The 69925-nt window shown below is 43.9% G+C and overlaps 5 protein-coding genes across 8 annotated transcripts in view; 3 read left to right on the top strand and 2 right to left on the bottom strand.

Moving 5' to 3' along the window:
* The window catches only part of LOC149322553 (myosin light polypeptide 6-like), a 23014-nt gene extending 14965 nt beyond the window's left edge, over positions 1-8049 (top strand). For both annotated transcript variants that reach the window (XM_089479645.1, XM_089479637.1), the window contains 4 exons: positions 2191-2364; positions 4499-4576; positions 7058-7100; positions 7726-8049. In XM_089479645.1, the coding sequence (XP_089335771.1) occupies positions 2191-2364; positions 4499-4576; positions 7058-7086 (281 nt within the window). In that variant the 3' untranslated portion in view covers positions 7087-7100; positions 7726-8049. The remainder of the gene's footprint in view (positions 1-2190; positions 2365-4498; positions 4577-7057; positions 7101-7725) is intronic.
* A 13748-nt stretch (positions 8050-21797) lies between these two features.
* On the top strand, positions 21798-39698 carry MYL6 (myosin light chain 6). Its single transcript, XM_089479625.1, has 6 exons — positions 21798-21873; positions 22810-22837; positions 32658-32801; positions 34438-34611; positions 34815-34892; positions 39386-39698. Exons 1-6 carry the CDS (start codon positions 21871-21873, stop codon positions 39412-39414), a joined length of 456 nt encoding a protein of 151 aa, XP_089335751.1. The 5' UTR covers positions 21798-21870; the 3' UTR covers positions 39415-39698.
* A 3798-nt stretch (positions 39699-43496) lies between these two features.
* Positions 43497-51462, bottom strand: LOC149322551 (zinc finger matrin-type protein 5-like). Its single transcript, XM_089479599.1, has 6 exons — positions 51260-51462; positions 50376-50524; positions 50218-50280; positions 49651-49731; positions 49373-49484; positions 43497-47941 (listed from the first exon to the last, which is right to left on the bottom strand). The coding sequence occupies exons 2-6, from the start codon at positions 50500-50502 to the stop codon at positions 47812-47814; spliced, it is 513 nt and encodes a 170-aa protein (XP_089335725.1). The 5' UTR covers positions 50503-50524; positions 51260-51462; the 3' UTR covers positions 43497-47811.
* Positions 51463-51546: 84 nt separating this feature from the next.
* LOC149322550 (cytochrome b-c1 complex subunit 9-like) lies at positions 51547-52991 on the top strand. Its single transcript, XM_089479611.1, has 2 exons — positions 51547-51729; positions 52756-52991. Exons 1-2 carry the CDS (start codon positions 51562-51564, stop codon positions 52801-52803), a joined length of 216 nt encoding a protein of 71 aa, XP_089335737.1. The 5' UTR covers positions 51547-51561; the 3' UTR covers positions 52804-52991.
* A 999-nt stretch (positions 52992-53990) lies between these two features.
* ASCC2 (activating signal cointegrator 1 complex subunit 2) lies at positions 53991-69301 on the bottom strand. Of its 3 annotated transcripts, none has more exons than XM_089479577.1 (19): positions 69133-69301; positions 68258-68340; positions 66806-66964; positions 66515-66685; positions 65579-65708; positions 65217-65284; positions 64560-64670; positions 62865-62977; positions 62511-62585; positions 61592-61699; positions 61223-61291; positions 60636-60710; positions 60274-60445; positions 59620-59831; positions 58773-58892; positions 56070-56294; positions 55534-55630; positions 55105-55208; positions 53991-54310 (listed from the first exon to the last, which is right to left on the bottom strand). In XM_089479577.1, exons 2-19 carry the CDS (start codon positions 68336-68338, stop codon positions 54139-54141), a joined length of 2262 nt encoding a protein of 753 aa, XP_089335703.1. In that variant the 5' UTR covers positions 68339-68340; positions 69133-69301; the 3' UTR covers positions 53991-54138. The 3 variants fall into 3 exon arrangements, with proteins under 3 accessions (XP_089335703.1, XP_089335712.1, XP_089335704.1); XM_089479586.1 differs by having other exon boundaries at positions 55105-55181; XM_089479578.1 differs by having other exon boundaries at positions 69233-69296.
* Between the last annotated feature and the right edge of the window lie 624 nt (positions 69302-69925).

The raw sequence follows: 69925 nt of genomic DNA, 5'->3' as shown, positions 1-69925 counted from the left end.
TTCCCTGGAAAATTATTAACCATCCATTATGAAGCCAAGCCCTCCCTCCAGTCCATCTGCCTTGGTCCAGGCCTTGGAGGTAGAGAGGAACTGCTGGACCTCTTACCCTTTCCCTCCACCACTCCCTTCTCCTTCTGTGTCATGTCTTTTTAGATTGTAAGCCCGAGGGCAGGGAACCGTCTAATTAAAAAGATTGTATGTACAGCGCTGTGTAAATTTACAGTGCTTCATAAATAAAGGTTAATAATAATAATAATAATAATAATAATAATAATAATAATAATAATAATAATACACATGGCTTTTAAACCAAGATTAGATCTGAAAAAAAAGCTTTTGGTGATACTTATCACATGAGAATACCTCCAACCCATAGCTGATGAATTTCCCAACCACGATTAGGGCATCCCTTTTCACTGATGGTGAAAACCCATCAGTGAGCTCTCAATTGTGCAAGTCCCCAGGTATGAAATGTGACTTCCGGGGCAGTTGCAATACTGGCAGGTGCATGGTGTCAATGTCCCCTCTTCTCCCCTGCCCTTGCTATTCCAAAGCAGCCTGATTACCCCTTTCTTTCCTTTTTATTTGTAATTTAGAGATATAATTTTAATTTTGCTAGTTCCTTATGTCACAACTATTGCCATTACAATCAGCTATATACAGGAATTACAATTTATGAGTAACATTAGTACAAAAGATTTACTAAGGCTTCTGTATAGTGTGGCATGGGAGGAGGTCGGGGAGGTGACACCATGAGTTACTGCACCAGATGATACCAACTCTAGTGGTGCCACTGTTTGTAGTTAACTGCAACAAGAACATTTATAAAATGAATATCCTTTTTACCCAGCATAATTTTTATATTTACATAATACAAGACCAGCTGGAGCAAAAGCACCTTTAAACCATGTATGTGAAGAAGTCTCGCCTGTCATCTCCAAATTTGTGTTGGTTGTTGTTGTTGTGATTGCCTATTTTCCTGGAAGCCAACATCTCTCAGTCTTCAGAATGCAACATTCTGAATCCAGTTCAAGTCATAGTATCATAGAATCGTAGGGTTGGAAGAGACCACAAGGGCCATCCTGTCTAATCCCCTGCCGTGCAGTAAATCCAAATCAAAGCATCCCTGACAGATGGCCATCCAGCCTCTGTTTAAAGACCTCCAAAGAAGGAGATTCCACTACACTCCAAAGGAGTGTGTTCCACTGTCGAACAGCCCTTACCGTCAGGAAGTTCCTCCTAATGTTGAGGTGGAATCTTTTCCTGTAGCTTGCATCCATTTCTCCAGGGCCTGTTCTCTGGAGCAGCAGAAAACAAGCTTGCTCCCTCCTCAACATGACATCCCTTCAAATATTTAAACAGGGCTATCATATCACCTCTTAACCTTCTCTTCTCCAGGCTAAACATCCCCAGCTCCCTAAGTCATTCCTCATAGGACATGGTTTCCAGACCCTTCACCATTTTAGTCGCCCTCCTTTGGACACGCTCCAGTTTCTCAATGTCCTTTTTGAATTGTGGAGCCCAGAACTGGACACAGGATTATTCCAGGTGGGGCCTGACCAAAGCAGAATACAGTGGCACTATTACTTCTCTTGATCTAGACACTATACTTTTATTGATGCAGCCTAAAATTGCATTGGCCTTAGTAGCTGCTGCATCACACTGTTGACTCATGTTCAATTTGTGGTCTACTTGGACTCCTAGAGCCGTTTCACATGTAGTCTTGTTCAGCCAGGTGTCCCCCATCCTATATCTGTGCATTTCATTTTTCCGCCCTAAGTGCAGTACCTTACTTTTCTCTGTGTTGAATTTCATTTTGTTAGCTTTGGCCCAGCTTTCTAGTGTGTTCAGATCATTTTGAATGTTGATCCTGTCCTCTGGGGTATTAGCTATTCCTCCTAATTTGGTGTCATCTGCAAATTTGATAAGTATGCTCCCAATTCTGTCATCCAAGTCATTGATAAAGATGTTGAATAACACTGGGCCCAGGACAGAGCCCTGTGGGACCCCACTGGTCACTTCTCTCCAGGATGAAAACAGTTCAGTTAAGTGCAGAGAATAGTCTGTCATTGGACACAGGTTTTGGAGGTCTCCGAGTATGGCATGAGAAATGGTATGTGAAATCTGTGAAGGAAAAAACTTGGAACTGGTTTCCCTGTTCTGACACTGTTTTTCCCTCTCCACAATTAGAACTGAATTCAAAACGGGTGGAGTTTGAAGAGTTCCTGCCCATGCTACAGACCATTGACAAGAATAAAGATCAAGGCACCTACGAAGATTACGTGGAGGGGCTGAGGGTCTTTGATAAAGAGGGGAATGGTACTGTCATGGGGGCAGAGCTGCGCCATGTCCTTGCCACTCTTGGTAAGTACCAGCCTTGCCAAGTGAAAAGAGAGGACTGCCTGGCATTAGGAGCAGCTTTTGGAATGCAGTTATTATGGCGAAACACAGCTACAGCCCAGAAGCTCAAAGGATCCCTTTCTCACAACACACACCCATTGCCCAGATTGTCCTCTTTAGCTGATCCAAATTTGGCAGCCACAAAAACAGCTAATAGAGTGTGTTATACTGTGACATAATTTAAATTTTGTGTTCATTTGTAAGTAAACTAGAAGGGATTAGGTGCTTTTTGTTTTTGTTTTTTTCCTTTAATGTTAACACTGAGCACATTCTAGTATCCATAAAGCAATATCCCTTCCTCATTAATGAACTGGAGTAAGGGAAAATAGCTTGGCTATAGAGAGGATGGATTTCTTACAGAGGTTTATTGTACTCTGGTTCTGCAGAGGTTTGCACTTCTGGATAGAGCTGTAAAATTTCCAGAAATTTTGAAGTCATGGGGGAAAAGCTTTCCCCCCATTTTTTCCTGAAAAAAATAGAAATTTTCAGAAAAATGAAAAATGAAACATCAGCACTTTTATTTTAGGAAGATGAAATATGACTATACACAATTTGATTTAGTGTGAGTGTTTCCAAACATATACCAGATTCCTTCAGTGCCCCCTAAAGAAAGAAATGCATCTTGCTCTTGCATTGGAGAGTTCAGTTTTGTAACCTAGGACTTCCTTGTCCTCCTCATTCAGTGCACAGAAATTAGAATAATCTGATAGTGTACATATTTGTTAGAAATGATTTGCAGACTATATGAACACCTAGTCTTAAAGATTTTATCCATCAGGCTAAAATGAAATGTTTCATAATAAAATTTCTTCCTTTCTTCAATTTTTTCATGGGGGGGAGGACAAAAAAGGCTTCAGAAAATAGATGGGGGGAAACGGGGGGGGGGGTGTTCCAAATTTTTCTGGGGTTTTTCCAGGCCTTCACATCTCTCCTTCTGGAGAGACTGACTGTACAACTTACACTTAGACAAAAATGTAAAGAGCCAACAAGATGAAAGGATTTCATTTCTATTCTAGGAGTAGGAACTGTGTGGTTCTCCAGTATTTCTCAACATTGGTTATATTGGCTGGGTGTGCTGGGAATTTCAGTTCAAAACCTCTGGACAGGCCCACATGATTTCCATCCCTGATCTTGACAGCAAATTAGAAATTAAGACCCAATCTCATCTTTTGATCTTCACAAAGGAGCAGGGATTTGAACCCTGCTCTCCTTAATCCACACGAAACCCTCTTAACGAAACAATAAATGCATGTCCAGCAACATAACAAATGCCAGAGCTATCTATCAGGAAGAATTTCAAATCCACGTTTAATTTAAGATGCTGTTTATAGCAAACTGTCACCTGCAGAATCAAAAGTATGACTTCATATACATTTCTTTTGGGAGTTAGGTCATGACAATATACATATGGAATTACTCAGTACAGTATATGCAGGTAGCCTTTACACTTCTCTTTAAAAGGAGTCTGTGTAAAAAGCCTTAAAATTAGTCTTCTCTTCTGGAAAGGGATGGATGAACTTCTAAGGCTGAGGTCCCTCAGTCCCCAAAAAAGGCATGCTGCACTGGACATTTCAAGCTGGAAAGGATGAAGGACAATAACAGTGTTTAACAAAATAAACGTTTTCCCCAGCAAGATTTTGGGAACAATTTTAAAAAAGGAAAAATAAGGGCTTTTCTTAGTAATTCAAAGCAATGTTTATAATTTGGTGCTTTTTTTTCTGCATCAATCATCTGTATTAGTTAAGTTTTTAGATCAATTTTTACAGTTTAACATATCATCTCTTTATGTACTCTATTATATAACAAAATGCATTTCATTTCTATCTCATTTATTTCTTCACTTTCTTGTTTTGTTTTCAATCTTGTCTTTTTGCCTTCTTCTAAATCTTCCAATTCTTCATTTTTTCTTCCTCCGGACAGACAATGCTATTTTAATCATAATGGTTATCTACGTGTGTTTATTTGTATTTCTTTTTATGTCATGTGCTGCCTTGAATCCATTTTGGGGGAAAGGCAGTATAGATATGAGGTAAATCAAAGGAATGTCAAGAACCTTGACCTGGTTTCACATGCTGTTCCTCCTTTTAAACCTTTTTAGGTGAAAAAATGACAGAGGAGGAAGTGGACACCCTGTTGGCTGGGCATGAAGATGCCAATGGTTGCATTAATTATGAAGGTGAGAGGCTTGAACTGCCTGTTCATCAGCAGGTGTGTGGTCTCCTTGGGTCAGCACCCTGGATACTATCTTTAAAATCTGGATTAAAACTGGAATGCATTCACTACCCAACTGACATGGAATCCAGCATCAACCACCTGGGCATAGTACCCAAGGCCAATCAAATTATTTTGGCATCTGAGTAAAAAAAAATATCCCAGAAACAACCCTCTCTTGCTTCCAGTAATAATAATAATAACAATAACAATAATAATAATAATAATGTGGGCCCTCCACATTTGTTAGGGTTAGGGGCACAGATAGGGTTGCCATAAGCCAGGACCTCCAAACCGGGACAAATGTAGGACAACATTTTCAAATGTAGGGTGCATTTTTTTAAAATGGAGGACACGTGAAAAAAATTGATGATTTTTAAAAAATGTTAATATAAATGCATGTTTCTTAGGCATAATCAAAATGGAGGACATTTTGACATTCTTCCTGGATAGAAGTTTGGTATGTAGCGTTGTGTGTTGGACTAGGACTCTGGAGACTAGGAATCGATTCCCTGCCTATTGGGTGACCTCAAGCAAATCACACTCTCTCAGCCTCCTCAGCAGAAAGCCATCACAAACCTCCTCTGAACAAACCTTGCCAAGCTAACCCCAGAATAGGTTTCCTTTAGGGTCACCAAATGATGGAAAACAAGTTGAAGGTACACAAGAATAAAAAACAACTGAGTACTGTACCTTTAAATGCAGTGGAGGGTCCAGCATGGTATAGTGGTCTAGGACAATGGGAGACCAGGGTTCAAATCCCAGCCTGGCCATGGAAACCCCCTGGGTGACTTTGGGCAGCAAGTCACACTCTCTCAGCCTTTCAGGGGAAGGTAAAGTCAACCCCCCCTGAAGAAACTTGCCAAGGTAACTTGATTCTATAGACTAACACGGCTATATCTTTGGATTATTTCTGCAGTGTGTTTTGGGCCATAGTGCGGTTTAGGTCCAAAACAGACTGCAGAAATAATCCATTCTGAGACTGAATGAACTGTCCTAGCTCATTGGAACTGTAGTTTTGTGACAGAATTCAAAGATACAGCTAGATTCGTCTGTAGAAATCAGTACATAGAGAAATCTTGTAGCATGTTTGAGACTAACTGAAAGAAAGAAGTTGGCAGCATGAGCTTTCCTACACTAAAGTCTACTTCCTCAGATGCATTTGACACACAAAAAGGGGAATATTTTAAGAATGCTACAACCATCTGAATCTAGGGTCGCTATAAGTTGAAAAGGAGCTGAAGGCACACAACAACAACAACAAAAGCAACAGAGGAGGAGGAAAGGGAGAGAAGAAAAGTGAAGGAGTAGGAGAAAGAAGAAAAGGAGGAGAAAGAAGAATAGGAAAAAGAAGATAGGAAGAAGAAGAGGAAGAAGAGAAGAAGAGGAAGAAGAGGAGGAGGAGGAGGAAGAGGGGAAGAGGCAAGGTTTCCTTCTCCCCCTCAGCTTCGTCCTGGGACTGGAGCCAAGGAAGGGAGGGAAACCTCGCCATGGCAAGGTTTCCTTCTCCCCTTCGGCTTCATCCTGGGATTGGAGCCAAGGAAGGGAGGGGAGCCCCCCGCCAAAGGAGAGAGGCCTACACAGGCCTCTCTCTTTCCCCCGCCACCGCTGCCGCACCAAACGCGCAGCAAATGGTGGCCCCAACCTCCCCGACTCCAGTCCCCACAGCCCTGCCCAGGCTACCTGGGCTCCTCCTCCTTGTGGGCAGTCGGAAGCACCGCAGGCAACTTCTCCTTGCCAAACCCAGAGGAGAAGGAGCTGTGGGCCTGAGGCAAGTGCGGCAGAGGCGGGGGAGTGCCCAGGCCCCTTGGGCCTGGGACAAACTGCTGAAACCGGGCAGGGACAATTCCAGAGCCCCAAACCCGGGATTATCCCAGTAAAACCGGGATATGGCAACCCTAGGCACAGAGGACCTACAAGTGCCTAGAGAAGTGTTCTCCTGAGGAATTGCTAGGTCTTCCAGCCTCCGGTGAACGGTGACCGCAGAGTCACACTGAATGACCTAGAGATTCCTAGAGAGAACATATTAATCAAATCTGTGAATAATGAGACCCACAGACAGAAGTCAAAGCCACAAATGTGGAGGGATGACTGGAAGAAGAAGAAGGAAGAGGAGGAGGAGGAGGAGATGACGACGACGACGACTAGCCATTTTTTGCCTCATCTCAACCAGCCATGGAAAGCTTGAGGCAGCTACCTCACTCAGTCAAGCCTGGTTCATATAGACTAGTTGTTAATGAATACAAATAAAATGGTCTGTGGTTATAGCTGTAACTAGACATCTGTATAGTTCATCGGCAAGGTTCTAACTGGGCAGCAGTATGGAGAGAAATAATGTTGGGAAAGGTAACTACTATTTAAAAACACCTTATTGAAAAGAGCCTGCTGAATCAAAATGGATGGTTGTTTTTAATGTCTTAACAATGATTTTCCTTCTCTCCCGCAGCCTTTGTTAAACACATCATGGCAAGCTGAGCTGATGTCAACAAGTAGGTGCTGCATTTTTAAGTATAGCTAGTTTTTCTGGACTGATGTGTGGCTGCTTTCTTTCCCCCAACAAATAACATTTCCTTCTCTGCAAGCGTTCCAGTACTGGGTCTTCAGCTGTCTGTTGAGATTTGCTGACCTCCATCATGAAAATATAAGGCCAGCTCTTATCTAGTACTGCGTCTTGCCTTAAGCAAAATACACACATGAGTAGGCAGAGAGGAGATGTAAAAAGAAATATGGCAATCTTATATATATTAGTTTTGGGATGGTGTGTGAGGGGGAAAGGGTAAATTGAAGCCAAACTGTGTAACTAGCAGTTAGGGAGCACAAAACCCTTAAAATGCAAAGTGCCTGTTCAGTTGGTAGAAATTCATCTTCTTCTGGTTATAGATTCCATCCTTAATTATTAAAGACAATAATCGGTGCACTACTACTACTACTATTTGCTAGTGCCAGTGTTTGCCAAGACTGGCATCGCACAACCAATGAAGCCAAATGAGATTACGCAGGGGTTTAAATCACTTCTTTGTACCTCTAGTGCTACTGCATGCTCCCTTTTATCAACACCTACCAACTTTGGTCTTTGTGAACATGAGAATTACATTTTCATCTTTTTCTCCACAGAGTCGCTTAAAATGGTGCTGAACCCTTCAAGCGGGTTTCCTCAGTCTGTTGCTCTTCAGTGCTGTCGGTATTCCTTTTGTTTCTGCCTTTGTATAAACACAACCTGCCACCAATCCCTTTCCCCACCCCCACATTGACTGCAAAGTCATTTTATTTATATTACGTGGGAACATCAGTGAGTGATCACCCATTGAAGCAGAAGGGGGCACCAGTGAAATGTTTTACACACACAGCCTCAACCAGAAACCTACATTCTTCAGTCACTGGACTCTACAAACACAAATAATTTCATTCCCTCCTAGACAATAAAATATTTGATTTTCAGATGTTTCTGGTTTCTTCGTTTGTCACCTGCCTTCCTTGTGCTGGGGTGAAGCAGTGTAAGGAGACCTTATCTGATGCTGGGAAACTGAAAGAAAGCCAGACAGTTCTTAAATCTTTGGAAAGGAGGGGATTTGTTAATTTTCATGCATATGTGGTTCAGTGCTTTAAATCAAATCAACAAGACCAAGACGTTCACTGTCCCCTGGAAATAAAATAATGTGGCTTTTCATTATATGCATGCTGACTCCATAGATGCCTTTTATCTATTCTAACCTGGATAGTTGCATCAGGGAGACAGCCATTTGAGAGAAAAGTAGCAATTTAACTTGTGGCTTTTTATATACTATAGCATTTTATTAAGAGCTACATGTCATGACTCTTTTTAAGTGGACCCCTGGCATGACATTTTGCAATATTTGCTGAATTGAACACTATTTGTGTCTTAATATTTGCACTAAAATATGCAATGCACCACCAGAAAGTTATTTTTGTTCTTTACAATATGTTCTGTCTACATTATCTTGATGAAACAAATATCATTTATTTGACATCTCATCTGCTGCATCTCAATCTATTCCTCCCTAGTTCAATTCTGAACCTGGAATTTTTTTTGACAACTCCATAAATACTACCAGCCAGTGTTGCCCATGGAGATGCTGCCTGGGGCACTCTGGGAGTTTATAGTCCAAAATCCTCTTTTCCAAGATGCCTGTTTGTGAGAAGAAAAATCCCTATAAGGAAAAGGGAGAGTGAGCAAAGAATGGTTAATCATAGAATCAGTGCGGGTTATAGACCACCGCTGTTTGCTCCGTAAGGGAGCTGTCGCAGCCACACCGCGCGGCTCCCTTGCGGAGCAAAAAAGAAGCTCTTTCTGCGGCGCCCTAATGACGTCGCGAGGCGCCACTGGCGCACTCGCGACATCATTAGCACCGTGACACGTTCAGACGCACAGCATCCGATACGTAAAGATGGCGCCGGCCGTGTGGAACGGCTAGGCTTGCCATATCCCGCCTGGGGGCGGGACTTTCCCAGTTTGGGGCGGGGCCACACAGTCCCACCCCAGTTTAGCCCCTCCCCCGGGACCTCCCCCCCCCCCCAGCAAGGCCCTGAAGGCAGCTCCAGCCCTCCCCATGGCTGTGTGCCACCCTCCCCGCCTGACTTAAGCCTAGAGAGCAGGTCTTCAAGACATCTGCCACTCAGAGCTATTGCCAGCCCACTTGGTATATATACCCTGCAAGAGGCATTACTTTCAGGTTACAGTGAGCAAAGAAAAAAAGGCCATCAATCGTTCCTGTTTCCCTGGGAGTCTAAATGCCTCATCTTTTAAATGTCTACCACTCATTATTGTTGTAATTCTTTATCACAGGGTCGTTTTTGAGGCCCTAAACACCTTTCCTTGTAATATGCAAATTTCTCCCGAAGCTGACCAATGGGAAAGAAGCAATCAGCCCTCCCCTTGGGTTGGTTTTCAAGGGCTTGGAAGGAAGAGATTTTGCCTTGCAAGTTGCTGGTAAATAATAGAAGGCTTTGGGGTAGCAAAGGCTGCAGAAATAGTTTGACACCCCCCCCCCCCTTAAACATCCATGGCTCAGTGCTATGGGATTCTGGGAATTGTAGTTTCTTGTGGCACCAGAGCTCTTTTGACAAAAGGAGACTGAATGGAGGCGTTGCCTGGCTGGGGGCAAAGCCTCTTGCCAGCAGTGAGAAGGCTGCGATGATGAGGAAAAGCAGGGGCTCCTCTGGTGGTCCTGGCCACTTCCCTTGGCTCCCTCCCTCCTCCTCCTCCTCCTCCTCCTCCTCCTCCTCCTCTCAGAGCTCATTCACACTCCCTGGCTTTTCTCTCTCCCCCCCCCCCCTGCACTTTGAGACCTCTTTAACTGCCAAAGCTCAATGCTCTGGAATTCTGGGGTCTGTGAGGCATTTGGCCTTCTCTGTCAGAGAGCTCTGGTGCCACAATAAACTACAATTCCCAGGATTCCATAGCACTGAGCCCTGGCAGTCCAAGCAGTGTGTTTTGGACACAGAGATCCTCCAAATGAATCCAGTCCCTAGCTTTTATATCTCTCACACACACTGCAGGAATAATAACCCACTTTGAGACTGCTTTAACTCAGTGCTAGGGAATCCTGGGAATGCGAGTCTTTGGGAGACATTGAGACTTCTCTGTCAGTCATGGCTCTGAGGCCACAATAGACTACAATTCCCAGGATTCCCCAGCACTGAGCAGTCTCAAACTGGACCATTTCCTTAGTGTGGATGCACCTGGGGAGGAATTCTGGGCACTGCAGTTCAACTACGTTTGGAGGGTTATGGGACTCCCTGTCAGAGATAGCTCTGGGGCCACAATGTACTACAATTCCCAGCATTCCCCAGCACTAACCCAGGACAGTTAAGTCACTCTCAAACTGGATTATTTCCTCAGTGTGGATGCAGCTTTGGTGAGGAACTCTGGGCATTTCAGTCCAGCAGTGTATTTTGGACCAGAGACAAGGTGACCAGGCATCCTCCTCCTTTTCCAGGACATGTCCTCTTCTGTCAAATTTCAAAAGGTCCTCCATTTGGATCATGGCTAAGAAGCATGGATTTATAAGTACATGGGTGTTTTTAGCTTTTATTTTTGGCCATGTCCTACATTTTTTTGCTTGGGTGCCCTACATTTTGGGGTGAGGGCATTGGTCACCTTGGTCAGAGAGCTTTCCAGGGGTTAACTGCCATTCTGCTGTGGTGCTGGAACAAACCACCATTCCCAGAATTCCATAGCATTCAGGCAAGACAGTTAAAGTGGTCTCAAACCAGATTATTTCTCCAGTGTAGATGCAGCCCAAGCCTTTTGCCTCTCTTATGCCTGAGATTTCAAAGCCCAGCCTTGGCACCACAACAAACTACAAATCCCAGTATTCCATAGGATGGAGTGATGAGAGTGAAAGCAGTGTGGCAGCAGCCTAAGTGTGCTTAATGCAGTTCTTAACATGGTGCACCTCTTGCCTACAGAGTCTCACAAGACTTTTTTGTTTAACAACTTGTACCCGTTAACTCCATTTCATGTCTCCTTTATTTAGTGGGGAGGAATACAGACAAAACAAGCCAAAATGAAGAAAAACCAAAGTCCCTTGATCAAAGGGTTTGGTTGTGGAATAAGCCTCTGAAATATGCAAGAGGCAATGTTAAAATAAAGCCATGTTCAATGCCCAAATGTGCTGTTCGGAATGGGGAGAGGGGGTTGGCCAGAAAGGGAAGTACATTTCTGCAATCTGTCTGCGAATAATGTCAAAATGTCCTCCATTTTGATCATGCCTAAGAAACATAGATTTATATTAACATTTCTAAAAAAGCCTCAATTTTTTTGCATGTCCTCCATTTTTATAAAATGTGTCCTACATTTGAAAATGTTGTCCTGCATTTGTCCTACATTTGTCCCGGTTTGGAGGTCCTCACTTATGGCAACCCTAGGAACGGCCGGCGCCATATTGTACGGACAGAGTCTGTATTAGAGCCAGGGGTGTCTAGAAGAGACGCCCCTTTTTTAAAATGGGATGTCCTGCGGACGTCCCAAGTGCCGGTCTGTAACCGGCCATAGAGTTGGAAGAGACCGCAAGGGCCATCCAGTCCGACTCCAACCCCAGTCACTACTCTTCCATGTTAATTTCCAATTGTCCTGTCACAATGTTGTTTTTCAATAGAAGAAGCAACCAGCAGAATTTAGAAAACACATTTGTGTGCAGTGCAGTGCTGGTTTTCCCTCAGACTTCCATGAGATCAAGATCAATTAGCACCATACAAGGCAGTCATATTTCATAGCTTCTATACTCAGGTTTGACCATAAAGTATAAAGGGAATGTGTACACCTCCAAACATGCACTGATGATGAATAATGGTGCCATAGCCTATCAAAATTCCCCTACAATTTGAGTCAATGTACCATATATTTTATGTGGACTAAATGTATTGAATTTTTCTCTTGCTCACTCATGTGCACCCACACTAGTCCATAAAAAGGCATAAAAATAGGACAGTCCACCAGATGCACTATGTGCCAAACTGCATTACATTGCCTTAGAAAATAATAGAGTACCCTGCTCTCACCATGGAGAGCCTCTTTAGGAACTGACACCCTCATCACCACATTTAGTCAGTTAGAGGAGGATATCACACGACTGAAATTGGAAGTATAATCCAGTGTCATCCTGAACGCAATCATGCTTATTCACGTTATTGCGCAAAAGGTTACCACATGTGATCGCTGGCAGTCTGAACGCAATCACGCATCAATGTGTGATGTGCATGTCTCCTTTGGTCCTGGTTTCCCCCCCCCCAAAAAAAAAAAATCTGGAAGGGGAGGTTTCCCATGAAGCCACACTGCAATTCTGCTTCAATTTTGTTTCCGCCTGTCCTTCAGCATTGCTGAGGGGGGCCTGCTAATTAAGAGGCATGGACCCAGAGCTATTGGATAACCATTATATTCATGTTTTAACGTGACAAGAGTGAATATATGCTCATTTTAACGTGAATAGAGCATGTTCTTTCAACCATTCTTCCCACTCCCCCTCCAACCTCTTTTGTAAAGTGTGGGGTTCCTTGGTTCCCCTCTCTCACTCGCCTAAATATGCTATGCTCCAGTCATCTGGAGTCTCACTGAGCATGCGCAAGGGTGCCAATTCGCAATTAAGAACCCACCGATGTGATGGCTTACTTTGCACAGAATCTGGGTCACTTTCGGGGAGGCCATTACAGCTAATTTAAGATGTGATAAGTAATCACATAATTGCGTGAATTTTCGAATTGACCTCACTATCTTCTCTTTAGAAATTGAGAGCCTCCCTTCCCGTTTGATAAACTCCACAGTGTCTGCACCATGTAGTAGGGCTTAGTGATATTACTTGGAAATAGCTGTAGTAATGAGAGCACCTATGTTGATTTGGCAGGGCACAATATGAACTTGTAATATTATGTTGTTGTTGTTGTTGTTGTTGTTGTTGTGTGCTTTCATGTCATTTCTGATTTATGGCAACCCTAAGGTGAACTTATCATGGAATTTTCTTAGCTAGTTTCTTCAGAAGGGGTTTACCATTGCCATCCTCTGAAGCTGAGAGAGTGTGACTTGCCCAAAGTCACCCAGTGGGTTTAATGGCCAAGCCAGGATTCAAATCCTGGTCTCCAGAGTGATAGCCCAACACTAAAACCACTATGTGTTGTAATATTGTGCCTTGCCAAATCAATATAGGTGCTCTCATTGTTACCCCAGGACCAGGCCCCTGATTGCCCCTCATATTTCTATATCAATTTAATATTAAAAGGGAAACTGGCCTACGATGGGAGTTACAGGGCACCCAACCTGATGGGATTTACTTGTTACCCTAGCCACACTATATCTCTCCTTTGAGGTAAGTACCAAATTTCCCTCAAACATATTAATTTGTGAGTGTCCTCCCCAGACCCCAGCATTTCTGGGTAACATCATGACAAGGCATACTACAGATATACATCCATACAGATCTCAACAGGATCTACATCTAGGCTCCCACCCAATTTCAGTTCACACACTCCTATTTCATTCCGGCTGAGCTGGCATGATATTGTAGTTTGGGGTCTAGATTAGGATTCCAGAGACCAAGGTTTGAATCTGCACTCAGCCATGGAAACCCACTGGGTGACCATGGGCAAGCAAACCTCCATGGAATAAATCTTGCCAAGAAAACAACTAGGTTAGGGTGACCATGAGCTGGAGTTGTTGGGTTAAAGGCATATAGCAGCATGCTACTTCGGAGTCACTCCTGCATCAAGCTTGTTCTAAAACAAGGCTGTTGATCCTGAAGGCCCCTTTCTTATGTCACCAGAGCTCTCTCACAGAAGGCTAAATATCTCACAAAACTACAGTTCCCAGAGGGTCAAACTGCATTGACTCTCCAGCGCAGCTGGTTAGGCCACAGTCTCCCCTCTCAAAACGTGTTTCTAGTCTGCTTACCAGGATGAATAGCAGCATTGCAGGAAGAGAGGAGAGGAAACTGATTGGGGAATGGCAGGTGAGGAGGAGCATTCAGAATGACGTTTCTTGCTTAGTAGGATCTTGTAGCTTCCAATCGAGCAAATTCTTCTGGGCCAGCTTAGCCTAGCGGTTCCTTCGCTCTGCAACAGCCAACTCTTTCAGAAGTTCAAGTCCCGCGGGCGCTGCCTGGCCTTTTGGTCCCCCTAACATTGGGTTGAAATAATTGGCCTGAGTAGTTTTATTTTTAGGTTGACACTGACCTGCTTCCATATCTAAACAATTATAGCTTTTGGAATTCTATAAATGCTCAAGGTATAATGAAATGGCAGGTCATTGGGCTTTAACCTTCCTCCTTTTTGATCAAGTTGATCTGGGCTGAGCAAAAAACAACAACAAATCATCCACATTTTGTGCATTAATTGCCAAACTGGTGACCAGTTCAAACCCTTATGTTATTTGTCATATCCACTGAACCAAAGTAGAGACAGCCTTTGCAAGTGACAGATTGCAGCTCAGAAGCATCTGAGTTGTTTACGGTGTTAGCTAAGGTCCAAAACACACTGTATAAATAATCCAATTTGAAACCATTTTAACTGCCCTGGCTCAGTGCTGGGGAATCCTGGGAATTGTAGTTTATTGTGCCACCAGAGCTCTCTGACAGAGAAGGCTCACAAAACTACAATTCCCTGAATTCCCTAGCACTGAGCCAGAGCAGTTTAAGTGATCTCAGATGGGATTATTTCTGCAGTGTGTTTTGTTGGACCATAGTGACTTTTGAGAATTTCACCAGAAAAAAACTAGCTCTCTACAAAACATCCCTCAACTTGCAAGCAGAATAGCAAATGCAATCCCCATCATTGCTCCAAACTCGCATTCAAGTGCATACAAGAGCCATGAGCTCTGGTAGCTTCCATCATGCAAAAAGTTAAATTAACATTCTGATGGTGCTGAAAGCAGGGCAACGTTTCAGTCTTTTTACAGAACACATAAAAAACCTGGGCAAGGATTCAGATCCGCCTTTCAAGAGGGGAAATCAAACTGATTGGGGAATGATGAAGGGGAAAGGAGGAGCCTTCATGTGTTTTGCTCAGTGACGTTGTCTGCTCAGCTGCCTCTTGTGCCTTCCAAAAGACCAAAGTCTCTCAGGTCAGCTTAGCCCAGCGGTTCCTTCCACTGATACCAAGAATCAACCGCCTATTCTCTGGAATAGTTCAAGCCCCGCGGGTGCTGTCTGACCTTTTGGGCTTCTCCCCTTTAAAGTGCTTGAAATATTTGGAGGAACAACATTTTTCTATTTCTACTTAAATCTGGAGAGCCAACATGGTGTATTGGCTTCAGCATTGGTCTACGACTCTGGAGGCCAGGGTTCAGGTCCCTGCACAGCTGTGGAAACTTGCCCTTGGGCAAGTTACACTCTCTCGGCCTCAGAGAAAGGCAAAGGACCCCCCACCAACAAAACTTGCAAAAAAAAATCTGGAATAAGTTTGCCTTAGGGTTGTCGTTAGTCAGAAACGACGTGAATGCCAACAATGTACACTTCCATGTTTCCTTATCCAAACAATGTGTTTGCCAATCCATAAGAGCCCCCAGATACATAGGAGAAGCAAACGTGCCAGTGTGCTTCAACGTCTTGGCAAAAGTATACCATCTGTCAAAGCACTGGGCTGAGCAAAAACATAAATAAATTATAGACCATATCCCACATGCATTTTGTATATTAATCAAAACGCCAAGATTGAAGCGGGAAACCCATTCAGATATCTCCATTGTCGTATGCACCGGACAAAACTGCAGCCTTTTAAACAGACAGATTTCAGTTGAGAAACCTCTGAGTTGTTTATTTGTTTATTTGATTTAGATCCCACCTTGCTCCTTGTTGTGCAGCCCCCATGGTGGCCTACAGCACTGAAAAAACAAGATGTACAGTTAAAACATTCTTTATACAACATTTTAAAAGAAACAACAGTACAATTAAAAAGAAGATTTAAACATTCTAAAAACACTGATCATGATTTAAAAACATTAACACAGCCCTACCACCAACCCATTTTGTTACCTACATTTTCAGCCCAAAGCCTGCTTGAATCAAAAGGTCTTATTTGTTGCTTACATCTTTAACTGCATAAGAATACCAGTAACATGAATAAGAATTGTATGTTCCATAAGAACAATTCAATTTCCAAACTTTTTTTCTATTCCTGATTTTTTCAGACAATGAATTTACAGTTCAGTGGGATTTGCTACCAAAATTTGGAAAAGCCAATTTCTTGGACAATGATTCCCAAAGTCCTCTATCTATGGACACTGGCTGTTTAAGCAAAAGTGTGACTAAGGCTACATCAAAACTGCAGAAATAATCCAGTTCAGCACCACTTTACCTGCCATGGCTCAATGCGGTAGAATTATGAGAATTATAGTTTGTTGCGGCAGCAGAGCAGATGGCTGCATAGAAAGTGGCATGTTCCCACTTTAATTTCATTGCATGTCCGCAGCAGGAAAGGAGCTGGTGTGACTATTTCCTAAATGTCTAGATGAGAATTCTACCCAGAAAAAAAAAGCATCCTTCAATTTGTAACTGTAAGCCTAATAAACTTTGCCCTTGACACTTCTCCAAAACCAGCATTAACTCCATGGGGAAGGATCAAATAAGAGGTTCAAACTGTGTTTAAAGCAGAGCGTGCGTAGAACAGATGGGAAAAATAAAATTGTTTCCACCCACTTTGAAGGTGGGGCATTTAGATGACACATGCTCCAAAGTGGGCAGAAACTGGATTGAAACCACACTCTGGGGCTAATAACTAGAGCAAACAAGAACCTGGGATAGTTCGGCTTAGCGCAGAAGACGTGCATCTTCATGCCTGCATATAAATGCGCCAATGCAAGAGCAGGGCTACAGCAAAGCAAAGAAATGAAAGTGTGACGACTCCAATGGATGTAATTACAACATACACAAACAGGACAGTCCAACAGGGGGGCATGGGGAGAAGGGGGCATGTAGGGGAGCCTCCATGATTGTACTTTACCAATGTATCACTCACACACCAATGCAACAATGCCCTGTACTGGCAGAGCATCGCAAGTGGACTGTGTGGCTGATCAAAGGGGCCGCCATCCCATGGGATGGCATCTGGGCAGACGTAGGAGGTACTTGATGTGTTTGTGTGACGATGTGCATGCATGGTGGGGAAGCAACAAAAAAATTACTCAGCAACACGGTTTCATGCCTTGCCATGTGGTTGGGTGGTGTGTGCATCCGGCCTGCCTTGGGACCAGGCCATGTGAGCAGCAGGGTTTCGACCCATTTGGGGAAAAGCAGGATTTTTTCCTGCCCATCTGTTCTGGATCTAAATCGCATTTGTAATAATATTTACTTGGAAATATGTCTGCTCTATAAACATCAATGGGTCTGGTTTAACATTTAGGATCCATCTGTAAGTGTTGTAAATCTGCAGCTATCTACATTTTCAGTGACAAGTCCACATTTACATTTGAAATGTCACAACCAGACTTGGAATTTTTATAGTAAGATGTTGTATCTCCTTTTTGTCTCAGTAAACAGACACTCAGTATGTTACCACCTGTTTGGCAGACCATCTCAGTGCTTTCTAGTGATGACAGAAGAATCATAAAAGCAGTCCTTAGTCAAACATGAAAAGCTGGCAGATCCTAGAGGGGTTTTTTTAATTGTACTATTCCCACTGTAGATAATAGTTCAAATTTATGGAATATTAACGTATTAGCTAAACCTCTGATATATGTGCTGCAGGAATAAATTGCATTTAGCATATCTACTCTGGAGATTCTCTCTCTCTCTCTTATTTGCACTAGTGAAGCTTCTGTGTTTTAAGGCTAGTGTATTAAGTAAATTGCTGCGGGTTTTTGCACATTAGCATCAACAGTTAATTGTCTTCACGTTCCTGTGCAAATTTGCATCAATTTGAATCTATTCAACCCCCCTACCAAAAATGCACAGCCATCCAGATTCAATGTGTGATATAGCACATGTCTGTGGGTACTCCAGTAAAAATTGTAAAGCATTTTTCTGCAGTTTCTTTTTTCAGGGTCAGTGCAAAAAGCCCAAACTCCTGCAAATCACATGTGGCTAGATTGCATTCTGTTTGACTTGAGTGATTGTGTAGACATCCCCTTAGAGAGTCAAGGCATCTAACTACGTAGTTTAGAGGGCAGCGCTGGGATATGTAAAGTACATTAGATTCACTTGAGGGAAGAAGTAGGCCATAGCAGTGTTACCAGAGCTTGAACTCTAAATTTCATGACAGCATTTCAGAATTTCTGAACTCTTGTGTTTTGTTCAGAGCTCATGTAGTATTCTCAGCCTCCTCTCTGTTTTCTGTCAGAGCAAAACTAAACAGCATACATGTCAGAAATGTGAATGTCTGCCATGCTTCTCATTTCAGAAAAAGGAGCAAACTCTAGGCATACTGGTTGTGTCCATAACTATGTAGTAAAGATAGTACTGAAAAGCAAACTGAAAAGCAGAAAACGGTGAGGAGACAAGCTCCATGTGCTCTGAGATGGTCAACTATTTATTTAGTATTTCTAAAATGCCCAACACATTTCAGGCTCAGTCAGAAAAGGCTTCTTCAGGGGCCTCCAAAAGAAATCACTGGAGTTGAAAACACGCTCCAAAACACAGGACCATGGTATTTGGAGCTTGTCTCATCGGTGTTTTCTTTCTGCCCCCATAACTAACCAGTATGGTTCCAGGTCAGCCCGCATCCCATTCCATGAGATTTCAAGGCAGAAAGCAGAGACTGGAGAGGCAAATCCTTGTGATATTGTCAGAGGGGAACTACCTCAGGGCTAGCTGATTGTGGAAATGAGTATGAATAAAATTCAGCTAACCTGATAATGCAGCAACCCATAATCAAGGAATGGGAAATTCATGTTTGATGGCCAGCATAGGTTAGTGGTTTGAGCATTGGGCTGTGACTCTGGAGACCAGGGTTTGAATCCTTGCTCAGCCATGTAAACCCATGGGGTGACCTTGGGCAAGTTACATTCTCTCAGCTTCAGAGTATGCCAGTGACAAACCCTCTCTGAAGAAACTTGCCTAGAAAACTCCAGGTTCATCTTAGGGTTGCCATAAGTTGAAAACAACTTGAAGGCACACAGCAACAAAATCAACTGTGGACAGCAAAATACTCTTAAGCAGCTCCTCATATCCTACACAACCTTCAACACATGTAACATATGAAAAGTTTTTTCCTGTGTGGTTGGCAGCATAGGGAAAATGGCAAAACAAGGCCAGCCAAAGCAGATACCAGCTGGGCAAGAAAGCAGTGGAGCAAGACCTGAAGAACTCCAAGTTGGCCATGGCAGAAACTCACTTAAGCTCAGTTTGTGCCTGTGTTGCTTTAACAATTGGCACACTCACACCTGAACTTTAAATGGGTTGTGAGAGCTTCCTGATCTCTGGGCCATTCTGAGGATTTTGTCATTTTTAAAATGCAATTTTTAAAAAGTATTATTTCCAAAAAGAGAGCAGGATTTTTATACCTGCAATAGTTGTATAGTTGGATTGTGTAGTAACCCTAGTTACTCTCCACCACCACCACCAGCTTCCCCCGCCCCATCAAACTATCCTATAAACTGGTAGTCAGTCAAAACTGGGTTAAAACAAAACTAAACAGTAGGTCTTTTGACACAGCTTAAACAGTAGACAGAACCAAGGAAGTCCGAGTTTGTATCCCACTGAGCATACCTTAGTGTGACTTTGGCTAATTCCAGAGAGAATGAGCAGGGTTCAACTACACCAGTGGTTCCCAACCTTCCTAATGCTATGAAATTAGCTTACTTGCTAATTAGCTTACTTGCTGTTCACCGCTATGGTCTTTGGAATAGCAGTATATAAATAAAACAAATAATAATAATAATAATAATTATTATTATTATTATTATGACTCTTTAATACAGTTCCTTATGTTGTGGTGAACCAAAACCATGAAATTATTTTTGTTGCTACTTCATAACTGTAATTAAATAGGTGCTTTCCAATGGTCTTAGGCGACCCCCATGAAAGGGTCATTCGACCCCCAAAGGGGTCCTGATCCACAGGTTGGGAACCACTGAACTACACTGTTGAAATAACGAAATAAAGGGGTTTGACATTTAACTGCTGTAATTCCATCCTATGGAAACCTGGGATTAGTAGTTTTAGAAGTTCCTTAGCCATCTCTGGCTAAATACCCTAAATGCACCAGATCCCATCTGATACGGGAAACTAAGCAGGGCCAGCATTAGTTAGTACTTGGATGGGGCTGTGGGCTATATTTCAGAGGAAGGAACTGACTAAACCACATCTGAGGATTCCTTGCCTAAGAAAATCCTAGGAAATTAATAGGGTTGCCATATGTTGACATGGGACTTGAAGGCACATATGCATATGCTGAAGAGCTCTGGTGTATCACAAAACTACAAATCCCAGCATTCCGTAGGATGGAGCCATTGCAGTCAAAGTGGTATCACACTGCATTATTTCTCCATTGTAGTCTCACACATAAGACACAAGTAACTAGTCCTCAGACACCCAAAAGACTGCCAGTAACAATTTTGTGTACCTTTTATAAAAAGGAAGTCTCACTACCTTCAGTTCAATGGAGGTTACTCCTAGGAAAGTGTACCTTAAAACCTTTGTATGGTTGTCACAGGTGAGGTCAATACTCGAAAGTAATTTTTCAGAGGTATAACAGTGTTAGCTTCAGTTCACAAAGAGAACAAAAAAGTAATCTTCTTCTGTCCCCTTTAAGATTTATTCCAGCCAGCGTGACTCATTGCAAAGAAGACAAAGTACACAAGATATAGGACGTTCGAGATAAATGTAGGACATTGCCAAGTGAAAACTAGAAACACTCGTATAAAAATGCAAATCCATGCTTCTTAGCCATGCTCAAATAGGAGGATATTTCGAAATCCCCCCTGGGTAGAAGGATGTAATGTAGGACATGTTCTGGAAAAGTAGGACGTCTGGTCACCCTAGTTTCAGTATAAGCTTTTGTACTCTACAATAATGAATGTTTATGCTGAAATAACCTTAAATGGGCCTCAAGACTACTTTTCCTTCCCCTTTTATATGACGGATAGCTCATACCCTTCAAGTATGATAATGTAATGTAGTAACTGAAGACTACTTTCTTTCACCAGCCACATTACCGCACTACGCTCTTATAGTAGTTCTGCTATTCCAGTGCTCTGGCTGTTGCATTCTGGGGCTTGTAGTCCAGTGAGGCTCCCTCCCTCAACTGCAGATCCCAGGAAGCAAGAGGAGCAGTAAAAGTAGAATAATAGCATCCTATTATAAGAGTCTCGTAGTGTGGTAATCTCCATCACAGCGTGGCAATGGGGTCCAGAAATCATCCACTTTGAAACTGCTCTAACTGCCCTGCCTCACTGCTAGGGAATCCTGGGAGCTGCGGTTTATTGTGACACCAGAGCTCTCTGAGAGAGAAGAAGGCTCAATGTCTGCCTAAACTCCCTTCCCCAGGAGTGGCTGGCCTTGAGCCAGGGCGCGCGGTGGCTGGAACTGTGGGGCTTGGGCCTGAGTGACCACAGCGCTTGGGGACTACATCCCCCGGCATGCAGCGCGGCAAGAGCGTCGTCGTCGTCGTCGTCGTCGCCGCCCTCATCGCCGTGTTGGGCGTGGTCTCCTCCCCTGGGCGTGTCCCTGTCCCTCCTCCTGGTGGCGCCCTTCCCCTCCAGCGCAGCTCCTCCGCCAATCGCAGCGCGGGTGACCTCAGAGCCCCGCCGCAGATAGGCGCCTCCGAACCTTCCAGGCAGAAAGAAGCACCAGCAGCAGCACTCTCTCGCCTGACGACGCCATGGTGGGTCCCGGGTGCTTTTAGGCGGGTGGGAGCGGAGCCCAGCGCCAGGGAGCAGGAGGAGCACCAGAGGAAGGGCTCAGAGCATCCAGACGAGCCCCGGTTCCTGGAGGGAGGGAGGGAGGGAGGGCGGCTGAGCCGGCCATGTGTGGCGCGCTCTCTGTGGACCTCTCCTGGGGTTCTCATGGCAAGGTTGCTTCAGAGGAGCTCTGCCTTGCCTCAGGCTGGAAGTGTGTGACTTTGACGCTGAGAGGGTGGGCTTGCCCTGAGGGGGCTGAGAGTGGGACTTCAGGCTGAGAGAGTGTGGCTTTCCCAAAAGTGCACCCGGTGGGGTTTCCATGGCCAAGCCAGCGATTCAAACCCTGGTCCAGAACACACTGCAGACATAATCCAGTCTGAGGCCGCTTTAACTGCCCTGGCTCAATGCTAGGGAATTCTGGGAACTCTAGTTTTGTGAGACATTTAGCCTTCTCTGTCAGAGAGCTCTGGTGCCACTAGAGATTCCCAGCCTTCCCCCTAGCACTGAGCCAGGGCAGTTAAAGTGGTCTCGAACCGGATTATTTCTGCAGTGCGTTTTGGACCATAGTCCAACATTCAAGCCAACATTGTGCCGTATTGGCCATGCAGCAGAGAACAGTGGCCTCCAAAACCCACAAAACAGTGATAGGGCCAGCCAGGATGCTCAGGATGCATGATGCAAAACACAAGACTTTCATTAACACCTTTGCCTGATGTGATGAAGAAGCCAGTGGAGCTTTGAAAGCTTGCTTCATGCATATTGTGCATTTTGGCTATCAAGGCATTGCTGTTTTGTGGATTGTGGGTGTTGTCGTTGACCAGTAGGTGTGAGATTGGGGCCAGAGACCCAATGGCGGTGTGGGGTTTGTCAGGGAGCAATGGATGGAGAGTAACCAGCCTCCTTTCTGCTTCTCTTTGCAGTGTGACTTCTCCGAAGACCAGACCGCTGGTAAGTGCTGTGCTTCTTCCCTTTCTCTTGGGAGATGCTAGGCTCAGGGGCCCAGGGAGGAAGCAGGGTGACCAGGTGTCCTCACCACAAAGGAGGACAAGCCAACGCATAATGGAGGGCATTCTAGGAAAATGGAGGACATGACAAAAGAAAAACTAATAATGGGAAAGGAGCTTTCTTGTATTGACTGGAGCTTTTGCCTCTCCAAAGCAATACTTAAAACAGAGTTACAATATTTGATGGAAACAGTATTTTTGTTCTTATAGCTTCATCTGACCCTGTTCTAACAATATTTGGTTGTCTCTGCAAAGTTCTCAGCGAACCTAATGTTTCGTAGCTGTACAAGTGACAAAAGACAATCGCCCATTAATATAGAATACGGCCTTTTGTGATCTCCTCTCTTGTCAGCTATCATTGATTTGCCTTGGGAAATTGAGTGTGATTTGTTTTCATCATGTAGTTATAATAAGAGCGTTTGCATTTAAAATTCTACTCATAGAAAGTCAATCCATATGCTTCTTAGCCATGCTCAAAATGGAGGACATTTTGGAATTCCTCCTGGACAGAAGGCTGAAATGGAGGGCATGTCCTGGAAAAGAGGACACCTGGTCACCCTGGGAGAAGGTTGGGGTACCACCAACTCTCACAACCATCCACAGTTCCTTCCCATTTCTCCCTTCTTGCTCCTTCTTGGGTTTAATCACCAGAGTCCTAAATCTGCTTATAGGCCTTTTTGGGTTTATGGTTCTTTCCCCCCCTTCCTTCCTTTTCCTGTCTTCTAGCCTATCTATCCCTCCCACTCTTGACTGCAGACTCTTGATGGTAAGTTCTGTGTGTGTGGAAAATGGACTCCATGCTACTAACACGTTTTTCTTGGCCCTGGTCTAATGTGGTTGGACCTCTGGCGTGTGAGATCTACATTTAACTGTGTGGTGTTCAGCGAGGCTTCTCTCATTCTAGTTGGGGTACCTGTTCCCATTTTTAGTGGCCTGCTACCTTTTCCTAAAAAGTCCACCCGGCCCTTCTTTGTAGGAATTTATACGATGCAACGTCTCCTCCCGCCCAGGTATGTGGCGCAGGCATGATGGTATTTCCTGGTTTATGTTGCTTGAATGGACCCACCCAGATCCCTTTGGTTATGACTCTCACAATCCAAGGCTATGCATCTGCTTTTCAAACTGCTTGGAGAAAAATTGGTGTGGGTATTTCGTTTGTATTTCAAACGGCCGTGGCATTTAATTGTCACTTTTGTAGATTTTTAATTGGACTGTGCTTTTAAACTGCTTTGAGTCCAAGTTTTTTGGGGGAAAGTGGGATACAAATAAATATAAATATAATAATAATTGGCCTGGGCAGCTATTTGAAGCCATAGGGCCGGACCCATCTTGGGCGTTGTGCAAAGACAGGATGTGATTGAACAAGGCGGGTGGAATGGCGCTTCCCTTCCCCACAACACACACACAGCAGAGTGGCAAACACCTAGAATTCACTAGATTTGGAAAGAGCTTTCTCTCTGCCGCCCTTGTGTGGGAAGAGTTTGGAAAACTTGGGGGGAAGTCCTGCGCCTTCCAACTTTTTTTTTAGCTAACTGCTTGCTGCCCTGTTTGAAGGAAAGAACTTTCAGCTGAGCAAAAATGGGTGCTGGGATTGTGTTGCTTGGCTTCCTTATATGGGCAAGAAACTCGATTTCGGAGTAGGCAGGGTTGGGAGCTGCCTCACTGATACATTCCAGGCTAGATCCCAGGCGCTGGGGAGCAAAGGAGGAGAGATTCCTGGGCAAAGAAGGAAGTCTCGCAGTGGAAAGGTCTTAAGGGCAGCCCAGACAAAACTGTCAAGCTCTGTGCCTAGTTAGATTTCCTGGGCCCCTTGAAATAATGCCCTAGAGATGCAAAGCCCTCTTACGAGTTGTGTGTTGCAACCATTGTTTTTACACAGGGAGTTGGGACATTGTTGCCTGGTTCTAAAGTGTGTTTCATTCTCGGGAACATTTTTCCAAGGGACAGCAAAAACAGCAAAGAGTTCTGTAGCACCTTAAAAGACTAAAATGTTTGTTATTGCACAAGCTTTTTGTGGTTTATAGCCTGCTTCCTCAGATGTTTGTATTGGGCAGAAGTATAAATACAGCATGGGAGCTAGTGTAGTGTAGTAGTAGTTTCAGTGTTGGATTAGGACATGGGGAGACCAGGTTTCAAATCCTGACTCGGTTATGAAAATCCACTGGGTAATCTTGGGCAAGTCACACACTTCAGAGGACGACACATGCAAGCCCTGTCTGAGCAAATCTTGCCAGAAAACCCCATGGTAGGCTTGCCTTAGGATCACCATGTCAGAAATGAGTTGAAGGCACACAACAAGAATAAAAAATAGAGCACACATCCAGTTGGGAGTCCTTTGTATTAGTATAAAAAGAAGGAAAAAATCTTGTGGACTCTTTTAAGACTAATTTTGACATAAGAAAAGTCTCCCCAAATGTATGCTGAAATCAATGAGTTAATATTAAAGATACTACAAGATTCCCTCTTTCTTTTTTCATAATTGTACGTGATTGTCTGTATACATCTCAGGAAGTAGACAGTAGACCATCAAAGTCCATGCTGAAACAAATGTTTTAATCTTTAAGATACCATAAGGTTCTCTGTTGTCATCTAGATCTTCTGCTACATTCTGCATGTTTAGTGCATGTCGAATGGTTCCTCACTCTTAGATTTAAAAAAGAGTTCTATGCAACTTTTTCTGCATGATTTTTTACTTACTCAGATGACCAGATAGTCACGTATTGCAAAATTATAATAAATGTGCCATTTGGGATATCCTGGAGGAAGAGAGAACAGTGCCTCAAAGGTAGTATCTCAAGTTAGCAAAAGCTAACCCCACTCCCCAGCACAGCCAGTGGTGAAGGATGATGGGAGCTACAGCCTGACAACATCTACAGAGCCACACAATTAGCCTGTCCAGCCTTACATTATGGTTAGAGTCCAAATGTGTATATTTGTGTTTTAAAATATGCAAGGTTTCTCCATATTATGAAAAATTTAGTTTTTAGAGATATATGGACTGCTCACTTCAACTGAGCTCTATCTGTGAGTCAACCGTGGTTTTTCCTTCATGTGACACCCCTTTATAATAAAATGCATGCATGTCATCTCTTCTGAAGTGGCTCATTTGTTAACTTAGGATGCTAAGTATATTTGCATCATTCCAGTTAAGGGGAGAGGACCCAGTATGGTTTTGTGTGGTGTGCATGGCAATGGACTTGCTGGTTACCTTTCTGGTAAATAACACCACCACTTGCAGGTTTGTGTGTGTATGATTAATCTTCAAGGCAGTGTTTTAATGTAAGGTTAGTGAAGCTATAGTCATGCAGATATCACTGGATGCTAGTTTTCATCAGCCCCAGCTAACCTGGCTGTTTGTGAGACAGGTTGGAGTAGTCTTTCATCAGCAACCTGGGCTGCCTGCATTTGTTTTAGGATTTTTGTTTGGGTTAATTGTACAAATGAAACCTTTGCAACACTAGGTGAAAAACATGTTTTAAGACTGGAAGGAGCACAGTAGTTCCCAACCTTTGTTCCGCCAGATGATTGGGACTTTAGCTCACATAATTCTTGACTGTTGGCCAAGTTGATGGGGGGCTTCTGGGAACTGAAGTCCAAAAAAAATGGAGAACTGGAACCTTTGTTGAATGCCTGCCAAGTGTAAGGAAGGTCCTAGGTTCTGTCTCTTCCAGTTCTGGTTAATGGCTCTTTTTTTCAGTAGCAGTGCTAAAAAAACATCTCTGCCTGAATAATTGGAGAGTGGCTGTTAGCATCCTGGATGAAGGAATAGCTTTACTCATTCTAAGGAGGCTTCATAGGTTCATAAGAATGCAGATGTTTTCTTAGGGAGAAAAGGATCTCAGTGGGGATGTTAAAGCTGGAATTAAAAATAGAAGGTGGAAAATTGTTGTGATTTATTTAGGATTCCTTCTCCTCATCCCCACTGAACCAGTGTAGAAATTTATCTAACAAATCACAGCATTGAGCTTTGGGGTGTAAAATGTTACAACAGGAAGTGTTAAAACAGCAAGTTGTAGAACTGTGGCAAAGTCTGGAACAGGTTTTTTTTTTTCTGTTTCACTTTCCTTGCAGGGTTGTTGTGGGGTCAAAGAGGGGCTCTAACCCAACTCATTGGACAAAAAGCAGGATGTGTATGTAATAAGCAGGACTATATAGTCCTTGTTTTATCCTGAATAATTAGGCATATAGTATACCACTGTCTTGTAGAGAGCATTTTGTTGTTTACAATGTCCCTCTTCTAGCCCATTTAGGCACCTGGACTCTAGAGGGAGGCTAAGGCGATCAGTGTCTGCAACAGCAAGCCAGCAACATCTTGTGACAGTTCCTCAGCTCTGAGTTTTGCAAGGAGGCTCCATAAGCTTCCCACACTACAACACATAGTATATGGTGGGGCTGGGCCATCAAGAAATTTACCAAAGGGGTAATGGGAATGGCTGCTCTTTGCATGATGGTAACCAGCTTCTCTCCAGAAGAGAGCTTCTCTCTAGCTGAAATGTTGCTACAACCAGAATTGTAGTGGCTGCTTTTCCCCTTTTACTCTGTGAGTGAGCTGCTGACACGTTTCCTGTCCCTTCTGTGGTAACTTAATGTAGGCCCCATACAGACAGGCCAAAATAAAGCTGCTTCGGGTCACTTTGGAGGTATGCTGTTTACATAATGCATGTGTCCTAAGAGTATGGAAGCTGCACCAAAGCTGTGCACCACTCCTTAGGACTGGATCGTGGCTTTGGTGTGGCTTCTGGACTCTTAGGACGCATACGTTATTTAAACAGCATACCTCCAAAGTGACTCGAAGCAGCTTTATTTTGGCCTGTCTGTATGGGGCTGTAAAGTGGTACAGAGGCAACCTTTTGCTCTTAAGTTGGGGGATGTGTGAATGAGTTCCATTGTCTAGATTGTGCTTGTTTGTCAAACAGGGTGACATTTATCTCTGGACTGCATAATATTCCTTGATAAAGTACTTGTCTGGTGCAAATGAGATCCTGCTGTTAATTTAAGTCACAAATCAGGTTTGCACAGTCTTCCAAATATTGTTAAACTTCAACTCCCTCCTTTCTTTACCATTGGTTCTGCTGTGTGGAGCTACTGGGACTTGCAGTTTAACAACATATGCAGGGCTGCATCATCCCACCTCTACAAGGTTAGATGGCCTTACCATTAAGCAGAGAGAGGAAGCAGGTGCAGGAACCAAATTTTGGTAGCAATGAAAGGTCACAAAATTGTTAGTACTTTATTTGCTTTTACATTTTTGCAACAAATGGTGGGGGAATTCTCCTTATCCTGATTTCTGGTACTTTGCAGCTGATTTGGAGGGGTAGAGGGATGTATTAGCTGCTCTGCCCCAGGTAGCAAATTGTCTTGAACCTGTTCTGGGTGTTCCTGCCATAATTTGAGAGGGAAATGGGGGAGGGAAACTGAGAATATGTGGTCTCAGTAGATATTTTTGCCGTCATTTAAAAGGCAGAGATTAGCTAAGGCCACCTGTTTGGTGGGAGGCTTTGAGGTAATTAACACGCAAGCATCTTTAGCCAAATGTCCAGATCAATTGGCTGTTATGGAATTTGTCACTCGGTAAACACATCACTGAAATCTCTGGAGGGGATAATCTCTAAAACTGACCTTCACAGTCTGTGGCCCTGCTCTGGCACACAGATTGCACTGCAGTGTAGCAAACATTATCCTGAATGATAACCAGCTGCCATTTTAACACCTCTGGTATATCCTTGGGTACATCTGTGCAATGCTAACAGCAGCTTAATATAATGGTTTATCTAGTACAGAAAGCATGGCCACGCTGACAGAAGTACTATATATACTCATGTATAAGTTTAGAAAATTTAGTCAAAAATTGACCCAAAAAAGAGAGTCGACTTATCCGTAGGTCAATGTAAATATTGTTCTTTAACCCTTATAAAAAAGGGAACCATCCCCTGCTGAGTGTAATCTGTCCTGGAAGCAGTGCTCTCCCTCTACTTTCTCATCCATCCAGCCTTTAGTGTGAGCACAAGCAGTTACGCCTGCTGGAATTTTATAAGTTCTTTGGCATTGTTTTCCTTTGCTTCATCTTCTATATCCTTCGTTATAAGCCCCTAAGTTTTACCCTCAACTTATCTACAAGTCATATCAAAACCTATAATTTTGCCCCCCAAACCTACCTTCCACTTATATATGAAGTCGACTTATAGTTGTGTATATACGGTAATAATTGGAAATGTATAATGGTATATTACTGATGAGCACCCAACTTGGAGTAGGTGCTTGCTCTTGGCATCCAAAAGATTTACAGTCATCAAGGCACAGGGCCTTGCAATAGCAGGCCATAAATGGTATTTTTGGTATCCAGACGAGAACGTGGGTTGTATAGCAAACAAAGCAGTCTAGAAACCATCCTGTTTAAAGTCCTGTGTGAGATCTTGGCAGTTGACAGAGGGTGAATTGACTCTTGTTTGATACAGAGACAGATTAACAATAATCTGAGAAACAGAAATGCCACACCTTATTTGACAAATGCTTTATCTTCTTCAGCCTACTCTGTCAAAGATCTCAATGTGGCTGTCCACAGCTGGCCTGGACTGAGACATTTTGCTGTATAAGGCAAAGGACAAGCTGATGTGACTACTTCAGTTTACCCAAGGGTAGGGGTGATTCTTAAATGAATCCAAATAAGCAAAAGGAGTGTGACTTGCCATAACAAGAACTGATAAACAATTTTAATTGTGTGGAACATGGTTCCAAGAAGGACTGTAAATCTTCCATCGTTATCCAACCTGTGGCCCATTTACACTACACAGTTATAACACTATAATTGCATGTAAACTGCCATGGCTGCATCCTAGGGAATCCTGGGATTTGTAGTTTATGGAGGGACCTTTAGAATCCTCAGCCAGAAAATTCTCCTCTGGTGCTTTTGGCAACCTGTCCCTCCTCCAAGGAAATAGGGTGCAGTCATAGCAGTTAAAGTGGAGTTAAGAGTGCCATAACTGTGTAGAGTAAAAAGGCCCTTAATAGATAAAGTGCACCTTGTAAGAGGAAAGTTTTGCTGAAAATAGTCAGTAATTGATAAACCGGTCAGTGCTTTTAAAGTGCATATCATTTCAGCATCTGCAGTGCCTAGTATACCTAGTATAATTGACACCCAGTGCAAATCATTTTGATACCTTCCAATAGCCTTTTACAGGTCTGGCAGAACTGCTGGTTGGTCAGGGAAGGGAGTAGACTGACTTTCTCACCTGGCCAACAAACCTGCCAGATTCAGAAGGCAGTCTCTTTCCACTGGACCCCCCCCCCCCCCCACTGTCACTGAGTGCAATTTGCACCTCCCACACCGCCTAGTGACAGTCCTAAGAATCTGACAAAGCACACTTAAGAAGCTACCAAAACTGAGCATTCTCTTTCTTCTCCATCATTCTCCTCCCTACTCCCAGCCTGGATCTGCATTGCAGAAATAATCGAGTTTGACACCACTTTAACTGACATGGCTCAGTGATATGGAATCCTGGAATTTGTAGTTTGCTATGACACCAGAGTACTCTGACAAAGAAGCCTTGTCAAACTGGATTATTTCTGTAGTGTGGATGCAGCTTCAGATATGCAGCTTTTCTCTGGTGTCTCTTTGACATTCTGCGCTGCCTTTTTCTTTCCATGTAGATTTGGTTACTCCAAGGCTCCAGTTTCTTCACCCTGATGCCTCTGGAAACTAGATCCTACTTAGAATACAAGCAGACTGGCTCTCAGATAGCTCGATTATCATCTGATAGTTGGCAGGATGAATACCAAGGTTCTAGAAAGAAGTGTTTTAGAGGAAAAGGCTTTTGGATACAAGTGTGTTGATCCCCCACACACACACACCAGGAATGAAACCAAAGAAAGGATGAGGCATGAAATAAGGTAACTTTAGTATCTAATTTTAAGGTTTCAGAGGTAGCAAACAGTGAGAGCCAGTGTAGTGTTGTAGTTTGAGCAATTGACTACAACTCTGAAGACCATGATTCAATTCCCTGCTAGGCCATGGAAGCCTAGTGGGTGATTTGGGGTGAGTTATACACTCTCAGCCACGGAAAACACCATGATAGGACCACCATAAGTTGAAAACAATTTGAAGGCATACAACAACAAAAAGCGAGAAACTTAAAATTCTACATAGATGGGAAAGTTGCTTGAGTGGTTCCTGGAAGTATCAGCGTAGAGGTTATGTACTTTCTTTTCAACTTTGTGGAGGAAATTTAAGCCGGGGGCAATTTGCAAAGAAAAGACTGAACCTTCTCATCACTACTGGCAGCTTTGAATCCCATATTGGGAGAAAAGTGGGCTATATATCAGATAAGGAATAAATGCCCCTGGCAATCCATATCAAATCTAACTCTCCATGAGAGCCAGCCATGTGCACAAAGAAGCTGCTTTCAGTTATCTGCAGCCTGTAAGGAACTGTAACAGTATATCTATGTATCTAGCTGGCTATCTGCTGGGATCCATGCTAGCGAAAGCTGGCTTGTACTGACTGTCAAATAGAAGGGAAAAGAAGCTGAACTTGAGTCCCAAAAATCCACTTACTAGTGATTGGACCAGGATTAGATGAGGCTATGCACGTGGGACTGTTGTTGTTGTTGTTGTTGTTGTTGTTGTTGTTGTTGTGTGCCTTTAAGTCATTTCCGACTTATGGCAAGCCTAAGGCAAACCTCTCATGGGGTTTTCTTGGCAAGATTTGTTCAGAGGAGGTTTGCTTTTCCTTCCCCTGAGGTTGAGAGTGTGTGACTTGCCCAAGGTCACCTAGTGGGCTTCATGGCTGAGCAGGAAATTGAACCCTGGTCTCCAGAGTAGTAATCCAACACTCTGACCAGTACACTACACTGGCTCTCGACATCTGTAAGGCATGACTATTTATTCTCCAGTTCTTGACAGATTATTTTCTCCCGGACAAAACATAACTTAATAGCAAATGTCATGGTAAAAAAATGACTGCAGAGCAAAGGGCGCAGATGTCTTCAGCAAGCCCTTTGTTTCTTTAGTTGCTTGCAAAGCAGTTTGTCACTCTTTAGAACAAGGTAGACAAATGGTAGACTGATAGGCCATCTTGCACATGCTGGTTGCTGCAATTCTTGCAAAGGTAAAATGTGATCTGATCTAGCAAAACCCATGTATGAGTATGTAACTCTGATCACAGTAAAGAGTTGTTATATCTAGAGTGTATGTGTGTGTGGGAGGGGGGAATCTTGCCCTTTCCTCAAAGGAATCAAGATGATCCTTCTCTTCCCTCTTCTCTTCATTTTATCGTAACAGCCACTGTGAGGCAGGGCAGAGCAAGAGCCTGGCCCATGGTCATCCCATGAGCTTCATAGTTAAATGGGGATCTACTCTTCTAAGGCTGAGATCCTCAGTCTTAGTTTGATGATCTAAACACTGCACTGTCCTGATTGATTCTCATATACATAGATTTTGTGTAAACAATCTTGCTTTCTAAAATTACAACATATCTGTTTGGAGCTGTGTTCCATGTATTTATTGGTGCTGTGCCATGTGTGCATTAGCTTGCAGCTTCAAAACAGGTTGCAAGCATGCTAGTGTGCCTTTGGAAGGGGCGAAGAATATTCCCCAAACGACTGGACCTCTGTTCTGGGGAACGAAGACATCCATATCTGATTTTGAGGTGCCATTTCTTCTGAGTGGAAAGAGAAATTTGCAGTGCTGATCCTCCCCTCTCTTATTGGTCTTGGGCTTTCCTTTTGCCTTGTGTTCTTACTTCTTCCCTTTTTTGTGACACTCCACAGAATTCAAAGAGGCTTTCCAGCTCTTTGACAGAACAGGGGATGGCAAGATCCTGTACAGCCAGTGCGGAGATGTGATGAGAGCCCTGGGCCAGAATCCCACCAATGCTGAAGTCATGAAAGTTCTTGGGAATCCCAAGAGTGATGGTGAGTGCCTCTATTTACTGAAGCAGCAGTAGAGTGAGATAGGATGGGAAGAGAATGGTACTGCTGTTCTTCTTGCAAAGGCCCTTAATATCTGTGCAGCAAAAAGGGAGAGCCTGATCAAGGTAGTGTGTATTTTATAGCTGAACTAGGCAGATTTGGTTAGGTTGGATGCCTGCCACACTCACTCACTGAAAATGTAAATTTGGAGATTCTCCCCTCCAGCACAGCTGGCCCCTGCCAGCAAGATCTCTTAGCCCTCTGTGTAGTGTTTTCAGAGGGTTGGAGGATCTACAGTGTAGAGGAGAGAACATTGAAGTTAACTATCAGCCTATGACTGGATTGAAGTTGATATCTTTTAGCTTTTAAAACACAAGTCATCACCATCAGCTCTCACTTGAGAAAAAAGTGTTGACTAAAATAAATCCTATTATTATAACCCTTGTTGGCCAGTTGGCTCAGCAAGACTTTCAATAGTATGAGCTATTGGTGCTCTCAGTTCTTTTTGTTTTTCTTATTGCTAGTGAAGTACATTTATGCAGCTATATTGGTCATAATGTGCAAAGTAAGGATTACTGTCTCAAGAATATCAGGACCAACTCAAGACATTTTGCTGTCTGAGATAAATGACAAAAGGTTGCTCCCTTCTTTCACAGACAGTAGCTTGACTAGGCTGCCAGTTGAACACTAGCAGTGGGACTTAGCAGTCCTCCATGCCTGACAACAGCAGGCCGCTTTAGGGCAAAAGGTTAGGCTTTGTGGTGCACCCACATCTTTGCCTTCCAACAGACAGGGATCAACTAGGAGCTTAGGAGGAACAAGGAGCTGCTATCGCTGGTTCCCAGTGGATGTGGTGGTTCATAACTCATTTTGCCTTACGGTAGTGTAGAGCCAGGCCTGTCAATGATAAAAGTACAAATCATGCAATATAGCTATTTTAATATGAACCTTGTAACCTGTTCTTAATACCAGGGAAATTACAACAAAAGAAAGGGAAAAGACCTAACTAGAAAACAAACTGAGTTAGGATCCTAACTTATATTTTAAGTTCTGTTTGTTAATCACGTGTGTGTGTGTGTGTGTGTGTGTGTGTCACAGATAGTGAAAGAAATAATACATCTCCAAAGTAATATATTATTCAGATTTAAACAGTGCAAATCTGTAAGTAGCAATATAAGAGAAGATAGGTAAGACATAATTCAATTGTCACTGAAAAATAAGATGGCCCAAGGTCTTTTACTGAAAAAGGCCAGAGGCATTTCCACTATCAGTCTTCGTGAGAGCCTAATATTTCCTCCAGAGAAAAGGATGAAGTGTTGGTTAAAAGCTACATAGTCCTATTGATATTAAAAATACACTTTCTTACCAAGAAACACCTTCGGTGTAGTACTTAGCAGTGCTACATTACAAAATAAAAGTGCATCTCCTTCAGTCCTCACAGTCAAACCTTGGTGGTTCTGTTTATACATAGTAAGACTTCCATCTCAGCCGCCATACTTCATCTGAATACCAAAGGCCAGTTCAGAAATGAGATTCATCAAAGAAAGAAGCTTCCTGTCCCAATTTCTTGAATCAGCTTGGTAGCAGCATAATCTGTAGCATATGTTAACATCTCTTACTGTTTTTCTTCCCTCCCCAGAAATGAATATGAAAACATTGAGCTTTGAACAGTTCTTGCCTATGATGCAAACAATTGCCAAGAACAAGGACCAGGGATGCTTTGAGGACTACGTGGAGGGGCTAAGAGTCTTTGACAAGGAGGGGAACGGCACAGTGATGGGGGCAGAAATACGTCACGTTCTGGTCACGTTAGGTATGTCATTGAGCATATTCCAGATTATTTTTAAACTTTACAACTGGGAGTGTTCCATGTTTTTGTTTCCAGCTTCCCCCCCCCCCCCCCCCAGCATACTCTGAAGCAAAATGAGGGTTATCATTTTTAACAGAGAGAACACCAAATGCCCCTGGCTTGGAAGTTGTGAGGAGAAAAAAAACCACCTTTTTTTTCCCCTGCAGGGGAGAAAATGACAGAGGAAGAAGTAGAGATGCTTGTAGCTGGCCATGAAGACAGCAACGGTTGCATTAACTATGAAGGTGAGAAGCTGGCATGGTGTTATTCTCTTGCCTGCACATTGAACATTTTCCTCTTGCCCAACCATATGTAGAGGAGGGGAGAATGCTGAGGGTGGTCAGAGATGGTCTTGTGGAGTGTTTCCCATAAAGTATACGTGTTTCCTTATGAAGAGATTACAAATGCCATGTTCCATGCCTGAGTGAAGAGAGCCACCCTACAGTGATCCTGGCTGGAAACCACTTCCAGAATGTGCTGATGCTTGACTTGGTCCCTCAGACAATGTATGTACTTCCCACTGAGGTAGGGATGGGTTTGGGTTGCAATGTCTAGGAACACAATTGCGTAGGCACTGCTGTCTGTCCTCAAATTCTCTTCTAGTGATCCATCTCTGTTGCTCATTTACCGAAACATACATTCTCTCCATATCAGGGCTTGGAACAATTGCTTTTTTGGACTAGAGCTTCTGGCCATGCTGGCTGGAGAGATTTTGGCAGTTCTAGTTCAAAGAAGCAATGGGTCCAAACTGAAATGGGTGGGGCCTAAACTTAGGGTAGCAAAAGCTTTCTGCAAATAAGTATTCTAGCCCTCCTGGTATGTAAGTGACTTAGACAAGGAGTAAAGATAAAAGTACTACTCGGAAGGCAAGATGTGTTAGGCATCTTGCACCTCAAGTGGACTGTTTTGTCAGTTGAATGTTCCATCTGTCTGGTTTTGTTTGTTCGTTTGCTTGATCAATTTTGATGTTTCTTCCTTTCTACAGCATTTGTGAGACACATCTTATCAGGGTGAATTCGAATGGGGTACGCCTCCTCCAAACCTACCTTTTTTTTAACAGCCTCCTTTTTTTGTCAACCTAAAAAAAGGAAGATTTTTGTTTGCGCTCTATTTTTCCCCCATCCCTCTTGTTCAGTATCTTCCTCCATTTCTCCCCATCTTCTGGCATGTCTTTGCATGTAGCTGATTCTCTGACATAATCCAAAAGCGAGGGTGGCTGGGGAAGTGAGGCAGCTCTGACTGGTCAAAGCAAGACTGTGCCTGTGTAACCTTGCAGGATGTGGGGTAGGGTTGGTGGGTGGCAGTATGAAGGGCAAGGGGCCTTCATCTGTGGCATGGTGAGAACTAAGAACCAGAATCTCTTGTGTGTTCAGTTATTTAGCTTCTGGGGCTTGCCTGAGCTGGTATTGGAGACAAGTGCCATCCTCTTTTTTTCATTCAGCAAACATGAGGATCTCTTTATGCATTTTTCTCCATGTGGTAATTCCTAAGGCATTCTTGGCTCACAGTTGCATGGAGAACTGCATGTGTGAACCAGATAGTTTACCATCTAGGAAGAGAAACCACTAGAGAACATATGTCGCCATAGTTTGATGGGTGCTCATTTAAAAGGGCTTGGAATCTGTTTCAATATAACAGTCAATGAGTCTCTCTCCCAAAACCAGGGTTGGGGAATCATAGAGTCAGAAGAGACTACAAGGACATCCAGTCCAACCCCCTGCCATGCAGGAAGACATAATCAAAGCACTCCTGATGGATGGCCATCTAGCCTCTTTTTAAAGACCTCCAAAGAAGGTTTCACTTCTCTCTGAGGCACCATGTTCCATTGTTGAACAGCTCTTACTGTCAGGATTGCACTGGAGAACTGATAGCTCTTCCACATTGCAGAATTAAATCAGTGTGACACTGCTTTAACTGTCATAGCTCCATCCCATGGAATCCTGGGATTTGTAGTGTGGTGAGGGATTCAGCCTGGTCTGTCAGAGAGTTCTGGTGCCTCACCAAACTACAAATTCCAGGATTCTGTAGGATAGAACCGTGCCAGTTAAAATGGTGTCAAACTCCTTTATTTCTGCACTCTGGATAAATCCCCTACAAATGCCTAGAGAAGTGCTCTCTCTAGGTATTTGTAGATCTGCCAGTGCAACTTCTGGTGGATATTGACTGTAGAATTGTACCAGAAGGCCTTGATTTTACTAGAGAGAACATACAGTATTAATCTGTGAATAATTGAATCCACAAAAGTCAAAAGCCACAAATGCTGAATGTAGTTTGAACCAATTGCTGCGGGTCCTATTCTCTGGAGCTGCAGAAAACAAACTTGCTCTAAAACAACTGGGAGGGTTTTTTTGGTTTAAACCATTTTTTATGTATGGTTGTATGGGTTTGTTTTGTTTGTTTAAACCAGGTGGTTTTTTGTTTTTTGTTTTTTGTTTTTTTTTTTTTTTTGCATTAATGTTTTCATGAAAAAAATTGAATCTTGCATATTATATTCACACTTTGAAAAATTATTTTATGTATTAGAAAGCTTGATCAACCATGTTTTAATGCTTTCTAACATTAACAATCCAAAGTTATTAGGCTTTGATATGATTTACATCTTTCAATAAAACTTTGGGGAATTATATTTACAAATTGATAGCCTATATATAGGAGTATAGGACTATATCAATATGAGAAATTGGAATATGATTATACCAGGACTATAGCATAGGACTATTTCAACACAGGAAATCAGAATAGTACCAGTAAGTAGCAAAAGGCAATTCAGATATTTTGGCGACTAGTTTATTTAAGTGATTAAAAAGAACTGACACTAGATACTGGTTTAACAATGAACAACTGTCAATAAACCGTTAATGTTAAAATGTTTAAATTCAAACAGTTGTTCCAGAAAAAGGGTTGTAAAATAGTAACAATAGCCAGAATATATATATATATATATATAGAGAGAGAGAGAGAGAGAGATCAATTTTTAAAAGGAGTATTTTTTTTAAAAGGTGTTTAAACCACCCAACCTGCCCAAACCCCACTGACTATCACCCCCACCCCTTCTAATCATCTCTAAGGAAAGATCCAGAAAAAAGCCAGGAAAGGTGTGAGGAAGGTGTATAGAAGATTTTATGAGGCAAATTGAGCAGACTCTCTAGATGTATCTAGTTTTTTCCCTACTGCATGGGAAAACATTTGGCAATAGGATCTCAAGGAATAAAATTCTAAGGGTTGTGCAAGAAAAGACAGAAGCAGAAATTGACCAGGAGATCAAGTGTATGTGAGCAATAGGAAGAGTGCACAAACTGCTCTTTGCACCCACCGGGAAATGCCATTTGTCACTTACAACAACGTCTAGTTTCCTGCTTGCTTAAAAAAAGGAATCCAAAGACTTTAAAGATCCTAACTATAAGAATACATTCAACATGGAGTATAAGTGTTTTCTCCACCAGTGTTAATGCAAAAGTAGGGTTAGCTCTGTGGAGATCCAGTGTGTTGGTTTGAGTGTTGGACTATGATGTTGGAGATCAAGATTCGATTCCTTTCTCAGGCATAAAAACCCACTGAGTGGCAGGTCAGATTCTCTCAGCCGCAGAGGATGGCAAAGGCAAACTCCCTCTGAACAAATCTTGCAGAGAAAACCCTATGGTACAATTGCCTTAGGGTCACCATATGTCAGAAATGTCTTGGAGGCATATAACAACAAACCACAGATACTTGCACTATAATGTTATTGAAGAGGGAGTCTGGGGCTAGTGGCCATGTCTCATAGCCTTCATCCTGTCATTTGCTGGAAATTGGTCCCCTGCACTGAAGGTTAACAGGACAGTCTTCCTTCAGGACCTGTGCTGTGGCTGCTGCCTGCCTGCGTTTATTCCCCTTCCTTCTCTCTACCTAGTTAGGCTCGGCCAGAGAGCTGAGTTCCTTCTCTGCTGTAGCTGAGTCTCTCCAACTACTTTTCCTCTCTGCAGAAAAGCAGAGCATCTTCGTAGGATCAGTTCCAAAGCTAATGCCTGGCAAATAGTTAATAGAAATGCCCATGTTGCCTTCTTGTTTCCTTGTTGCTTGAGCAATTCATAACTAATGTTGGAAGGGTTTTCTCTCTTCCTTAAAAGTGGGTGTGGGCGGGACCTTTGGGAGGCAGGGTGTAGGTAGAAGCCCAGTACATGGGTGCAGAGGAGGGGAATGTACGGTGTGATCTCTGGCATGGATTCTAGGAAGATACATTGCTCTTAGCCAGAATTCCCGAAAAGTGGGAAAATAATTGAGAGTGAATGAAGTTGTGTTTTTCTCCTCCCCTTTGGCTTCTTTTTTTTGTGTGTCCGGTGCAATCCCTGCATTCAGACAAACCACACATCTAGAACAGTACATTAAAGACACCAATCTTTCCTCCAGCCGAGCAGTAGGAGCAGGCTGCAGCTTTTTCCCCCCCTGTAATACATCTTTATGGATGTTGCTGGAATGCTCCATAACCTCCAGCTAGGGGTGAGGGGAGTTTCAGTCCAGCAGTCTCTGAAAAGTCAAGCATTGCCCACCCCATTGTAGGACCTTTTGCAGATGGAAGCTGCCTCTAGGAAACAGTAGGAAAAGACCATTCATTATCAAAACACTAACACACCAACTCTCATGCTAAACCCTGAATCCAAGTGTTTGGGCAGGTCCCACGTCCCCCAGTAGGATTAGTCTGGCCCTGTTTTTCTGTTCCTAGCTCTCACTTTCTCATGCCATCTTATTTTTCTCTCCACAGAGTTGGTGCGGATGGTTCTGAGCGGCTGAAGATCACCTCTAGCTTCTCCTGTAAAAGCCACCTCCCGTTTATCCTTAACATGTTTGTGCCTTTTTATCTGTGTATGAAACTAATTTGGTTCCCTCTTCTCTGACCTCTTGGTTTAGTCCAGGGAGGGAGGGGTTAGAGAATTTAAAAATATCTAAAGAAGGGTGCTCCTGAGTAGAAGTGCAGCAAAGTAAATCTCTGGCTGGCTTGTCTTTGCATCACTATTTCCAGAAGTGTTTGGCTCTTTCTCCTTGTCAATTGCTTTAATAAACTGTTCCAAAAAGTGCCTTACTAGCATGTGTTATTTCTTCTATTGGCTACTGAAGTTCATGTGCCTACATGCATCATTATATTTTATTTGTTATGAATTAGTCAGCGGACAGCATCAAAAATATGGCTAAAAGAGCAAGAATATTCTTCTGACAACAATGCTAATACTAAAGTGATGTATTTCTAATAATATTGGCGCAGAGATGATTATAGGTGTTTCAGGGAGAAATTTGAACTGGTTTCTAGTACCATTTTGAATGCTGTTCAGATTGCTGCCCTGGTCTGTGAAACTGGCCTACATATTTTGATGATTGTTTTTGAAAGACTGATGCCATTCACTTTGTATTTGAACATCAGAGGAGGTATTGGCTAAATATTGTGGAACTTATTTTCAGATATAGCAACTTGCTTGGCATTCTAGTGTATTTTACCCTCAGGCATACATTGGATTGTATGCATTTCATAGAATCATAGAGTTGGAAGAGACCCCAAGGGCCATCAAATCCAACCCACTGCCATGCAGGAACACACAATCAAATCACCCCCTCAGTTTAAATATGTTTAAATCACCGATAGGCAACCTACGGCCCGCGGGCTGGATCCGGCCCGGCGAGGCCTTGGGACCGGCCCCAGCCCGGTCCTGCCGCCAATTGCCGCCGGGGCCTTTGGCCTATCAGGAGGCAGGCAGGCAAGCGGCGGGCAAGGGGGCCAATTGTCTATAGAAGCCTCAGAAACATGCATTTATATTAACATTTTTTAAAAAATCAGCAAATTTTTTTCGCGTGTCCTCCATTTTTTTAAAAAAGTGCCCTCCATTTGAAAATTTTGTCCTACATTTGTTCTGGTTTATTTATTTATATAAATTTTTTAAAATTATTTAATTATTTATATTTTGGCTTCAGCCCCCCAGTTGTCTGAGGGACAGCAACAAGGCCCCCAGGTCAAAAAGGTTGCCTACCCCTGGTTTAAATCCTCCAAAGACGGAGACTTTGCCACACTCTGAGGCAGTGTCTTCCATTATCCAACAGCTCTTACTGTCAGTAAGTTCTTTGTGATGTTTAGATAGAATCACTTTTCCTGTAGTTTGAATCCATTGCCCTGTGTCCTATTCTCTGGAGCAGCAGAAAACAAGCTTGCTCCATCCTCAATGTGACATCCTTTCAAATATTTAAGCATGGTTATCATGCTGCCACTTAACCTTCCCCATACTAAACATAACCATCTCTCTAAGCCACTCATAGGGCATAGTTTCTAGACCTTTCACCATTCTGATTGTTTCAAAAGAGAAACCCTCAAGATCCCCTTAAGAAAATCAGCAGTGTCTTGTGTTACAGCTCAGTTTCCTAAAGAATTGCTAGAATCTTAGCCTAAGAACACTGTGAGACTTAACAACAAGGCTTCATTTGGTGTGTATGGTTAGGGTCAGTTAAAGTAGATTATTGGGGCTGGGGAGATCTTACATGCTTGCTTATAGTGACTAATGCAGGGGTCGGCAACCTACGGCCTGCGGGCCGGATCCGGCCCGCCAAGGCCTTTCTGCCGGCCCCCGCGCAGTCCTGCCGCCGATTGCCACCGTTTCCGCGCCGCTCCGGGCGCCATTTTATTTTTCAAAATGGCGGCCGAAGTCTCGCGTGACCATTTTAAAAACCAAAATGGCAGCGGAGGAGGAAGAGGAGGGCCGCGTGGCCTGGGGTGGAGGAGGCAAAGGATGAAGACCGGCGCGGCCCTCCCCGCCTCCCCGCGGGGCTCTGCACGGCTCCGCACGGCCTTCCCCCGCCTCCCCGCGGGGCTCTGCACGGCCCCGCGCGGCCCTCCCTGCGGGGCTCCGCGTGGCCCTGCGCGGCCCTCCCCGCCTCCCCGCGGGGCTCCACGTGGCCCTGCGCGGCCCTCCCTGCCTCCCCGCGGGGCTCCGCGCAGCCCTGCGCGGCCATCCCCGCCTCCCCGCGGGGCTCCGCGCGGCCCCGCGCTGCCCACCTCCTCCTCTGTCTCCTCCGTCCTGCCCCCAGGCCGTGCGGCGCATGGAGGAGGGGGAGGAGAAGAAAGAAGAGGAGGAGGAGGAGGAAGAGGAGAGAAGAAGAGCAGGAGGCGGCAGCAGGAGGAGGAAGAGGAGATGGAGGCAGGAGGAGGAAGAGGAGATGGGGCAGCAGCAGGAGGAAGAGGAGGGAGGAAGAGCAGGAGGAGGCAGCAGCAGGAGGAAGAGGAGATGGGGGCAGCAGGAGGAGGAAGAGGAGATGGGGGCAGCAGGAGGAGAAAGAGGAGGGGGAAGAGCAGGAGGAGAAAGAGGAGATGGGGGCAGCAGGAGGAGGAAGAGGAGATGGGGGCAGCAGGAGGAGGAAGAGGAGGGGGAAGAGCAGGAGGAGGAAGAGGAGATGGGGGCAGCAGGAGGAGGAAGAGGAAGGGGAAGAGCAGGAGGAGGAAGAGGAGATGGGGGCAGCAGGAGGAGGAAGAGGAGGGGGAAGAGCAGGAGGAGGAAGAGGAGATGGGGGCAGCAGGAGGAGGAAGAGGAAGGGGAAGAGCAGGAGGAGGAAGAGGAGATGGGGGCAGCAGGAGGAGGAAGAGGAGGGGGAAGAGCAGGAGGAGGAAGAGGAGAAGGTGGTGAGTGGCCAGAGGCCACAGGGGTTTTTTTGTTGTTGTTTTATTTTGCATTCTTTTTAATTGCTAACAAGTCTCCCTGCTTTGACAATGATAGTGTGATGATGATGATGATGATATAAGCCAGCTTGAGAAGCATGCAACTACTGTTTCTGAAGCTGAGAGAGTGTGACCTTGCAAAGTGTATTTTGTGTGCTTTTAATGCTAACAAGTCTCCCTTGCTTTGACAATGATAGTGTGGTGATGATGATGATAATGATATGAGCCAGCTTGAGAGGCATGCACGCACTGTTTCTGAAGCCAAGAGTGTGTCGCCTTCCAAAGTGTGTTTTGTGTGCTTTTAATGCTAACAAGTCTCCCTTGCTTTGACAATGATAGTGTGGTGGTGATGATGATGAGTCAGCTTGAGAAGCATGCAACTACTGTTTCTGAAGCTGAGAGAGTGTGACCTTGCAAAGTGTGTTTTGTGTGCTTTTAATGCTAACAAGTCTCCCTTGCTTTGACAATGATAGTGTGGTGATGATGATGATGATGTTGATGATGATAATGATATGAGTCAGCTTGAGAGGCATGCACGCACTGTTTCTGAAGCCAAGAGAGTGTGACTTTCCAAAGTGCCTTGTCTGTGTGTTTTTGGTTCTTTAATGGTGATATTGATATCAGAAAGCCTCTGAGGCAAGGCCAATGTAAGTTGCTGTGATTTTTACAAACTCATGCGCAGTGAAGAAAAACCAAAGTCCCTTGACCAAGTACGCACTTCTGAGAAGTACACTTGGTCCAAGAACGGTGAAACCACCTTGACATGTTCAATATGCATAGCCATGTTAAACCCAAGGGGTTTGGTTATGGAATAAGCCTCTGAAATATGCAAGAGGCCATGTTACGTAAAGCCATGTGAAATGCACAACTGTGCTGTTGTGTGTGTTTTGGAATGCAGGTTGGGGGTGTTTGCCCAGAAAGGGACCGAGGAGGAGAGAGCGGGCACACGCCTCCTCCTCCTTGCAGGGCTTCGGTGGAGGCTCCGCCCCAGAGGGTGGCTCCGCCCCAGAAGGTGGAAGCTCCGCCCCAGAGGGTGGAAGCTCCGCCCCAGAGGGTGGAAGCTCCACCCCCTGGCTTCGGCCCCCCGACTTGTCTGAGGGACACCAACCCGGCCCCCGGCTCCAAAAGGTTGCCTACCCCTGGACTAATGTATTAATTTATTTGATTTATATCCTGCCTATGCAGGATAGCCTACAGCATTTAATAAACCGAGTAAGGGTAAAACATTATTCATACAAAAGTTAAAAGAATTAAATAGCTCAATTAAAAGCAGAAGATGTAAATCCTTAAATCATAATAAAAAAAATTAAAAATGCAATCCCACCACAAACTCTTTCTGTTAACATAGATTTTCAACCAGTCCTGCCTGAATACGAAAGCCTTAGCCTGCCTCTCCACAGTTGGAGAGCAGCCACAAACACCTCTCTCTTGGTTCCTCACCAAATATGTCTGTGATGGCGGTGGGACCGAGAGAAAGCCTTCCCCCAAAGATCTTAAAACTCCAGCAGGCCTATACAGGGAGATACGGTTTTTTAGCTAGTGTGGTCCAATATCGGGCTTTAAAGGTCATAACCAGCACTTTGAACTGTGCCCAAAAACAGACTGGTAGCCAGTTCAGCTTTGTCAACAGGGGATTAGATATAACCAGCCCCAGTCAAAAGCCTGACTGCATCACTACTTCCTGCACATCCTGCTATACAGTCATTTCAGTGGTGGCATCTTTTTGCCTTACAATGTACCAGGACCAGTATAAGTATGAGGATGGGTAAGTGGGTAATTAATAGATTAATTTGAATGGAATAACTGGTCAGGTAAGGATAGTTTCCTGAAAAATAAAACAAGTGGTGCCTGCTTTCTTAGGTAAGGCCCATAGGCAATTTTTGTCTCTTCTGACTCAATGTAGAAAAAAAAACCAGAGAAAACTATATTGATGCTACTGAGACAAGTTTACTTGAAACAAGAGTCTCTGTTCAAGTAAAGAGTTACAGCTGGCATGCTGCCTAAAATCATTGCAAAAAGCAGATTTTAAATCAGTTACCTCCATTAAGCAATAAATTCTCCACATAGAAACCTTGGAATCAGCATTCTAGTTCAGCCTCCTACTGATAAGCAAGCCTATTGTGCAGAGGACACTTTTGAAGGAGTATTCAGATCTAAGCTCCTCTGGCTGCTATCCAAAGGTCAAGGCCAGAGTCAGGATACCTTATCAACCCAAGCAGCCCTTGGTGTATTTCCTTCATTTATCTAGTACTTTCCACTGTAGGAAATGTGGCCCTCCAAATTTTGGGAAGACTGCAATTTACCACCAGCCCTAGCCAACACAGTCAAAGAGGTGTGATTATGGGAGTTACAGTCCAAAACCTGCTGGTTTCACTTTGCTTGCTTGTAATATACTGCTCAGAGAATGAGATTTTAATGTGCAGTTGGATGCAAAATGTGAAGATGGAAAACTGATGAATATGTAGTTGGGGGGAAAAGGAGGGAAACTAGATGCATTATTGTCCGTGCATGTAAATGGCAATGACACTATACACACAAAGGAGCTCCCTGTTTCAAGACAAACTGTCCAAGCCAAAGTAAAATACCTATCTGATCACTGGAACCACTTCCTTTTCACCATCTTTGGCCAGGTAACACTTTGTGACAGCCCCTTGAAGTTCTTGTTTTTAATGCCTTCGATCCTTTTTCTGCAACAAATGCAGCCCAAAAATGGCCTGTTCCAGAACGATTGAGCTGTAGGCTTTATTGACTGCAGTGAAGAACGGGCCAATTTTAACCTGTCAACTGAGTTGTACTTATCAGGCAACCTGGAAGAAAATGGGAAAAACTCTCGTCTTTGGAGGGGTACTAATTTTGCCATGAGGAATGACTCTTGCACTGGCAGAGCTGGAATTGACATTGGTACATGAGCCATTAGATTATCTTTTAATGAATTAAAGCAGATTAAGAAATCAATCTTTGCAAAACATAAGAACTGATTCCTGAGGCGAAACTCACAAGTGAGGGTGCCAGCATGGAGCAAAGCATGCTTTATCTTTGTTTTGTGTGTGTGGATGGGGGCGGGGGGGGGAAGAGTATGTGCAGCTTTACAATACTGATGAAAACTCTTGAAAACCCCTCCCTGCCTTTCCTTTTCAGGTTCCCTTTTTGGAGGATCCAGGCAAAGGGTTTTTTTAAGGAGATACAGAATTTTGCTTTAAATGGCTCTGAAAAGCATTGTTATCCAATATGAGTAAAAATAACATTGGAGGTGAGGACTATTTCTTCCCCTGGTTGATCAAAGCCTTACCATTCATGGAAGACGGTGCTACTATTCTGCCCCCTTGGCAGATTTGTTAAAGAACTAGATAAGAACAGAAGAGCTAATTTTGGCCATTTTATTCTATTTATGCATTTTCCCTAAACCAGCCTTTCTCAAATAGTGGGGCGGGCCCCCCAGGGGGGGCGCGAGGCTCCGTAAAGGGGGGCGCGAGGCTCTATTTACAGTTACGCGGGGGGGGCGTGAAATGTTTTCTTCTTCCTAGGGGGGGCATGACAGAAAATAATTGAGAAGCATTGCCCTAAACCAAGCTTAGCTGTCAAATTTGGCTTTTTGGTCTTGGCCCATAGGAAAGGGAAGAGAGGCTTTCCCCTCTGAACAAGGCACCCATAATCAGATATACAGGAGGGTACCTTCCAACAGCACCAAATAAAGGCAATGGCGCAATAGCCTCTGTGCCATGCAGTCATGCCCAAGTTGGGAGGGACTGAGTAACTAGGAGAGGAAACAATTGCAGATTCCAATGTCCTAACTAAGGCTTCACGCTAATATTTTTAAACAGAGGGTTCCTCATTAAAATAGCAACAGCAAGAAGCCTTCCTTGAAGTGTTCATTGGGGCAAGATGGGTTTTCAGAGTTTGCGACAGCAGTGAGGTCTAGTCAGTTCAAATGTGAACCCGCCTGATTGTAAACAAACAAAAAAAGACACATCACCTCCTAGAAGCACACAAATAGGAAACCAAATGGAGGGCCAGTTGCCATTCCCAACCCACACCTAGGAATCTATAACTGTAATGTAACTGAAATGAATTCTACTAAATGAATTTCCTCTCAATTCCAGACATGGCAAAACAACTGAGAAGTCAGTTTCAAGCTCAACACAATTTCTTTGTGATGTCCTTTTCCACTATGATGAAACAAAGATCTGAATTCCTTTCTCAGCCTGCATAATTTTAGACATCATGATATGTAAACAGAAATGTAATCAAGTTGTTCAAAAGAAGTTTTAAAGTTATGAAATTATATGGGGAAGCAGAGAGTGACTAAAATATAAATGTTGCAGCTAGTTGTCCACTACTGAAAGAGAGTATTGGTTCTCTTTTTGTAAAAGACACAGCACTCTTTTGTAAGTTAATTCAATTTAAACTACTCAAATATTTAACAGGTTTAAAAATATATCTAAAATATTTATGCAGGTTAAAAAAACCTCAGACTGCAGATGGTCAACCTTTTCTCTCTCTCCAGAAACCAAAAATTACTGTACAAACTGCTCTTGAGAATCAAAGTTTGGTGCATTGAATCTCTCTCTCAAACTATATGTACGTCATTATTTTCTTTGAATAAGCATCAGCATGAATATGAACCTGTTCTCTGTAACCTACCCAAGAATTTTGGAAAACATTATTTCACTCCCTATATCCTCTGTTCCTTGTGCCTCTCTATTCTCTTACTGTCAGCTGCAGGAGTCTTTATCTGCAAAGGTCTCTGACCAAAGAAAGAGCACAAGCCGCTAAGTTCAGCAGAAAAGGTTTGATGTCCCCTTTTTTATGTAACAGCTCTATTTTGAATCCACCCATCTTTAGTTAGAAACATCATTTTAAAAGCAAAAAGTACATAATATGCTCACTTAGTATAGTATACAATGAACTGCAACTCCTTTCCTTTTCTAAAGAACAGTTATCCCCTCTCTACTGGGAAATCAATAAGGAAAGAGTACTACCCTTAGTAGCCCCTTCCAACTCTAGGATCCTATGTATTGCTGCAAAGCAGAATGGTTTGGTTTAGACAGTATGATCCTTAGTAGTCCCTTCCAACTCGGATTCTTTGTATTCCTGCGTGGCAAAAGGTGGGTTGGACTATATGATCCTTAGTAGTCTCTTCCAATTCTAGGATTCTATGTAATGCAGGAAATATGCTGATTTTGTTATGCAGGAAAACCAAGACATCTGATTCAATCAAAAGCACAAAGAGAGAGGAAAACAATAAGAACAAAGGTATGAAACAGCATCCTATAATTCCGCCATAATAATCTGAGCAAGACAGAAAATGGAAATGTCTTTCCTGCCTGGTGTATAAAGAACTCCAGATCCCATAATACTTTATAAATGGCTATGTTGGTGGAAGATTTAAATGGGAAATGGGAGTCCCAAAGGTTGGACACTTCACTGTCCAGATATAACCAAAAGTCTCATAATCTTGTCCGGATCATCTGGTTTCAATATCTTATATTCGGGTGTAATCATCCCCACTGGAGATTTTGGGGGACCATCCACCCGCCTGGTGGAGGGGCCCTCAGAGAAGGTGGGAGGTCCTGAACTGGGGGCCAGCCTGGTGGATACTGGAAAACCAACTCTTCCTCAGAGAGGGAACTGAAGAAAGAAGAGAACCACAATGTTAGCAAATATACACTGATACGGCTTCTTTTTGGGGAGAAATTATGTCAATCATTGGTAGTCCAACCCTGCAAAGTTGGTCCCTCTAATTTTAGCCCAAATTTCCTTCTAAGCTTAGCCTTGTTCTGTCTACAACCGTCTAACTAAAAAGATTGCACGTACAGCGCTGTGTAAATTTACAGCGCTTCACAAATAAAGGTTAATAATAATAATAATAATAATAATAATACAAAATACTACAAGTTTCTACAGACGACCCTTCACATTTGTGGCTTTGATTATTCATGGATTTGATTAATAGGTTCTCTCTAGGAATCTCTAGGGCCTCCAAAGCAATTTCCTCTGTTGGAAATTGACCATAGAGTCACACTGGAGGACTAAAAGATTCCTAGAGAAAACAGTTCTCTAGACATCTGTAGGCCCTCCAGTGTGATTCTATGGTAAGGTTCTGGTAGATGTGGACCATAGAATTTGCTGGAGGGCTGAGAGATTCCTAGACAGAACACTTCTCTAGGCATTTGTGATCTATGGTCAGCTTTTGGCAGGTACTGACCACAGAGTTATGCTGGAGGACCCAGAGATTCCTAGGGAGCTCTTATCTCAGATAGAAAAATAAAAATAAATAGAGATAGCGCTCTACAGTCGCACCTTTGACTTTTGTGGCTTTGATTATTCACGGATTTGATTAATACATCCTCTCTAGGAATCCTTAGGTCCTCCAGCGCAACTCCGCTAGAAGTTTAACACAGAGCCACACTGGAGAAGCTAGTGATTCCTAATGAAAACACTTCTACAGGAATTTTAGGCCCTCCAGTGTGATTCTACGGCCAACTTATGACAAATGTGGACCATAGAGATGCAATGGAGGACTGAGTAATTCCTAGAAAGTTCTTATCTTAGGTTAAAAAAAATACAGTCAGCCCTCCACAGTCGCAGCTTTTGACTTTCGTGGCAGTAATTATTCATGGATTTGATTAATATGTTCTCTCTAGGAATCCTTAGGTCTTCCAATAAGACTCTGCTGAACGTTGACCATAGGATCAACGAGGACCCAGTGATTTCTAGAAAAACACTTTACTAGACATCCAAAAGCCCTCCACCATGATTCTATGGTCAACGTGTGGTGGATTATTAAAACAAATTATCTAGGAAAAATTAGAAAATAGAATACAACATAAAACAGTAAGTGTAGTCAAATGTACAGGGGTTTGGGGCGGATGGTGGACCATTGAGTTGCGCTAGAGGACCTAGAAATTCCTAGAGAGGACTTCTCTCAGGTTAATCATTTGTGGTTTTTCCACCTATATTTACCTGTCCTATAACCTCAGCAAATGTGGAGAGCCCACTATAGTAGGAGTGCACAATAGGAGTAGACAAAATGGTGAAGCCGGCACGGGTGAGACACACCTGTCTGGCTCAGCGGCCCGGAGCCGCTTTGCCCGTTTCTCCAGCCAGTCCTCGATGGTGCCGGGCGGCCTTGCTGCCTTCTCCTGCTGGTGCTCCCGGGATCGCCTCTCGTCTATTGCGGGGACAAAGGAAAGGGTCAAGTGAGTCCAGATGGTCAGTTTTCTGCCCCATTAAGCCCCGTTCCAGAATTTGGTCCAAACTTTCTGGAAAGTTCCAAGCTGCTGAACCTCATAGTGCAAGCCTTTTGCTGGAGCCTCCGCCGTTCGGCCATTGCTTACCTTGAACTTGTGCATTCAGATTTTCCAAGTCCGCTTCAGTCATGTGCGAAAAGCGGCAATTGGACCCAAAATCACACTGGCCTGGAGGGAAAGCCGAATAAAAATATCACAAGAAATTGATGAGATCCTAACCAGTTCACCGACGAGGCTGAGAGAGTGTGACTCATCCAAGGTCTGGCTGAGCACTGATTCGAACCTAGAGTCCCTAGTTTATCACTCAAACCAAACACTGTGCAGACTTTCTATTTGCTCTGTAACCCCCCAAATATACCCAGTTTTGATCCATCTCCCTCGTTTTCTAATTTAGTAGGAGTGCACATCTACACTGCAGATTTAATCCAGTTTGACACTGGTTTCACTGCCACAGCTCAACAATGCTGTGGAAAAGTTGGATTTATTGTATCCTGAGATATTTAGCCTTCTGTGTCTGAGAGGTCTGGGAGCCACACTAAACTACAAATCCCAGGATTCCATAACATGAAGCCATGGCAGTCAGAGTGGCGTCAAACTGAGCTAATTCCGCAGTGCAGACGTGATGTTTATGTGGCTCTGAAAACGTGATCTTACCCGTTTGGAGGAATTTCCGGCACGGCTTCTTGCTCTGTTCCTCCAGTAAGATGGCAGCGGCATCTGTAAGAAAGGAATAAGGGCCTCCCAGTGTTGAAGAACCACAACTCCCATGTTACCCATTCCCAAGTCCAAGGAAGGAGAAGCGTCTCTCTCACCTCGAAAGAGATCATACCAGACCTTCTTGGCTCGGAGGTGCTGGACCCCGTTCAGGTGTTTCTTCCGGTTGTGGAGGTTGTCCTGGAAGGAGCGGTCACAATAGTCGCAGAAATAGCGCTTCCCCATCCGGGGAAAATAATAATAAAGCCTTTTGGAGGGAAGACGAAAAGTAAAGGGGGGGAGTTAGGCTTTGCACAAAGAGGGAGAATTTGCACCAAAAGGATGAATTTAAGCATTACACTGAAGAGAAAATGTAAGCTTTGCACTAAAGAGAGAATTTGCCCGAAAGGGAGAATTAAATCTTTGAAGGGAGAATTTGCACTAACAAGAAGAGTATTCACACTGAAGGAAGAATTTGAGCTTTGCATTATGGTGAGAATTTGCACTAAAGGGAGGACTTAAACTTTGCACTAACAAGGGAGAATTTACACTAAATTATACTAAAAGGGAGACTTTAAACTAAAGGGAGAATTTAGGTTTTGCACTGAAAGGAGAATTTGCACTAATGGGAGTAAACTTTGCACTCAAAGGGAGAATTTGCACTAAAGGAAGAGTTTAAGCTTTGTTTATTTATACACTTTATACACTAAAATGGAGAATTTGCACTAAAGGGGGACTTTAAACTTTATTTATGTATTTATTTCCAAACTTTGTACACTAAAAGGGAGGATTTACACTAAAGGACATTTTATACTTTGTTTATTTCCAAACTTTATACACTAAAAGGGAGAAACTCAGCAAAGGCAAAAAGGTTTTTAAGGAATTCTATGGTGCCCCCCTCAAACCAATAAAACTGGATTGCAACTCCCATCATCCCCAGCCAAGTGGTGGGGATGATGAGAGCTGCAGTCCAAGAGGGAGGCCTCCAAAGCCCAGCACTCACCTTCTTTCCCAGAAGCCCCGAGGCTCCCCAAACCCTTCCCTCTTCCTCTCAGTCAAATGGGAGATGTTGTATTCCACTGGCTTTTTTCAAAGCACTGGAGAAAAAACTACGCCTCCCAGATAACAACGCTCCAGCGGATGAGGTAAAGGGGGAGGGGCTGCTGGGAAATGTAGTCCTACGGCCTACCCAGACTAGCAGTGGGAGGCGGAAACAGGACTCAGAATCCCATGGTTCCAGGCGAGGCGGCGCAGCATGCCTTGCGCCCGTCCAGGCCGTGTATAAAAACGAGGGCCAGGGCGCGCATGCGCGTTGGCGGGGACGAAGCCAAAATGGCGCTGGGCAGGCAAGTGTACAACCTCCTTTTCCGTCGGACCTCCACCTTCGCCCTCACCATCGTGGTAGGCGCCTTGGTGTTCGAGCGGGGCTTCGACCAAGGCGCCGACGCCCTCTTCGAGCGCCTCAACAAAGGGGTGAGTTCAGATAGCCGCCAGGACTAGGCCCAAGCCGGGGATTCGCGTAGAGACTCAGACCGGGCGCCGGTGAAGGTCACCCGTCGTCGCCACCACGCGAGGCCCCGGCTTGGGCCTAGTTGGGTCGGGAGTCGAGAAGTATACTTTCTTAGTGAAACCAACCCTGTTGAGTTCAGTCTTGTTTCTGTTATTCGTGTGTTCAGACAGGGAAGGAAGAGGTGGATTTTTTTTGGTTTGGCCTTGGTCTCATCCCTTTGAGGTTGAGAGAGTGTGACTTTGCCCAAATAAGACTTTATGGGAAAGTCCTAGTGACTAAGATGTAGTCTAAGGCTCCTGCCAAGGCTGTATCTTGGCAAAAAGTATGTGTATGGGAGGGGGAACTGGGTTGAGGGAATTACTTTTGAGGCTGAGAGAGTATGACCTGCCCATAGTTAACTCCTGATTTCAAAAGGGGCAGAGAGGACTCATGTTTTATATTATGTAAAGCACTGAGCATAAATACATATGTGTGTGTGTGTATATAAAAGAAAACCCCTGGATAGGGTTGCCACAAATCACAAACGACTTGAAGGCACGCAACACATAACATGCACATGCACACACACGCTATTTATATATATGTGCACACAGTATATATGGACATATATAGACATATGTGTGTGTGCATATATATATACATATATACACATGTATATTATATACAGTATATGTATACATACACACATGTATACATGTGCTTATTGTATACACACACATATATACACACCCCTGTGTGTGTATATATATGTGTTCACACACACACAGTGTGTATATATATTATGGACTAGTGTGTATATGTATATACACAGACATATATGTATATATATATACACATGTATATATACAGTACACACACATACACACATATATCCCACATACATATAAATATATAAATGTGTGTACACACATGCACGTGTGTGTGTGTGTGTGTGTGTGTGTGTGTGTGTGTATATATATATATATATATATTCATTCTTGTCTCCGCAGAAACTATGGAAGGACATCAGGCACAAGTACGAGACAGCCGATGAGTGAAGGTCAGAGCTGCTGGACCGTCCGTGATTATCTGGACATGCTCTTCGTCTTGACCATCCGTTGCTGTGGAGGCCAAAAATGATCCCCTCCGAAATGGCTTGTGCTGGAGGACATCCCTTCAGAGAGCAACGCAGATGCAACACAGACACCTTGTTCTGAGTTCAATAAAATGTTTTCTCATTCACGAACATCCCATCTTGCAAAGCCTTTCATTCCTGACCTCTGAGCTTGGCTCTTCCGTAATCCCATTCGACGTGGGCTATAATTTAGAGCCTTGGCGTATTATAAAATGAACTCTTAGAAATCTGAAAGTATTTGCAGCATGTGGGTGACACGAAATGCCTTCTTGGGAAATTATATATTTTGTTAGAGATAGGCAACACCTTTGGGGTCCTCCCAGGTGTGCTGGACTATAACTCCTGTCTAGCATGGCCAAAAAAGTAAAGGTTTGAGGAAGATCTAGGTCTGCTTCCTCAGGTGCACGCAGGCCAGGTTTACAAAAGCTCATGCTACATCTTTCACCCAGTTAGTGCTGTAAGAGTATTCCAGACTCTGAATTTGACCCAAAAATAAGCCACACAGCACAATTTAAAGCATCCTCTGGTACCCTTCACTGGCTTTTCTTTTGGAGATGGTATCCATCAGAGAAAGGAAACCCAACATACTAATTCTCTTCCCTAACAGAGGGCTTGAGTGCAAACTTTACCACCTCAAACTGTATTTATTATGGCAGTATTTAATCCAAGAAGGTTAATCCAGTCCTTCCCCTGCTATGTTGATCTAGGGCCTGTCATATACCAACCACTGAATTGGACCCTTGTTGCCCAATCTCATAAAGCTGGGGATGATGGATTTATCTGATTTTTTTTTAGGAGACACTGCTTGTATTCTGCTGCTTCAATGGATAGGATAAAGAACAGTGGGTTCAAGCTACAGGAAAAGAGATTCCCCCTAAACATTAGGACCAACATCCTATTCAACAGTGGAGGACGACGCTGCCGCCTTAGAATGTGGTTGGATCTCCTCTGAAGGTTTTCAGAGGCTGGATGTCCATTTGTCACAGGGAGGGCATTGATTGTGTATTCTAGGATCCTATGAATTCCTGTATGGCAGAAAGAGGGTTGGACTATATGACCCTTTGAGATCCTTTCCAAGTCTAGGACTCGTAAGAACACAGAACACACAGCCCTTGCAATTCTCTGTAATGAACCTCCTGTTGTGACATGCAGACAGTTTGGGCAAATTCTCTTCACAATCAAGATCCATCCTGGTGTTTGCCATCTATGGATTTTGGGGTGTCACGCCTCAGACCTCTCCACCTCTCGCCCCATTCCTTCAGGAGGGGATCATGCCTTTATTCCGCTTCCGGTTGGCCATGGTGCGCCGGTTGTGGTTGGCCCGGGCCCCTTTGCTGGCTTCTTTCTTCCGGCGCTCTTGGACGGTTTCTCGGCTCTGGCCATGGCCCTTGGTGCTCCCCGCAACGGCCACAGCATTGTCTGGCTTGTACCTTCCGAAAGAAAAATAAAAACCCTTGTAATTTCAAACTACGATGGTGCAACAAATGGGGCTTGTTTGCTCCCTTCCTGTCCCCACAGACTGAAGATTTTGCAGGTCTTGCAATAGAAAACTGGACAGTGAAAACAAATGGGAAGGCTGCTGTCCTGAGATATGAAATCTCTAGAAGAGATGGATGGATGGTGATTTGATACAATTTCAAATTAATTGGAAAACCCTATTTGCAGGTGATCATCTCAGCCAACCCCTTAGATAGCACTGAAAAACTTGATTGATCGATTAAAAGAATATGAAGAAGTTTCTAGATGTAGAGTAAATAGTACAGCAAAAAACCTTAACAAAAATGGAGGAACAAGGTCGAAAATCAGGTATAAATATAGTGGAAAAGGTCAACTGTTTAGGGGTAAAATGCAACTTTTTAAAGAGAAGTAGATTGCAGGATCACTCTGCTTATAAATACTGAAATCCACCATATTGTTGAGCAGGGAAGAGTTTGAACAATATACCTTTTTAAGCAAACTCAGAGCAGTTTTTCTGCAGATTTTATTTGGGGCTAAAACTGAGCTGTTTACTTATGACCAAATGTGATCAACTCTTGCCATGGACTGTTGCAAGAGAATTGTATTTCATGGGTATTTTTGCAGGGTTATGAGCTGTATTTTGGATTCTGAGGTCAGGTTCCTCAAAGAGGACCAGAAAGGAGTCCAAAACCAAAACACAGAACAGGTCTTAGAACAGGATTAGGAGGCCATTGTTGCAAAGCTGGAAAAACAAGGTCCTTCTTACCCTTTTCTTGCGAGGAAAGTCATCCTCCGGGCCTCGGCTCGCTCTCGCAGGACAGCCGGATCTTGCACAAAGTGGTCCTGGCAAGGAAAACAAGTATTCTTTTTCTAGATTGGGGTGAGTAACCATCAGAAGGCAGTATTAAGGTTATTAGCCTCCCTCAAAAACATTAAAAATATATATAATCGTTTTGCCCCAAATGCCCTGTAGACTGCATAGAGGGCATAATCCAGGGTCACCTTCTGTTCTTTTCTTTTTTAAAAAAAATCTTCCTAGGCCTACAAATAATTGCTTGTCCCAAATTTTTTTGGATAATAAGGGAGATTCCACTCATTATTTTCATGGACTGGACACAGGCGATTACTCTCAAACTCTGGACTCCAAAGATGAACAGACACACAAATACACACATGCAAAAGGAGTTTACATCACCTTGGCAGGCTCCTTTTCCTCCACTACTTCTTCTTCCTCCTCTTCCTCCTCCTCTTCCTGCTCTTTAGATCTCAAGACCTGAGGGATGGTGAACGGCCTGTGGGGAGAGGCAAATCTGTGAGCATTTCTGGAGCGTAAAAGCCAGGCATTTGTAGGTCTTCCAGAACAACATCTGGCAGAATCATACCATAGAGTCACACTGGCGGACCTAGAAAATGCCTAGAGAGAACACTTGGTTGTTCATTTCAGGTAAGAGGAATAAGGGTCCAGATTTTGCATGAAAATGGTATTAAGAGAAGGATCCCGGATTATTCCCATATTATGGAATGGGAAAATCTCCTTATTATGGAAAAGGTCCCGTATGGCAAGGAGGGTCCCAGAACTATTCTCGTAATACAGGAAGAGTCCCTCGGGTAATACTTAGAATGACAATGCTATCAAGGAAGAGGAACAGATAGAGATTGTTGCTCATAGGTGGGACGCAATGTCCCACCTACTCTCAACCCAGCCTTGTTGTAGCTGTGTATGGAACTCACCTCCGACTGATCAGCTCGTCATCCGAGTCAGCATCATTCGCTCCCACCTGGTTGCCATCATAAGTGTCATCATATTCATCCTCATACTCCTCCTGGTAGACCCCAGCTGCCCCGCTCGACTCCGGGACTTCTTCTACTACCACTGAGTACTGGCTGTATCGCTCCCTCTGCTCCGTCACAAGGCGTTTATCGTTGAGTAAGCTTTGGGTTGTGGTTCGGTCATTCCTGCAGCTCGAAAGAATGGCAATGTTGCTATTAAGGATGTTGCTAGTCTTATTATTGCATTGGTTACGTGTTTATTTGTTCATCTTCCATATAGTATATACAGAGAGACATGCACATAATGTGGTTTGAATGTTGGACGATGACACTGGAAACAAAAAATTTTCAGAAAGGGGTTGCCTTTGCCTTCCTCTGAGATAGAATGACTTCCTCCTCCTCTTCCTGCTCTTTAGATCTCAAGACCTGAGGGATGGTGAACGGCCTGTGGGGAGAGGCAAATCTGTGAGCATTTCTGGAGCGTTTCAGACGGAGCATTTCAGACGGAGGAATTGGATGATATCTTTCTAGAACAGATAACCACACACTCAGAAAGGAGAGATGTAGTAGTGATGGGCGACTTCAACTATCCTGATATTTGCTGGAAGTCAAACTCAGCCAGATCCTCAAGGTCTAGCAAATTCCTCACTTGCCTGGAAGACTATTTCATGGTCCAAAAGGTGGAAGAGGCAACAAGGGGGTCAGCTATTTTGGATCTGATCCTAACCAACAAGGATGACTTGGTTAATGCGGTGCAAGTGGTGGGATCCTTAGGTGGAAGTGACCATGTTCTCCTGGAGTTTGTTATACAATGGAAAGGAGAAGCCAGGCATAGTCAAACACGCATTCTAGACTTTAGGAGAGCGGATTTCAGTAAACTTAGAGAAGTATTGAGGGTGATCCCATGGTCAGAAATACTAAAAGAGAAGGGAGTTCAGACCAGATGGGAGTTTCTCAAAAGAGAGATACTGAAGGCACAATTTCAAACAGTTCCAGTGAGAAAGAAAAATGGGAGGTGTCGCAAGAAACCACGATGGATGACTAAGGAACTTTCAACTGAGCTAAGTTTGAAACAGAACATGTATAAGAAATGGAAAAAGGGGGAAATCACAAAAAAGGAATTCAAAGAAATAGCAGGCATGTGCAGGGGTAAAGTCAGAAAAGCTAAAGCGCAGCATGAGCTCAGGCTTGCTAGAGAGGTTAAGAACAACAAAAAGGGCTTTTTTGGATATGTCCGCAGCAAAAGGAAGAAGAAGGAAACGATAGGGCCACTGCGTGGAGAAGATGGCAAAATGCTAACAGAAGACAGAGAAAAGGCAGAATTACTCAACACCTTCTTTGCTTCAGTCTTCTCAGAAAAGGCAAAGGGTGCTCAACCTGAGGATAATGGAGCAGAGGACAGAATAGAGGAATTTCAGCACAGAATAAGTAAAGAGATAGTAGAGGAATACCTTATTAATCTAAATGAATATAAGTCTCCAGGACCAGATGAACTACATCCAAGAGTATTAAAAGAACTGGCAAATGTAATATCGGAGCCATTGGCAATAATCTTTGAGAACTCCTGGAGAACAGGAGAAGTCCCAGCAGACTGGAGGAGGGCAAACATTGTCCCCATCTTCAAAAAGGGGAAAAAAGAGGATCCCAACAATTATCATCCAGTTAGTCTGACATCAATACCAGGAAAGATTCTAGAGCAGATCATTAAACAGAGAGTCTGTGAACATCTAGAAGGCAATGCCATAATCACAAAAAGTCAACATGGGTTTCAGAGAAACAAGGCATGCCAGACAAATCTGATCTCTTTCTTTGATAAAATTACCAGCTTGGTAGATGAAGGGAATGCTGTGGATATAGTATATCTTGATTTCAGTAAGGCCTTTGACAAGGTTTCCCATGACATTCTTGCAAACAAGCTTGTAAAATGTGGGCTAGACAAAGTACAGTGGATCCTCGGTATACGCGGGGGATCCGTTCCGGACACCCCCCCCGCGTATACCAAAATCCGCGTATGCTCAAAGCAGTATTCTGTCCAATGGCGGCGCGCGTGCACGTGCGCCGCCATTGGACAGAAAAGTCTCCTTCCTCTTTCCCCTCCTTCCTAACCTCCCTCCCTCCCTCCCTCCTACCTACCTACCTACCTAAACTAACCTACCTTGGAAGAGACCACAAGGGCCATCCAGTCCAACCCCATTCTGCCATGCAGGAAATCTCAATCAAAGCATCCCCAACAGATGGCCATCCAGCTACTGTTTAAAGACCTCCAAGGAGGGAGATTCCACCACACTCCAAGGGAGTGTGTTTCACTGTTGAACAGCCCTTACTGTCAGGAAGTTCCTCCTAATGTTGAGGTGGAATCTCTTTTCCTGTAGCTTGCATCCATTGTTCCGGGTCCTAGTCTCTGGAGCAGCAGAAAAAAAGCTTGCTCCCTCCTCAGTATGACACCCCTTCCATATTTAAAGGTGTTGAGGCCAAAATAATAATAATAATAATAATAATAATAATAAGTATAAGTATAAGTATAAGTATAAGTATATATTCATGTTGCCACTAGGATTTATTCTGAGATATACGGATAATATACTCTCGCTGCAAAATTGCAAGACAGTTGGCAAACGCAGCTATCAGAGGCAACGCAACCTGAACAAAATGAAGGTCACTCACCTCTTGCCTTTCTGCACCCGGGAGAGATCCACCGAGTCCTTGCTGAAAACATCAAACTCGTCATTCTGGAAAACGTTGTATCGGGAACTGAGGAGAGGGGTCGGGTCTGGTTTCACTGGCCTGGAAGGTAAAGATTAAGCACTCCTTCAATGTCCTACATTTTACAGTGATGTCCTCCTTTTGTGTTTGGCCACCTGCTTTTTGATTCACCTGGTCTGCAAAAGAGAGTTTGCAAAAGGAGAGCTAGAAATGGCTAGATTAAGTGGCCAAAGGATTAGAGAAAGCCCAGAAGGAAATCAACAGGCTTTATTTGGTGTTCTGCAAATAAAGTACAAAACTGGAGTCTTTAAGCAGAGGCTGGATGTCCAAGCCTGAAGAAAGAGAGCCCTCTCTCCATGATAACTGTCATCCTTCGGCCTGTGAGGGAGTGAACAGGCAGGCCCAGCTCCACCAGGGCTAGCCTGAAGAAGAAGAGCCCTCTCCCAGTCCATCTGCCTTGGTCCAGGCCTCAGAGGGAGAGAAGAACCATTGGACCTCATCCCTTTTCCCGCCACCTTCTCCTTCTCCCTTCTCCTTTTGTGTCCTGTCTTTTAGATTGTAAGCCTGAGGGCAGGGAACTGTCTAATTAAAAACAATAATTGTAAGCCACTCTGATAGCCTTTAGGGCTGAAGGGCGGGGTATAAATACCATAAATAAATAAAATCTGTCGAGTATGCTTTGGTTGTAAGTTCCTGCATGGCAGAATGGGGTTGAACTGGATGGCCCTTGTGGTCTCTTCCAACTCTATAATTCGATGAAATCTTTTGCCCACAAAGATAGCCGAAGTAGCCGCCCGGGCAGCTTTACCTGGGCATCATTCGGTCCAGCCTCTCCAGGTTTGGTGCCAGATTGTCCTCCAGGAAGTTGTTGATAACCCGCTCGACGTCGTAGTTGTATTCCTCCAGGCAAGCCAAAATGAAGCCTTCCCCGAGGTCAGGGAGAAGGTCCTTCACCTGTGAGGTCAGAGAATCCAGCTCCACACCGGAGACTTTGGGAATCACTGCCATTGCGCCGGCACACTGGGAAAGAGAAATGCAAGAGTGAGTACAGTCAGCCCTCTGCAACCGCAGATTTGATCATCCACAGCTTGAATACACACACACACACACAAACACACACATGAGAGAAGGGAATTAGACTATAGTCCAACCTACCTTTTGCCATGCAGGGATACATAGGATCCTAGACTTGGAAGGGACTACTAAGGGTCATATAGTCCAACCAACTTTCTGCCATGCAGGGATACATAGGATCCTAGAGTTGGAAGGGACGACTAAGGGTCATATAGTCCAACCCCCTTCTGCCATGCAGGAATATATAGAATCCTAGAGTTAAAAGGGACTATTAAGGGTCATATAGTCCAACCCACCTTCTGCCATGCAGGAATACATAGAATCCTAGAGTTGGAAAAGACTACTAAAGGTCATATAGTCCAACCCCCTTCTTCATAGAAATGCCCACCTCCGTGTGCTCTTGCTTTGTAATCCTATCCATCTGTTTGATGCCACTGGTCTCCGCCACGGCAGGCGCAGGTTCTGGCAGCGGCGGGTCCGGGTTCTGGTTTCTCCTCCGCTGTACTCCATCCCAAGCGCTCTCTACAGCATGCAGGATGTAAGAGGTCCGGGTCTCGTCCCTAGAGGGTAGCGTTAAGGGCACTGATCCATACGCATGGCAGGAGGTGGCAATGCCAACCAGGTCATTGGGAGCAACCCACAAACCAAACCAAATTCTGAATTTTGGACCCCTCTGAAACTGAGGCAAGCTAGAGACGTTACATCTGGACCAGAGAAAAAGGTTGTGGTCCAGAATCGATAAAAGGATACAGATTCGAGGAAGCTTGCTGGAGAAGACTCACGTCATCCGCTACCGGAAAAAGCTCATCGTAATCCCGGATGAATCTGGAAAGGATAAAGCTATAGTCCTAAACATACATTCAGTTCAATGAAGAAAATCTGAGAGGTCCCTATTGAACCTCCTTGGGTCCCATTTTGGGATATAAATACCATAAATCAACCAATAAATGGGATTTTCTTCCAAGCGTGAGGAAAAATCTCAGAAAGGGAGGTTCTCCATTGAACGAAATGGTCCCCTTTGAGCCTCCTTGGGTCCCAATTTCGGATATAAATCCCACAAACCTAGCAATAAATGGGATTTTCTTCCAAATGTAAGGAAAAATCTGAGAAAGGGAGGTTCTCCACTGAATGAAATGGTCTCTGAAGGTAAGGTACCTTCACCTTCTTATCCAACATGGAATGCATACTATCTTGGAGACATAATTGTCCTTTTTTGGTGGGATTACAATTCCCACTGTCCATGCCAGTTGGGGGATTCTGGGGGTCAGAGTCCAAAAAAATCACTTTTCTGAGCTCTTTGATGCATTATTCCCAACATCCTTGCAAAAGTTTCTTACCGCCTCTCCTGAAGAACAGAGGTGAATATTTGGAGAAACTCTTCAATAAAAGGTTGGATATTATCACAACTGTGAACAAAAGGATAAAGGGAATTAACACAAAAACCCGCAAAGATCAATTCTGGAATATTTGTATCTGCATAATGGGATATCTTGGAGATGAAACATTAAATTCATTAATGTTTCATATAGGTAGTCTTATACACAATAATTTTGGGCATAGAGCAACGTTTGTATATGTCTGAACTATCAGAAAGCAAAGGGGGTCACTATATATCCCATTTTAGATTTTTGAGAATTTGATTAAAGGTGCTTTCGTATTAAATTTAAATATGTGGGTTGTGGTTTCCTGGGGATGGAGGGCACTACCTGCTTTCCAAAATGGGCTGAAGGCACAAATGGTGCACAAAAATGTGGAAAACTTCCACCGCTTTCTTCCTTGAATGAGACAGTCTCCGCCACAAATCCAACAGCAAGCTAAGCGAAAGAAAGAAACAAGGCAAATGAGAGGAAACTCTGGTTTACAACATTGAAAATCCCATTGGATTTAACCCTAATAATTGTTTTATGCACCAAAACCCACCAAATATTATTTTATTGTTTATTTATATAGCATCATCAATTCACACACAGCTCTTATAATCAAGTCAAACATTGGCCCATTTACAGACGGGCAAAATATGGCGTGGCGGTACTAGGGTTAGGGAGCGCGTACCATGCAGACGCTCCCTAACCCTAGTACATATTCCGTACATCAAAATGACGGTGCCCTGTACACACGGGCGCCACAATTTTGACACGATGACGCTTAGCGTCTGCACGTCGTGGCGCACTTGTGATGTCACGGGTGTGCCATTGGCGCACTTGGGCATCACAAGTGCGCTAGAAAAAGAACTCACTTTTTGTGGGTTCTTTTTTGCCGGCAGAAAACCACGCGGTTTATCCACTGTGGCTTCCTGCCGGCGGAAAAGGAGGTGCTGGCAAACCCCCCTTTCTGGGCAGTCTGTATCCCGCCCTAACTACCTTGAAATAAATTTCGATTTGCAAAAAAAAAAGGGGGGGGGGAATATGGCCACACCTTTAAGACTAATTTTCTTTTTATTTTACCATGGGGTTTTGTAGGGTGGATTTATCGGTTGCATTGTTGTGTGCTTTCATCAACCCTAAGGGTTTTTCTTGGGAGAACCTGTTCAGAAAGAGGTTTGCCTTTGCCTTCCTCTGAGGCTGAGAGTGTGACTGCAAAACACATACCTTTTTTTCCCCCAGAGAAACAAACCCAAAAATGTACCTGCAATCCTCCTGGTATCTCTTCTTTATCGTAGATTCCAGCTCAGGTATCACCAACTCATAAAACGCAGCCAGTCTAGGAATATATGAAATAAAATGTCATTACTAGTCTCTTCCAACTCTAGGATCCTATATGTTCCTGCAAGGCAGTAGAAGAGATTGGACTATATGGCCCTTAGTAGTCCCTTCCAATTCTAGGATCCTCTATATTCCTGCATGGCAGAAGGGAATTGGACTATATGACATTTATTAGTCCCTTCCAACTCTAAAATCTTATGTATTCCTGCATCACAGATTGTAGTTGGATTGGATGGATTGATGGACAGACAGACAGAGAGAGATTTGGAAAGCCTACCTGTAGCAGAAGTCGTGCTTTTGGAAAGTCTGGCAAGCCGGGGGAAAGACATCAAGGAAAGCCCACAGAGTTGTGGTAGTATCACACAAGTACAACATGATATCTGCCAATTCCTGAAGGGAGAAGGAATTTCACTTTACAAAAAAATCATTATTTCACAGCACCAGTTCATTTGTTTTTAAGACAGATATTAACAACTGTCAAATGAAACCATTCCCTTGACCTGGAGCATATCCACAATGCAGAATTAAAGCAGTTCAACACCAGTTTAATTGCCAGGGCCCTATCCTAAAGAAACCTGGGATTTGTAGTTGGGTGAGGCACAGACCAGGCTGGATACCTTACCAAATCCCATCAGTCTGTCTGGAGGGGGTGGAAAGGAGGGATAAAAGCAAAAGTGGCTCTTCCGTTATTCTCATACATGTTTTGCATAAGGACTCATAGAAAAGTCATAGAGTCATGGAATCCTAGAAGGGTCATTTTGTTTCCCAACAAACAGAAAGAAATACCAAGAAATACCTTCACATTGACAGCTTTGACCTTTGCGCATTTGATTATTACACCCTCTCTAAGAATCTCTAGGTTCTCCAGTGCAATTCAGTGCTCAACTTCTGCCAAAAGTCACACAAGTACAACCTACAGATTCCTAGCAAGAACACATTTGTAGGTCTGCCAAATCTTAACCACAGAGTAGCACTGGAAGAACTATAAATTCCTGGAGACATGTTTCCTCAGGTTAAAAAAATAAAATAAAAATACAGTCAGCCCTCCACATTTACAGCTTTAATTTGTGGGTCTGGTTATTCACAGATTTAATTAATATGCTCTCTCTCTAGGAATCTCTAGGTCCTCCAGCATGACTGGTTTCTCCTCCGCTGTACTCCATCCCAAGCGCTCTCAACATCCACAAGAGGTTGCACTGGAGGACCTAGAGATTCTTAGAGAGAACACTTCTCTAGGCATTTGTAGGTCCTCCAGCACAGTTCTATGGTCAATTTCTTCCAGATGTTGACCACAGAGTTGCCCTTGAGGACCTAGAAACGCCTGGAGAGAACACTTCTCTAGAATTTGTAGGTCCTCCAGAGCTAGTCTATGGTCAATTTTTTCCAGATGTTGACCACAGACTTGCCCCGGAGGACCTAGAGATTCCTAGAGAGTAGGAGAAAAAAGTAGTGATGTATCTTATTTGCATTTTTTCCACTTTCACAGGGATTCTGCTCACCTAACCCTAGCGAATGCAGTGGCCTCAATGTAGAGTGTTTGGCGAAGTTTGAAGAGCATACACACATCATGCAATGTAGTCATCTTGCTTTGGAAAAAGAAAGCATTCCCAAATTCATGTGACAGAGAAAGCCACCTCGCCCAGTGACAGGACAAGAAAGAGAAACTATTTCAGGCGGCCATATACACGGCAGACCATCAAACCTTGCAGGGTCAAGCTTAATGCTTTCGGCCAAGTTTGGAGGGATGGTGCTGGTTATGTGTTAGTATACTTGACATATATATTTGGTGCTTCCATGTTTTTCTATCTAGATCCAGACATGTTCTTAAGAGATCGCGAAGATCTTTCAAATACCGGAAGACCTTTCCATGGGAAAGTTTCCTTGAGTTTAAGCAATTCCCTCAACATCTGAAAAAAGGCACAGTTGGTGGGAAACCCCTATTCCACCCCAAAGTTTTTGGGTAATACCCCACCTGGAGAGGCATGTCCCCAGGCGTCATCCGGACCCTTTCCTCCAACTTCTGAGGCGTGGCTGAAGCCCCTTCACTCTGCAAGCCGCAGGTGTGCAGGATGTTGCCAAACACCTAGAAGGCAAAATGGCAATGTTAACACCTGCCAAAGGTGCGCTAAACCTGAAATACAGGTGTACAGCTGTTCCCTCTGAATTGGCAGCTTTGACTTTTTATTTTATTATTCATAGATTTGATTAATATGTCCTCTCTAGGAATCTCTAGGTCCTCCATCACAACTCTATGGTCCACCTCCACCAAAAGTCGCACGGGTGGACTTAGCAATTCTTAGAAAGAACACTTCTCTATGTAGTTCCTCCAGAGCAATGCTATGGTCAACTTCCAGCAGATGTTGATCATAGAGTTGTGCTGGATGACCTAGAGATTCTTAGAGGGATGTTCTCAGTGTTTTTTAATTGCAGTTTTTCCACTTTCATGAGGTTCCTGAGCCGCTAACCGCAGCAAATATGGAGGCCTACTGTATAGATAAACTCACACAAAGGGAAGAAAAGGAATAATTAAAACATAAAACCATATACCAAAAAAATGCATTATAATATAAAATAAAACTGGCCGATATATATAATTAAAATATACTAGAGTCACTGTGAAATGTCCCACCTGAAGGATGGTTGGTACAGTTTCATCCAAATCAGTGAAGTAGCTTGGCTGCTGAGTAAAGATGTTTTCTGTAAGGGAAAAGAGAGAAAGGGTTCAAAAGAGGCTGCATGGCAGACTGGGGTTGGAATATATGCCTTCTGGGGACCCTTCCAACTCTATGGTTCCACCCATCCCCACAAAAAACATCTTCACATTTATCAAAATATTTTCTCTCTCTATAATAATGAACTATAATAATGGAATAGTATCCACCTGCATCACACAGTTGGCTCATGCTGAATCCGGAATTGTCGCCACTGATTTCTGATGCTGGTTCATTTTGAAATGTTGAAATATTGCAATTAGCTGCACTGATAACTCACCAATCATCTTGCGGAGAAGAGCACCATTGCCTTTTCCGAAGAGGACGCAGAGGTCCAAAATTTTGGGGATGTCAAACAGGAAGTTATTGTAAAGGATTTCTCCAAAAACGCTCGGTGTGATGAAATGGTCCTAGACAGGATTCGGGAGGGAAGAAAAAGAAATACTAAAATATTCCAATGAGATGTAGGATGAGAGATACTGGGCTGAGCAGTTGTTGTTGTGTGCCTTCAAGTCATTTCTGACTTATGGAAAACCTATCAAAGGGTCTTCTTGGTAAGTTTCTTCAGAGCAGGCTTGGCTATTGCTGTCCTCTGAGGCTGAGAGAGTGTGACCTGCCCAGTGTCACCCAGTGGGGCTTTGCAGTACTATATTGCTGAGTGAAAAGCAAAAAGCACCTTGGGGTTATTGTGGATCGTAAATTGAACATAGGCCAGCAGTGTGATACTGCAGCAAAGAAGGTGAATACCATTTTAGCCTACATTAATGGAAGCATAGTTTTATTTTTAAGTTGGTTGGACTATATGACCCTTAGTAGTCCCTTTCAACTCTAGGATTCTATGTATTCCTGCATGGCAGAAGGTTGGTTGGACTATATGACCCTTAGTAGTCCCTTTCAGCTCTAGGATCCTATGTATTCCTGCATGGCAAAATGAGGGTTGGACTATATGACCCTTATTAGTCCCTTCCAACTCTAGGATCTTGAAGGCATACAACAACAACTACTTAGCCCAGTATCTCTCATCCTCCATCTCATTCCAGAATACATAGGATGCTTGGATTCAGGATCACAGAGAATCCTATGTGTACAGGCTACACAACTAAACAACTCTCTTAATGATGGAGAATCCATTAGGAAAGACAAACATTAGCAACACACAATACACACAAAAGCTGTACACGCATTTACCACCGGGAAAGAGCAAGGCGGTGTTTACCTTGGACTCTTTGTGGGTCGACATTCGGAGGAAGGTAAGGAAAACGTTCTGGTGGAGCCTTTTCTGGAGGTCGCTCACCTCCGGAGCCGCATCCAGCACTACATCGAACTTGCGTGGTGCATGGCGCAGGTACGAATCCAAGCATTTCTGGAGCGTCTCATCAAATATCACCTATCGGGAGGTGAAAAAGAGGATTTGGGAGTCGAGTTAGAAAGGACCCCTGAGGGTCATCCAGTCCAACCGCTTTCTGCCATGCGGGAATACACAGAATCCTAGAGTTGGAAGCGCTACCTGACACCAGAATTTGTCGTGTGGCAAAGCCAAGAGCCAGTCGAGATCATCTGCCACGAACGTTGCTCGCTCCAAAAACTCCTCCAGTAAGGCAGGCTCGCGAGTTCTTGGCAGCGGCTTGTAGAGGACAAAAGAGCGCTCCGTCTTCTTCCCCGGATGCTGTGGGAAAAAACAAGATGGATGGACCAACAAACTCATGGTTTTTATGGTTTTGCCAAATACTTCCTCTGAAATATCACCTTGGCGGTCTCCCATCCAAGGACTATCTATGCCTGACCCCGCTTAGCTTCCAAGATCCGATGGGAAGACATATGCCTTTTGTGTGTTTGTACGTGCCTTGCAAATATCCTGTCAATCCAGTTTGTAAGGCATTTATAGAAACACCAGAATGCATATATACAATCACCAAATTTCCATCTGATCTGTAAAGCTAAGCAGGGTCAGCCCTGGACAGTCCCTGGAAGGGAGACTGCCAACTAATACTGGGTACAGGAGGCTCTATTTCAGAGGAAGGAACCAATAAAACCACCTCTGAGGATTTCTTACCCAAGAAATCATTGGCAGTCTCCCCTCCAAGGACTATCCAGGGCTGACCTTGCTTAGCTTCCAAAATCAGATTGGAATTTGATGACTGTACAGTGGACCCTCCACATTCGCTTGAGTTAGGGACACAGGAAGCCCATGGAAATAGGAAAACCAGAAACATGGAGAGACCTCTCTAGGCATTTCTAGGTCCTCCAAAGCAACTCTGTGGTCAGCATCTGCAGAGACTCATGCTGGAGGATCTACAAATGCTTAGAGAGTGTTTTCTCTAGGAATCTCTAGGTCCTCCAACACAAGTCTATGGTCAACATCTGCCAGAAGTTGATCATACTGGAAGACCTACAAATGCCTAGAGAAGTGCTCTCTCTAGGAATCTATAGGTCTTCCAGCGCAACTTCGGTAGTCACGCTGGAGGACCTCTACAGATTCCTAGAGAGGGCATATTAATCAAATCTGCAAAGGCTGACTGTATTTCTTTGTGTTCCTTGGGAAGCAGAATGATGGTCAGCAAGGACCTCTCTTGAATTCTATGACTCTCTGACTCTTCCATGAGTCCATGCGCAAAGCATGCACAAGAATGACAGAAGAGAAGGAAGAGGAGGCCACTTTTACTTTCCCTTTCATCCCTTCTTTCTACATCTCCAGACCAACTCCTGGGATTTGTAGTTCAGTGAGGTTATCCAGCCTGCTCTGGTGCCACGCCAAACTACAAATTCCAGGGTTATGGAGGATAGAGTCCTGGCTAGAGTCCTAGAGTCCAAAGCCGCAAGTGTGGAGGGCCAACTGTATCACACACACACACACACACACACTTGTTAGGATGGAATGTCCTTTGAGAGGTCTCTTCCAGCTCTATGATTCTATGAACATAGGCGTTCTTAGTCAAACTATGATGCCCAGTCCACTTACCAGGGCTGGCAAGGTTTCTATCTTCCCGGTTTGCAAATCTTTCTTGGTCAACCGGAGCTCATCCAGTGGCAAGGCTGGCATGCCTGTCCAAAAACACATAGAAAATAATACACAAAATAAAAACCAACCAGCCCAGGATGATGGGTGTTGCATTGCTAGACAGCTGGGAGGAGAAAACGTTCCTCCTTTGCACCACTAAACCAGGATTATGGCCACTGCAGTCCAAAAGAGCTGAAGGCCTATCTCCAAAAGCCTAGTTTCCACCACCGCCAAGCCAGGATGATGGCTGTTGCAGTGGAAAACAGCTTGGCACTGGGACAAAGACTCACCCCACCCTTGTTCCCACATAAGCCAAGTTTCCACCCCTAAGGCAGGATAATGGACACTACAGTCCAAAAGAGCTAAAGGCCCATCTCCAAAAGCCAATTTCCACCTTCCAAGCCAGGATAATAGGTGTTGCAGTCCAAAAGAGCCAAAGCCCTGTCTCCAAAAGCCAAGTTTCCACAACCAAGCCAGGATGATGGACACTGCAGTCCAAAAGAGTTGAAGGCTCTAAAAAGCCTAGTTTCCACCTTCCAAGCCAGGATGATGGGCGCTGCAGTCCAAAGGAGATGAGGTGGGGCAAAGGCTCATCTCCATAAGACTAGTTTACATCCCCCCAAAGCCAGGATAATGGGTACTGCAACGAAAAAACAGCTGGAGGTCCAAATTCTCCCCCCGAGTGTCCACCCCCCCAAGCCAGGAAGATGGGCTCTGCACTCCAAAAGAGCTCCCCATAATCCCCTCTCATCCCCATCACCCCCAGAATAATGGGAATTGTACTTAAGAAGGCAACAAGGCTGACCCTCCCCCCAAAGAAAAAGCTTGGAAGTTACCTTCGTCCAATAAAAGTTACTCTGGAGCAACCTGAGCAGGGGAAGAGAGGGGGATTCTGGGTGTTGTAGTCCTAAAAGAAAAGAGAGGAGGAAAAGCTACCCCAAAAAGGGAAGGTCTGCAGTGTCTCTGTTTGGCGGATGATGCCGCTTCCGCCAGGAGTCCAAGAAAGGGCAACAGCCTCTCACTTCCGGTCGCAGAGGGAGCACTTCCGGGTCAGGGACCCAAATCGAAACCTGGAAATTCATTTATGAAACCACAAAACCACAAATCCCAGGGTCTCACAGCACAAAGCTTTGGCAGCGGGCCTCAAACTGCTTTAAGTTGTGTAGTGTGGATGCTCCCTGGCCATGATATAGGCTCCTAGGATTTGTAGTTTCCTGTGAGGCACCGGCAGCGGAGGCTAAAAATTACAACTCACTGAGGCCTAGCAAGCCTAACTTTGGCTCTCCAAGGCTATTTGGACTCCATTTCCCATAATTCCTCATCATTGGCCACATTGACTGGGGCTGCTGGGAAACGAAGTTCAAAACAAAGAAGTTGGAAAGTACAAATGAAACAAACAAATGAAATTAATAATAATACTAATGGAGCCCTTTCTCATTCAAGTCTGTGAGGCGAATAAACGAGGGACGGAGAAGGCATTCTTTGACCCTCAGGCTCTGAGGCCTAGCAGGCCCGCCTAAGCCTGCCCTCGAGTTTCACTCCCATACCAAATGAAATATAAATAAAAATAATGTGATGTGATGGGGAAATGGGTATATCTAGCTTTGAGACTCTCTTCTTTCTTGAACC

Source organism: Sceloporus occidentalis, unplaced genomic scaffold, assembly GCF_023333645.1.
Source record: "Sceloporus occidentalis isolate IW3139 unplaced genomic scaffold, rSceOcc1.0.p SCAF_1, whole genome shotgun sequence".
NCBI lineage: Eukaryota > Metazoa > Chordata > Lepidosauria > Squamata > Phrynosomatidae > Sceloporus > Sceloporus occidentalis.
The sequence above is the reverse complement of the archived record's forward strand: the minus strand, read 5'-3'. Positions and strand labels throughout refer to the sequence as shown.

Bases quoted from the DNA above. Each gene is read 5' to 3' on its own strand.
- ASCC2 (XM_089479577.1), bottom strand. From the start codon at position 68,338: ATGCCAGCCTTGCCACTGGATGAGCTCCGGTTGACCAAGAAAGATTTG. The intron at 62,978-64,559 runs GTGGGGTATTAC...TTCTCCCTTCAG, and splicing joins CTGGGGACATGCCTCTCCAG to GAATTGGCAGATATCATGTT. The intron at 59,832-60,273 runs GTGGGCATTTCT...TCTCTTTCCCAG, and splicing joins CAAAGCAAGAGCACACGGAG to TGTGCCGGCGCAATGGCAGT.
- LOC149322551 (XM_089479599.1), bottom strand. From the start codon at position 50,502: ATGGGGAAGCGCTATTTCTGCGACTATTGTGACCGCTCCTTCCAGGAC. The intron at 50,281-50,375 runs GTGAGAGAGACG...CCTTTCTTACAG, and splicing joins CTGGTATGATCTCTTTCGAG to ATGCCGCTGCCATCTTACTG. The intron at 47,942-49,372 runs GTGTGTCTCACC...TTCTTTCTTCAG, and splicing joins CGGGCCGCTGAGCCAGACAG to TTCCCTCTCTGAGGAAGAGT.
- MYL6 (XM_089479625.1), top strand. The intron at 22,838-32,657 runs GTAAGTGCTGTG...GACACTCCACAG, and splicing joins CTCCGAAGACCAGACCGCTG to AATTCAAAGAGGCTTTCCAG. The intron at 32,802-34,437 runs GTGAGTGCCTCT...TTCCCTCCCCAG, and splicing joins TGGGAATCCCAAGAGTGATG to AAATGAATATGAAAACATTG.
- LOC149322550 (XM_089479611.1), top strand. From the start codon at position 51,562: ATGCGCGTTGGCGGGGACGAAGCCAAAATGGCGCTGGGCAGGCAAGTG. The intron at 51,730-52,755 runs GTGAGTTCAGAT...TTGTCTCCGCAG, and splicing joins TCGAGCGCCTCAACAAAGGG to AAACTATGGAAGGACATCAG.